The sequence below is a fragment of the Martes martes genome, assembly GCF_963455335.1.
Source record: "Martes martes genome assembly, chromosome: 1".
Classification (NCBI taxonomy): Eukaryota; Metazoa; Chordata; class Mammalia; order Carnivora; family Mustelidae; genus Martes; species Martes martes.
The window spans coordinates 215251984-215319262 of record NC_137888.1 but is presented as its reverse complement, the minus strand read 5'-3'; the positions used below and the strand labels follow the sequence as shown (position 1 = coordinate 215319262).

General features: G+C 61.0%; 3 protein-coding genes across 8 annotated transcripts; 1 reads left to right on the top strand and 2 right to left on the bottom strand.

Annotated features, from left to right (window-relative positions):
• The first annotated feature begins 12440 nt into the window (after positions 1-12440).
• Positions 12441-23015, top strand: TLE6 (TLE family member 6, subcortical maternal complex member). 3 transcript variants are annotated; one of them, XM_080803253.1, is made up of 17 exons: positions 12441-12592; positions 13159-13251; positions 13994-14052; positions 14406-14451; positions 15472-15513; positions 18818-18880; positions 18966-19221; positions 19337-19359; positions 19832-19892; positions 19976-20091; positions 20188-20225; positions 20777-21029; positions 21125-21375; positions 21630-21771; positions 22159-22309; positions 22537-22613; positions 22774-23015. In XM_080803253.1, the coding sequence occupies exons 2-17, from the start codon at positions 13183-13185 to the stop codon at positions 22876-22878; spliced, it is 1752 nt and encodes a 583-aa protein (XP_080659379.1). In that variant the 5' UTR covers positions 12441-12592; positions 13159-13182; the 3' UTR covers positions 22879-23015. The 3 variants fall into 3 exon arrangements, with proteins under 3 accessions (XP_080659379.1, XP_080659380.1, XP_080659381.1); XM_080803254.1 differs by lacking the exons at positions 13994-14052; positions 14406-14451 and having other exon boundaries at positions 12473-12592; XM_080803255.1 differs by lacking the exons at positions 12441-12592; positions 13994-14052; positions 14406-14451 and having other exon boundaries at positions 13220-13251.
• A 1591-nt stretch (positions 23016-24606) lies between these two features.
• On the bottom strand, positions 24607-45198 carry TLE2 (TLE family member 2, transcriptional corepressor). Of its 4 annotated transcripts, none has more exons than XM_080804475.1 (20): positions 44929-45198; positions 44757-44854; positions 44255-44318; positions 43800-43844; positions 41644-41706; positions 39442-39516; positions 39036-39219; positions 38634-38653; positions 35994-36101; positions 34789-34833; positions 34070-34219; positions 32504-32642; positions 31273-31433; positions 30680-30756; positions 29712-29961; positions 29185-29432; positions 28924-29071; positions 26818-26968; positions 26215-26291; positions 24607-24922 (listed from the first exon to the last, which is right to left on the bottom strand). In XM_080804475.1, the coding sequence occupies exons 1-20, from the start codon at positions 44950-44952 to the stop codon at positions 24815-24817; spliced, it is 2235 nt and encodes a 744-aa protein (XP_080660601.1). In that variant the 5' UTR covers positions 44953-45198; the 3' UTR covers positions 24607-24814. The 4 variants fall into 4 exon arrangements, with proteins under 4 accessions (XP_080660601.1, XP_080660600.1, XP_080660599.1 ...); XM_080804474.1 differs by having other exon boundaries at positions 28984-29071; positions 44929-45107; XM_080804473.1 differs by having other exon boundaries at positions 31309-31433; positions 44929-45107.
• Positions 45199-58049: 12851 nt separating this feature from the next.
• On the bottom strand, positions 58050-66548 carry TLE5 (TLE family member 5, transcriptional modulator). Its single transcript, XM_080804502.1, has 7 exons — positions 66319-66548; positions 65139-65236; positions 62540-62603; positions 61213-61257; positions 60675-60737; positions 59304-59378; positions 58050-59205 (listed from the first exon to the last, which is right to left on the bottom strand). The coding sequence occupies exons 1-7, from the start codon at positions 66343-66345 to the stop codon at positions 58984-58986; spliced, it is 594 nt and encodes a 197-aa protein (XP_080660628.1). The 5' UTR covers positions 66346-66548; the 3' UTR covers positions 58050-58983.
• Positions 66549-67279: the final 731 nt, after the last annotated feature.

Sequence of the window (67279 nt, the reverse complement as noted above, 5' to 3'; positions counted from 1 at the left end):
TTTTACCCAACCTCGGCTTTCGAGCAGGCACGGGGCCGGGCCCCGCCGTGGACCCCCGGGAAAGGCGAACGTCCCGGGCGAAGCGCAGCCGCGTCCCCTGCCCGCGGCCCGGTCGACGCTTCCGCTACCGGTTCAGGGGCTGCCGGGAGCGGAAAAGGAAGCAAGCCTTGGTGTCGGGATTGGTGGAGCCTCAACGATGGGCGGAGCGAGATGCGTCCTCCAATCGGCGAGCAGAGTGATGCTAGTTGCCCCCGCCCTCTGGAACGCGACTGGGTCCAGTCCCCGGATCCGCCCCCTTCGGGCCGGTCTGAAGCCAGAAGGACACGTGGGGCGTGGTTAAGTCTGGGCCCGCCTCCCTCCCCGGGAACGCGGCCCAGGGGTGTGGCTGGGGGCGTGGTCGGGGCGTGGCCACTGAACCCTCCCGCAGCTTCTCGATCCGGGGCTCGTTTCCCCGCACTTTCGGCGCCCGCGCGGCCGTGAGGCTCCGTCCGCGCCGCTGCGCTGCTTCTCCGGGGGCGACTCCGGTTTCCCCAGAGCTGCGTCCTGCTCTGTGCATCTCTGCGCGCCGATTTCTTCCCGGCGGGGGCGGCCTCGTCCCGCTTGCGCCGCGGGTGTCGGGTCGTCGGGGCGGCCTCGGGGACAGCGCGCGGCTGCCCCAGCGGGTGCCGGGAGGCGTCCGTCCCTCCCCAGGCCGGCTCCCACGACGATCCCTGCCCGCGCCCGTCTGAGGTCGCGGGGGGGGGACAGACACGGTGACCCGGTCTGAGGTCGCCGCTGGGGGGACAGACACGGTGACCCCGTCTGAGGTCGCCGCTGGGGGGACAGACACGGTGACCCCGTCTGAGGTCACAGCTGGGGGACAGACACGGTGACCCCGTCTGAGGTCGCCGCTGGGGGGACAGACATGGTGACCCCGTCTGAGGTCACAGCTGGGGGACAGACACGGTGACCCCGTCTGAGGTCGCCGCTGGGGGGACAGACACGGTGACCCCGTCTGAGGTCGCCGCTGGGGGGACAGACACGGTGACCCGGTCTGAGGTCGCCGCTGGGGGGACAGACACGGTGACCCCGTCTGAGGTCGCCGCTGGGGGGACAGACACGGTGACCCCGTCTGAGGTCACAGCTGGGGGACAGACACGGTGACCCCGTCTGAGGTCGCCACTGGGGGGACAGACACGGTGACCCCGTCTGAGGTCGCCGCTGGGGGGACAGACACGGTGACCCCGTCTGAGGTCGCTGCTGGGGGGACAGACACGGTGACCCCGTCTGAGGTCGCCGCTTCGGGGACAGACTCGGTGACTCCGTCTGAGGTCACAGCTGGGGGACAGACACGGTAACCGCGTCAATGAAGGGCGTGGGTAATAAACACGAGAACATGCCCCAGTGCACATGGGAGGGAAGGCAGCGCCCACGCCTTCTGCTGCGCCCGGGCCCTGCGCCGCTGTCCGGCTCCCCCTGGGGTGGGAAACAAAGGCGGAACAATGACCAGATCCCTTGCTCTCTGAGCCCCTTGACAAGCCCTTGAAACAGTGACACTCCTCCAGGGACCCGACTGCCTCAACCTTGACACTCTGCTAAGAGCAGGCGGTAGTCCTAGCCCGACCCCAGGATCCCACAAGTCTGCTTTATCGCATGAAAATTCCTCGGGGGCACCCGAGGGGCTGCCTTCAGCTCAGGTCATGATCCCAGGAGGAAGGGCTCCGTTCTGGGCGGGGAGCCTGCTTCTCCCTCTCTCTCTCCTGCTCCCCCTGCTTGTGCTCTGACTCTCTCTCTCTCTCTGTCAAATAAATAAATGTTTTTAAAATTTTTCCTTTGGAAATTTCCTTTATCTTTAAATCCCCCGTACGTGTTGGCAATCACCCCCCAAGCGTATGGCCCACCGATATGCACCTGAGGGGTCTCATGACTAAGGTCTCAGTAGACAATAAATGACCCTTTCCCAACAACAGCCCCCTCAGGGTCCTGGAAACATCGCTTCCAAAATTCCTTAGAGACTGACACTCTCCCTAACCCCCTCCCATGGGCCCCTCCTCATGACCCCAGTGCCGTGCTTTCTGCCCTCGGGTCGTGCCCTGTGCTTTAATAAAACCAGCTTTTTACACCCAAAAGTCTCAAGAATTCTTTCGAGGCCCTTGGCTTCGAACCCTAACGTTGTTCCTACATCACCATCCCTCCCAGGGAAGCCCCCACCCTCCCCACAGCCTCCCCACACTCCCCACACTCCCAACTCCCCCTTTTGGGGACCAGCCCCAGCCTTTTCCAGATTCCAGGCTGGATGCTTCTGCTGGGGGTTGGGGGCTGGCCCAGGGTGCCTGAGGAGGGGCTGGGGCAGGCCTGGGGACTCTGTGGGCAGCTCCTGGCTTTGAGCCGCCATCTCAGGGACCCGGAGATGCTCCGATGGGCTACACCTGGCAGCTGAGATGTGCGGGGACAGCTGGTTACAACTGCGTTAAGTTAACAGGCTCCATTTAAGTCGACTTGAAAATTCTTCCAGGGCTTCCTTTTAAGAGCCGGCCTGTCTACTCCCAACCGGTGAGTTCGTGGTAATACAGCGTGCACGATCGCTTCTGAGCCAAGCGTAGACCTGAGTGCAGGAGCGGAAACTCAGAAACTCAAACATCTCCAAGAAAACCCAGGAGGAAAATCCTTGTGACCTGCGGCCGGGCCGATACCTCTTAGATAGTCCCCGAAATGTGACAAACACACACAGAGAAAAGATCAAGGGGGTCATTAGAATTTTAAGTATTTGCGCTTTGAATGCCGCTCCGAAGCAAACGAGGAGGCAAGCAGCAACAAGGAGAAAATACTGGCAAAACACAGACTGACAAAGTGATTGTTTCTAGAATCCAGAAGGAAGTCTTTCTGCGGAGAAAACGTGTGACCACAAGAGGGCGCCCCTCACCCTCCAAACCGACCGCAGAAGCATCTCAGGATAAAGGGGCACAGGTTGCAATGTACACCCAGTTAAGAGGGGGACTGCCCGTAATTTGCGTGTGTGTATACACACGCACGTGCACACACACACATGCACACACGCACAAGCATGTAGCTAGCCAGCGAACGGTCAGAGAGAAAGGGAGGAGCGATTCTAATTGTCTGCAACCCTTTTCTTCCATTCTTTTGCTTGTCCTTGACTTTGCTGCTGGTTTTCAAGAAGAGAGCTGGTCAGATCGTTCCTTCCAGGAATTTTAGAATGGCTTTTCTGCCGCTGAAAACCGCAGGTCCCGAAGAAAGCCATTTCCCCGAGTCACCTGGACCCACTCCTTTTTGGTTTTTTGTCCCGAATGCTAGCCTCGCCTTTATTTCTGTAAGGCTGGTAGGACGAGAACAGGGAAAGTCATTCATTTCGCTGCACGAGGTCACTGCCCGGAAGCTGCAGCCCCCGGGTCCAACCTCTCCGGCGTATTGGCACGCCCACGGCGGCACCATGGATCCCGGTAGTGTATGTCTTTTTTTAACTGAAGGTTTTACGGGGAGAATGGTGATTCACCTGCAGTTGTGCAAAAGAGTGTTCACTTTCTCTCTAGTGGTCACATTTTGCAAAAGTAGAGTTCAGCGTCCCAACCAGGGTATTGAAATTGATGCGACCCATCCAGTGTGTGCGTGTACGTGAGTGTGCGTGTGTGTGTGTGTGTGCGTGCGTGTGTGTGTGTTAGCTCCATACACTTACTGAACCAGGTAGCTTCAGACAGCCACAGCCAAGATCCAGAACATTCGGGACACCACAAGGGTCTCCAGGAACACCATTTTATATTCACTCCCCCTCTCTCCGGGCTCTCAGGCCACCCTCTCCCAGCAGGAAGCTTTCTAAAAAGACCTTCCCTCTCCGAAGAATCCCTAATTCCCCCTGCTCCCCCACCTGCTGGGCTGGGGCTCAGAAATCTGCGTGTTTACAGAGAGGATCCCGGGGCTGGGGTGGTAGAGGAACAGGAGCGTGGACCCTCCAGTCCTGCCTGCCAGCCAGGGCGTGCTCGGAAGAATGCTGGGGCGTCAGAAACGTAGAGAAACCCGCTTGAAATCCGGGCAACCCTTAGACAATGGGACCATCCACAAAATGAAGAAGAATGATGAATTAGAAGCCATTAAAAAAATAGGGGGCGCCTGAGTGGCTCAGTGGGTGAAGCCTCTGCCTTCAGCTCAGGTCATGATCTCAGGGTCCTGGGATCGAGTCCGGCATCGGGCTCTCTGCTCAGCAGGGAGCCTGCTTCCCTCTCTCTCTGCCTGCCTCTCTGCCTGCTTGTGATCTCTCTCTGTGTGTGTCAAATAAAGGAATAAAATCTTTTTTTTAAAAAGGGGGACGCTATGTGTCCACACCAATAATAACTAGACTCACAGGGGGAAAGGGAAGGCTCTCGCTCACAGCTGGAGACAGGGCCCACTGGCGGATGTTGGGCAGCGCTCGGGGTACAAAGCCTGCTTCAGGCAAGGAGCGTCCACTGTAACAGCTTCTGGAATGGTTTCCAATGACTCTTGCCTCCGAGTGTCCAAATTAATACACTGTTGCCCAACGGTGAAATTGGTGTGCAGACAAGATGAGGGGACCGGAAGGAGACTCCTCGGGCAGAGCTAGGGTGCAGGTCTGTAGGTGGGGGTCAGGGAAGGCCACTCTGAGGAGGTGACCGAGCTCAAACAGGAAGTACTTGAGGGAACGAGTCACAGTGCAGTCAAGGAGAAGAGGGTTCCCGTTGGGCAGACAGCCCGTGCAAAGGTCCTGTGGCAGCCCGTGCGGAAGAGCAGGAAGGTGTGTGTGGCTGGAGGGAGCGGACTGTAACGGGGTTAATCAGAAGGTAAAGACCCTGCAGGGCTTTCAAGAGCCTCTGAGGACTTGGGCTCTGAGTCCGAGGGAGAGACTTGGGAGGAGCATGGGGCAGGGGACGGACAGGGCTCCACTCAATGTTCAAAGGACTATCTGGCTGTTTCTTAAGAATATATTGTAAGGACGGGTGCCTGGGGGGCTCAGATGGCTAAGCCTCTGCCTTCGGCTCAGGTCATGACCCGGGGGTCCTGGGATCGAGCCCCGCATCGGGCTCTCTGCTTGGTGGGGATCTGCTTCTCCCTCTCCCACTCCCCCTGCCTGTGTTCTCTCTCTCGCTGTCTCTCTCTGTCAAATCAATAAATAAAATCTTTTTTAAAAAGAATATATTGTAGGGGCGCCTGGGTGGCTCAGTGGGTTAAGACGCTGCCTTCAGCTCAGGTCATGATCTCAGGGTCCTGGGATCGAGTCCCGCATCGGGCTCTCTGCTCAGCAGGGAGCCTGCTTCCCTCTCTCTCTCTCTGCCTGCCCCTCTGTCTACTGTGATCTCTCTCTGTCAAATAAATAAATAAAATCTTTAAAAAAAAAGAGAGAGATGAGTGCTGTGAAATGTGTAAACCTGGCGATTCACAGACCTGTACCCCTGGGGATAAAAATACATTATATGTTTATTAAAATAAAAAATTTTAAAAAAGAGAATGTATTGTAAGGAGAAGGGAAAAGGAAGAAAAAGGCAACTGAACCCTGAAGGCCCCACGTGTCTGTGAAGTGGTGAACCGATGAATGAACAAGAGCGTCCCCCGCGTGGCCCCGGGACGGACCGAGCCCACGATGTGCAGGGAGGGACCCAGACACAGGAGGCCACACGGGCTGGGAGTCCACGTGTGTGACACGCCCAGGCCAGGCTCCTCCACGGACGGGAAGGGGCTCGTGGGGGCCGGGGGCTTGGTGGGGGGGAGTGGTGACTACTGATGGAGACAGGTTTCTTTTGGGGTGAGGGAATGTTCTAGAGTCGATTGTGGTGTGGTGTGTTGCACAACCCTGCGAATGTACTAAAAAAAATACTGAATTCTACGCTAACTAGGTCAATTGCACGGTATGGGAATTACAGCTCAACGAGTTTCTTATGAACAAATCATGAGCAAAACAGAGGAAGAGGAGGCTGAAAATTTGCCCCCTGGAGCACAGGCGTCCCAGGAAAGTGCGCTGTGAGCTACACGTGCGACGTAAAATCCCCTGGGGCGCCTGGCTGGCTCTGGGTTCAGCATGTGGCTCTTGGTTTCGGCTCAGGTCATGGTCTCAGGGTCCTGGGATCGAGCCCTGCATTCAGGCTCTCTGGTCAGCAGGGAGCCTGCTTCCCCTTCTCTCTCTGCCTGCCTCTCTGCCTACTTGTGATCTCTGTCTGTCAAATAAATAAATAAATAAAAATCTTCAAAATAAAAAAAAAAAGAAAAAAGTAAAATTAACTTTAACACTATATTTCACCCAATTGGTCTGAAATAGTTTCCTTTCAAACATAATCAGTAGGAAAAATATTCATGAGCATTTTACCCTTTTTTTGGTACAAAGTCTTCGCAATCCCAAGTGCATCACACACTCGATTCAGATACTTAATTGTCATTGCAAATCCTTGATCTGCGTTCAGATGTCACGAAACCTACGGGCAGACAATTAGATTTGCATACCCGAACTGTTCCAAATGGAAACATTTTCCTGTATGTTTGGGGTGACCGCCTGGTCCTGGTTGGCCCCGTACACCCTGCCGGGCACGCCGAGACCCTGAGCCACCCTAATTCAGGGTCGTTTTTAAAATTTAAACTTTTATTTATTTATTTATCTTAGATTTTGTTTGTTTATTTGACAGACAGAGACAGCGAGAGAGGGAACACAAGCAGGGGGAGTGGGAGAGGGAGAAGCAGGCTCCCTGCTGAGCAGAGAGCCCGATGCGGGGCTCGATCCCAGGACCCTGAGATCATGATCTGAGCTGAAGGCAGATGCTTAAGGACTGAGCCACCCAGGCGCCCCTAAACTTTAATTAATTTAACTCAAAGAAAATGAGACGCCCATGTCCTCGGTTCCGCCAGCACATCACCACAGCCCCTGGACCACAGAGCCCAAAACAGGGCGGTGTTTATGGTCACGGGAACATCAATGCCCACGGCCCACGGCCCATGGTCCTCGTAACTAAACTCGATGGTTAGGGAGGGAGGCAGTCAGGGAGACAGGGTTCAGTGTGACAGAGTGAAACCGTCACCATGTGGAGCCCCTCGGCCCCTCGTGGCCAAGCCGCGGGGAACAGGGCTCTCCACGGGTCTCTGCACCTGCCGCTCTGCGTATCCAAGGAGCTTCCTAACCATGTGGATTCCCGGGCCCCACGGCAGACCCCCTGCATCAGGAACTCTGGGGGCTGGAGCACCGTGGTCTGTGTTTCAACAACCCCCCAGGCCATCGTGGTGCCCGCCAGCTGGAGAACCACGACTGCGAGATGAGTGGCGGAGGCCAGGGAGCCCCACCGGGGACCCAGCAGCTGGGACAGTAATTTTCCATTTGAAATCTTCAGGTCTGTTTTGCGCTTAGAAGCAATGCATCCGTGCAGTTCTTTGGGGGGACGTTTTAAAAAGTATCAGTAGACAGTGATACTGGAAAGACGGATAAACAGAGGGAGCCATGGAAGGGAGAGGTCCTCACCCACCGCAAGGACGCAGGGCGGGGACATCCCAAACCCACCTGGCGTCCAGCCTCAGGGGACGGGCGGAAGCAAATCTCCAACTGAGCTCGAACTCCGGCTTGCAGCAGGGAGCCCGGGGCCCGGTGAGGACCAGCGGGCCGCCGGGAGACCCTTCTGAGAAGGACGAGGGTCCTGCCACGGGGAATCCCCTCATTTAGAAGCTTCCCCACTGAGAGCGCGAGGAGCAATCACGCCTCATACACCGCTGGGGGGGAGGCAACACGGTGCCGCCGCTTTGGGAAAAAGTCTGGAAGCTCCAGAAGGCGGTGGACAGACCCGATGCCACACCGCACCTCGAGGCTCCACGGGGAGACATCGACCCCGAAACGAGAGCACCTGCCAACACACAGACCTGCGTGGACGTCCGCCACAGCTGTGTTCGCCGCCACCCAAACCGCACACGGGCAAACCTCCACCCAAGGGAAGCCGGACACAAAAGACTCACGCTTAGAGGCCCATGTGTGCGACGTTTCTAGAAAAGGAGATTCTCCAGGGAGAGGAAGCTGGGGGGTGATTCATAACGGACCGGAGGGACACGTCCGAGGTGATGGGACGTTCCAAGATTCGGCTGTGGTGACGGTTGTGCCACTGGACAAATTTACTAAAGATCCTGAGACAGCGCAGGGCGTGTTGTGAAACCGGTGACCTCGTGGTCGGGAAAGGACGCGGCGACGGCGCTGTAATACAAGACGTCGCCAGCAGAGGGCGCCGGAGACCACAGGTTCGACTCCTAAGCGGCCTGGGCGCAGGTCGAGTGGAGAATCCGCCTTCCCCGCCGGCCACCTGCAGAGGCGATGCGCCGGACCCTCAGCATAGGCCTCTGCAGCTTCTCCCTGCCTTGGGGGCTCCCTGGGTCAAGGCCACTGCCTGCCTTGGGATGACATCGCTGGGATGAACACCGCTGGGAAGCCAGCCGCGGCCCAGCCTCCCGGCGCCCCGGCGAGCCAGCCGTGGTCACTCCCGGTCCTGACCGGACGCGAGCGGGCTGGACGGGCGAGTGTTGGAAGCCGCGACGCTGGCGCCTCATCCAGGGCACGTGTCTCTGCCCCGGGTCCCAGGGGGAGGCTCCCTTCGAGGCAAAGTGTAAATTGGGACGAACGCGTAATTTGGGACGGATGGGGCAAAGGGCTACACACTCGCCGGTCAGATGACGCCCCCCCGCCCAGCCCCGACCGGGAAGCGTGTCAGAAGTGTGCGGGTTCCGGGCAGCGGGGAGGTGAAGCCACTCTGGACCCCACAACTGAGACACAGACATTGGGGGGAAATAAGCAGGAGAAAGGCCTCTGAACGGGCGCGTGCGTCACCCACCCAGCCACCCTCTCAGCGACATGCACACGCGCGTGCACACACACGCACACACACGAGAAGGAAGACTCAAGTACAACAACAAAGCACCGGCTGGTGAGAAAAACAAAAACCCACTGCACGGTGAGTAGGACCAGGGAGGGTCCCGGGAGACAGAGCGATGCTGGACGGGGTCTCACGGAGATCTTCAAATCCGCTTCCGGCTGGCAGAACGCATTTGCCGGGAAGGGGACAGAGCAGCTGAAGTGCAGACAGCGGCTGGTCAGCCCCCCAGAAGTGACCCAGCAAAGCCACCCCCGGATTCCTGACCACCAGAACCCCTGGGAGACGATCAGGGCTTTTCCTTCAAGCCACTAACTTTGGGGACAATTTGTGATGCAGCGGCAGCTACCTAATACATCTGGGCGTCTCCAGAAGTGACAGCCGGGTCCGGGGATCCAAAAGGCCGCTTGCGGGACGGATGCACCTTCCTCCGAGCTCGGATCCCCGGGGGTGGGGGTCCCCCTCCTCGAACTGCGACGTGGGCAGTTCAATGGCAGGAACCGAACTTAGATCTGGGCATTATGGCCTCAGGGTTACGAGGGTACATCCCACAGCCAGATGACCCAGGTTCAAATCCTAGCTTAGCCTCCTAGTCGCTCTGTGACCCGGGGAGGTGAGTTAAGCGTCCAGATTCATGGCGGATTGGGGGGGGCATCTATTCCATTTTTCTTCTGAGCCTGTCGACAGTAGAATGGTGCCCTTCAAAAAGGTCTGCTTGGGTCCTAATTTCCCAGTACGTGGGAATGTGACCTTACTTGGAAATAGGATGATTCCAGGTGAAATTGCTAGGGTTGAGGTCGTACTGGAGCAGGGCACCCCGAAGTCCAGGGACTGGTGTCCTACAAGCAGAGGGGGCTTCGGACACGAGACACACACCGGGGGAAGACCCAAGACCGGAGGGATGTGTCTAGAGGCCGAGGGACGCCAAGGATTGGTGCCCCCCCCCACCGCCCCGGACCCCGAGGGATGCTCCCGGGAGCCTGCGGAGGGAGCAGAGCCCTGCGACGCCTGGGGCTTGGGCTTCTGGCCTCCGGAACACGACAGAATAGATTTCCGCTGTTTGAAGCCACTGGCATGCGGTCATTTGTCAAAGCAGCCCTGGAAATGAACGCGAGCCTCTCTCCACCAGATGGCAGAAGGCAAACTTCGATCAATTCTGGGTAATTCAATAAATTCACTTTTCCTGGGGCCAAGTCTAAGTTCAAGGGCATTCCAGCGGCCTCTGAGGGCGGGGCAGCCGAGGGCCATCCTACCATCCAGTATCCATCACCCGGCGCGGCCTTGGTCTCTGGAGGGTCCCTGTCCTTCTGCCTCTTGGTCATTCATCCACTGACTGGACACCAGGGTCCTTCCGCCTACAGGCTTTCTGCACCTGCTGCTTCCTCTCCGTCACTTGCCTACGGGGGCCGGGGGCCACTGGCACGTCCTGGGGATGGGGGAGAGAACAGGGGTGTCAGGGGACGGAAAGGGGTCACCCCTTCCCTGCTGCCACCACCCTGTGGTCCCTGCATGGCCCCTTCTGTACCCTGGGCTTTCCCTTGAGCCTTCCGCCTGGCCTGCACCCAACCCAAGTAACCCTGGGCCTCCGGGGGCCTGGTCTGAGGTCGCCAGGGCCTGCCAGGGAATTCCACAGCTTTGGAAAGGCAAACCCTTCTCTTCCAGACCTGGGGCTTCCGAGGCCACAACTCAAAAGCCAAGAAGGAAATCTTTGCTGCCTCCCCTCCTTTCTGCTGTGCCCTCAGCCCTTCCAGAGGGCTCAGGGAAGGCTGTGACCCTACCTTACGGGCCAGACTGGGGGACTTGGGGGACAGTGAAAGAAAGGACAGGGCCCGCCGTCCCAGCTCCTACCCCACCCACCTGTGGGCTTCAGCAGGAAAACGTAGGACGGCTCCTGTGAAATGCTTTTGACTTGTGCGCGGACCTAGACCTCAGACCTGTCCCGTCCGCTGGAACTTTCTGCCAGGGCGGGAATGTTCTAGATCTGCACTCTCCCGTGGGGATGGTCATCCCCAGCCACGTGTGGCTGCTGAGCAAATGACATGCGGACACTGAGCCCGAGGACCTGAGTTTTTAATTCTTTTTCCTTTTCCTTTGTTTTAATTTAAATAGCCACAGGTACCCAGTGGATACCGGGTGAGGCCGCCTTGGGTAAGCCGGTGTGCCCAGCAACCACGGGACGAAGAGAGCCAAGCGCACAGGGGGAGGCAATTAGCAGACCGCCTCATAAATAAAATACGCTTCAGTTAAGGGCCAGTGGAGGGATCGTGGGTGAAAACCTTTTTTTTTTTTTTTTTTTTTGTGGCTCACACATGGCAGCCCTCACTTTGCCCTCCGTAGACCAACCGTAAAACCCCAGTTGTGTGTTTACATGATAACCTCCGGGGACTGCATCCCAAGACCTGAACCGGCCGTGTGCCCCTCCCCAGGCAGAGCACAGAAGAGGGACAAGGAGAGCATCCATCGTCTCCCTCCTGTGGATCTCGCCCCAGCCTCCCTCCCTGGGTGAATTCTGAACACAGCAGGACTTACAGCTTCACTTACAGCTTCGAAGATTACAACAAGATTAGGGCCAACTCAAACCATGTTTGGAGAAAAATTAAGGGAGAAGCGGGGTGGTGGAAGTTCATTTTTAAAAGGGATGTGAGGGGAGGGCTTCAGAAGTGGCAGCCTCTGAGCAGGAGGGAGCAAGCCAGTGGCTGTCAGGGGGAGACTATTCCTGGTAGAGGAGGGAATGGTTAGTGCAAAGGCCCTGGGGTGGGCAGGTAGGCATTGCAAACAGGGGCAGAGCACAAGTCTAGAATCCCAGGACACCCTCCTACAACCCCAGCCCCTTATCTTTCTATCCTCCCCAGGCCTGGAATACCCACCACCCCTTCCTACCCTGGCCTTGAGCCTGGACGAACTGTGCCAGTTTCAAGGCTTCTGCAGTCCCTGCATTTGGTTCTCAGATCCTGGGCTTGGGGGACAGCTGGGAGAATTCATGGACAGAAATACAGAGCCCCAGGCTTGTTGCCGGATGAAAGGGAGACGCTAAGTTTTCCCCATTAAAGGGGCTTGAAGCTTCCTTTGAGCTGCGTTACTAATATTGAGGAACACGTTGTCAGCCCCCGTGGAAGGACTGGGATGAGGGCTAAGGTTTCTGCCCGGACGCCCAGCCCCACCACCCCTAGCCCTAAGCCGCTCTGGCACCGCTAAAAACCGTCCGGCTTTTCACTAAACAATGCGACTACACGCCGCCCAGCCCCTTCCCAGGTTGCACCCTCTGACCCCAAGCCCCAAGCCCTTCTAAATATCCTCGCCCCAGTCTGGACCCCAAAGTGCCTTTGGCTCTGCACGCTGCCCTTCCCCACGGCGATACCGCAAGGGTTAAGCGCAGGCGCCGGGCGCCCTGATTGACAGCCCGGCCGGCGGCCGGGGCGAGCCGGCCAATCAGCGAAAGCGCCCGCGGCCCACGTGGGTAAGCGGCCTCGCGATTGGCCAGTGCCTGCAGCGGCCGCCCGCGGTGTCCGAGCCCACGTGCAGCTGCTGCTCTTTCATTGATCGTCCTCGTGGTGCAGGTGGCGGCGGGGCGGGGCGGGGCCGGGGCGGGCGGGGGCGGGGCCGGAGCGGGCGGGGGCGGGGCCGGGGCTGGCCGGGGCGGGGCCCGACGGGTCAAAGGGTCCCCGGGAGGAGGGGAGGTGCGGAGGGGCGCTCGTTCTGGGCCTGAACTCGGTTGACCCTCCGCGGTTTCCTCCTCGCTATCCTGGGCCTCCGTCCTAAGGGAGGTGAGTGGGCAGGCGGGTCTTCCGGAGGACCCCAGCGTCCCCCTGGGCAGGGGAGGAGGCTGGAAGGCCGTGGAGGGGTAGGAGCGAAGCAAAGTAGGGGCTGGGTGCAGCAGTGACCGGGTGGAGAGGGGTCTCCTTCCTCCAGTCTGGAAATTCCTCCTGAGTCAACTGGCCAACTCTTACTCATCCTTCAAAACCCCTTCCCAATGATCTTCACCCGTGCTTTAGGAAATTGTCTCAAAACCAAGGTTGAGTTTTAGCGTCCTTCCCTGGGGTCCCCCAGCGGTGACAGTTCCTGGCAGGGAGTGTGAGTCTTGTCACCGTTTCCTCTCCACATCATAGAATGACGTCCCTGGAGCCCACTACTAGCTGGGGCAGCCAGAGACACCAGAGTTTGACAAACGAACAGAGGGTATATAGGGCACGCAGTGGGGTGCTAGAAGTCAGGGAGGGGTGGGGATCCGGGACTGGGTCCTGGCGGGGGGTGGGGTGGGTGGGGGGATTGATTCTGTCCCTGGCTGCCCAGACTTCTGCTCTCAGGACCTGTGTCTCTCCTTGTATTTTAGAGTCCTTGGGCCCCCTGCCTGAAGATGACCTCTTGGGGCCATCCTAGCCCCCAGAAGCACCCTCCAGGGATGGTGGGGCCCCCAGGAACTCTGGTGAGGAGGTCATTAACCCCTGTGGTGGAGGGTATGAGCCTGGAAACTGGGCTCAAACCTCGCTCTCCTGCTGGTGGAGGGACGCAGGCAGGCGGCCAGGCCTTTTGGCTGCAGGGCTCTAACCCATCGCACCTACTGACAGGTGCCAGGGCACTTTCTTTTTATTTTTTTTTTTTATTTTTTTTTATTTATTTATTTTTTTTTTTTTAAAGATTTATTTATTTATTTGACAGAGAGAGATCACAGTAGACAGAGGCAGGCAGAGAGAGAGAGAGAGGGAAGCAGGCTCCCTGCCGAGCAGAGAGCCCAATGCGGGACTCGATCCCAGGACCCTGAGATCATGACCTGAGCCGAAGGCAGCGGCTTAACCCACTGAGCCACCCAGGCGCCCCGGCACTTTCTTTTTAAATTAAACCTGCTTCTCATCACCCAGGTGTTAAAACACATGACCACATTGTCCCTGCTAGTGTTTTGCGAGCAGAAGCCCCCCTCCTGCACAGATGACCCTTTTCAATAGTTGGGGCCGGGCCTGGCCAGCTTCTTTCTCTCAAGGGCTCTCCAGAGAGTCTGGATTTGAGACTTTAGGCCAAGAGGCAAAACGGAGGCTACTCCTTGGGGACTTAAGTCCCTTCAGGTTTCAAGAGGTCCCAGCCCACCCCCTTGGGGTGCTGATTGGAGGTGTGGCCGGAGGGTGGGAGGAGGGAGGCCCGGGTGTCCGGAGAGCCTCTTGTCACTTTCCCAGGCTTCTTCTGAACTGAGCTGTCGGGCTGTCCTGGATCAGCTCCGGCAAGAGTTCCCCAGGTGAGGGCGACTCTCTGGGACTGGAGGTCCCCCTGTGGCCCACGGAGGGAGGGAGAGCGTCCCCTCTGGTCCCTCGGGGTGAGGTGGGGGGTGGCCAGAAGCCCCTGGCCCGAAAGACAGAACTAGGAATGGGGGAGCCCGAAGCGGAAGGAAAGCCGCCAGTACCCATCCTGGCCTTCATTTAAATTTCCGAGTTGTCCTTGTTTAGCGTGAATTTACTTGCGCTGATTATATGTTTAAAAACACTGCACTTGCCTAATTGTGAAGGGGGGGCTGGCCGGGCCGGGCCGGGCGGTGCGGGGCTGGCTCCCAGGAGGCCTCCTGAGGGCTCTGCTGGGTTCTCTTCCCCTCAGGTTCCCCCCTCACCTGGCGGCGCAGGTGGAGAGCGTGAACTTGGCGGTGAGCAGCCCCCAGACAGCCTGGAGGGGCTGCTTCCTCTGGCCTTGGGAGCGGGGTTTGGGGACACCCTTTCCTCGACTCGGTTCTGGGCTCATGAGGTCACCCACGCAATCCAGCTTCTTCAAGAGCCTTTTTCCTCATGAGTGCTAATCTTGCTGCAAAAGTTAGAAATTCTGTATTTACAGGAAGCGTTTCTGTGCCTGACGGCTCATCACGGGACAATAGGTAGCGGGAGTCCCTGCTCGGGAGGAGTGTAGGTGCCCGTGTGGGGCTGTCTTCTAGAACTTTCTGCCATGACCAGAATGTTCTAGGTCAACCGTGCCCAATATGGCGCCCGCCGGCCCCATGTGGCTACGGAGAACTTGCAGGGGACTGAATTTTTAACTCGATTAAATTAAATAGCCACACTTGACTAGGGGCCAGCTCCGTAGACAGGGCACCGCTAGGGGGAAGAGAGAGACAAGTAAGTAGAGAAAGAGGATTCACAAAATGTAACCACTGTGAAGAAGGCAGAAGATGGGGAGGTGGGCATGAGTCCAGGAAGGGCTTCCTGGAAGAGGTGATGTTGACAGGGAGATAGGGAAGGTGAGGAGGTTCTACCATCCCTGAGAGAGCAAGGAAGGGAGGGTATTCCAGGCCGAGGGCACAGCCTGTGCAAAGGCCCTGGGGCAGGACTGGGCTTGGGTGTGTTGGAGGAATGAGCGAGGAGGCCCCTGTGGCGGAGCAGAGGAAGGAGGGGAGGGCAGGGAGAGGACAGGGCAGGGGTGCGGGGCCCTGGTGGTTATGGGGAGTCCTTGAACTTCACATTGAGAATGAAACCAAGGGTCTCTCTAATTAGCTTTCACTCTGTGTGGTAGGGGATATTCCATCTGATGAGTGTAGTGACCAGAGAGGGCGAGCGGCTTGCCCAGGGTCACACAGCTGGGGAGAAGCACGCGCGGCATGTGACTCCTTACCCTTGTCCCCCTCCATCGCCCCCCCACCCCAGCTCCCGGTGCCAACCCTGCCGTTCCCTTGCAGCTCCAGAAGATCCGGCAGGGTCTCCAGGAGCATCACAAGCAGGTAAGTGGGTCACCAGGACCCAAGGAGGGGTACGGCTGCCCTTCCTTGAAAGGCAAGGAAAAATAGGGCGGGAGGTCATGACCAGGCCTGGTTGTGGGGACCCTTGTGGGGGCACTGGGGAGGCCTTTTACCCCCAAGGAAGTAGGAGCCCTGGAGGGCTGCGGACAGAGGGGGGGCAGGACCTGACCTGGGATGCCCCAGGGATCCCTGGATCGCCCCTCCCTGTGCCCCCCCCCCCGGAGTGTCTTCCTTCCTGGTCCACTCCCAGCTCCCCGCGTGGCTCAGATGAAGCCAGGGCCCTTTCCAGAACTTTCGCGTCCGTTGCTTCCGCCGTGAGGGCCTGTCATGTGCCAGGCGTACCCGGATTATGGCCTTCCGGGCAACTGAGTGTTCTCGAGGGCGTCTCACACGTGAGCGGGGTTGGGGGGGAGGCATGTCTGCACGGGCCCGGGGAGGGGGGGTCGTCTCCCGGCACGGGGCACCTTGCCCAAGCTGAAGCACGTCTTGCAGTCCTGCCTGTCCTCCCGCCACCTGGCCCCTTTCTCCTGGGTGCTGGCAGGACTCTCTGTCTGTGCCAGATGTGACTGGCGGAAGGCCAGGGCCGTGTCTGCAGCTCAGCAGGGCCCGGGTGGGCAGCGCGGGGAACCGGGAGAGACGGATCCAGAGTGGGGGGGGCCAGGAAGCAACCAGAACACGGTTATCCATTCAGCAGTCCTCTAGCCGCTACCTCCTTGCCAAGTGCCGTTGTAGGCGCCAGGGAAACCGCGGAGAAGGACACAGGCAAACCTCTGCCCTTGGGGTGACAGGAGCTTGGTAAACGGAAGTGTCAGATGGTGAGGGCTGGGCAAGGTGTGGGGATGGATTCTGCGCAGCTCCAGGGGACACGAGGAAGGGGTGGGAGTGGCAGGCCTGCTGAGAAGGTGACATTCGAGCAAACTCTTGAAGGATCGCAGAGGGCGTGCAGCTCCCTGGGATGGGAGGCGCAGAATGGCTGTGCCCGAGCAAAAGTCCTGGGGCACGACAGCACCTGCTGTGTTGGAGGGACAGAGAAGAGGCCCCTGTGGTTGGAGCAGTGAGGAGGGGACAGGGCAGGTGCCCTGGCATCTTGGGGCCCCTGGAGCGGACTTGGGCTTTTCCACCGGGGAGCTAGGAGTCCCGAGGGCTAGGGGTGGGGGTGGGGGACAGGGACCTGACTTGTGCTCAGGGGCGCCCTCTGGAGGAGAGAGTCTGGGCAGGGCAGGAGAACAGGACCATCTGGGTGAGGAGCTGGTGGTGAGAACAGAGGAGACTGTGGGCTCAGGGGTGTGCGGAGGGGTGGGTCTTGCCCCAGATCGCCGCTGTTCAACCCAGGGGCCTTGCTGGCCCTGGCGTCCCGCCGAGACTCCCCTCTGTCCTCTCCCCTCTGTCTCAGCTCCTTGTTTTCCCAGCCTCCCTGCCGTGCATTTAAAATCCCGGCAGCCTTCCGTGGCCCTGCCTGCTCTGCGCTCGCTCCCCGCTCCCCGGGGAGGGCCAGCCAGCCAGCAGGCTTGAGGGAGCAGCGCTTTTCATGCCGAGTGCGTTCAAGTGCCAGTAAATTGCGCATTAACGAGCCGGGGCGGATTGGGGAAGGCTCCCCTGGGTCTGTGCTGCTGGGAGGCCCAGCTGGGGAACCCATCACCGGCTGCCCCAGGAGGCAGCCGCCCCAGCTGTGGGCTCAGAGGGGGGGGGGGTCCCGCTGCCCGGCCCCTCTTCCCTTGCCATTCTGCCTGCCTGCCCAGGCTGCAGGAAACGCGGCCCCTGGTCCTCCTGACTTGGGGAAATTGGCTTTGCTTCCGTGGGCCTCTCTTTTCTCCTCTGCAAAATGGGAATGCCAGGAGTTCCTGGGAGCTGGGACCGACCGCAGTTGGCCCTCAGGCTGCATTGCTTTCTTCCTTCTTTCTTTGTGAATCGGGATGTTCTCCCCGGGCCTGGGGCGTTTGCCTTGGGCCGGACCCCTCTGGGGAACTTCCTGGGGTCCACCACCAAGGGGCATGCTTCCTTGAGGCCCAAGGGCGATGCTTGGGGCACGTAGATCTCAGGTGGCCATGGGACACGTGCGTTATTTAAACTGAAGTTGACCTTCAAACCAGCGGTGTTTGGCGTGCTCACCAGCCACGCGAAACGCTACCGCGTTAGGCCTAGAACGTTCCCGCGCTCACTAAATAGGGCTGCACACGCGCATCCCCATAGGGCTGCTTATCAGACCCAGAAGCTCGGTCTCCCCGTTCTGGATTTCTGGGGACACTGGCCAGGAGGCTCCCACATCGCCAACACTGCCCTCCGCCCGGCCGCCGGGCACGCGCTGGGCACCTGTGCTCTTGGCGCCTGTGCCATCCACGTTGGTGGCCACTGGGCCGACATGGCCGTTGAGCACTTGAGGGGGGCTGGAGAAGTTGCATTTTTAACCGGACTTCACTGTATATCGAATAACCATCTGTGGCTGGTCGCCGCGTGTCGAGAAAGGAGCATGTCTTGTAAAGGCACAGGCCGATGCCTGCGGGTCACGTGGGGGGGGGACTTAGAGCCCTCAAGCCCTTCCAGGCCCATGCAAGTGCTTCACTTAGATTTGGAATTGCTGCTAGTCACGTGGCCTGATTTTTAAGTATAAAATAAAGGGCTGTGACCCTCCCACGGGGTCCCCTATTGTCCTGCTACCGGCCCTCCTCCCCGAGAGGTGAGCACTGGTTTCCGAGTGTCCTCCCGACCCTTAAGCAAGTTCAGATGTCCGCACACAGAGGAACACAGGTACCGACGACTTTGCTTCTCGAAGCCATTTTAAGCAGAGGGGTGTGGAAGCTTTTGCTTTCTTTTTCTTTTTAAAGATTTTGTTTATTTGAGAGACAGAACATGAGTGGGGGGAGGGGCAGAGGGAGCAGCAGGCTCCCCGCTGAGCAGGGAGCCCCACGCGGGGCTCATCCCAGGACCCCGGGATCATGACCTGAGCCGAAGGCAGAGGCGCCACCCACGGAGCCACCAGGCGCTCCAAAGCTTGAGTCTTCAAACCCCCTAAGAAAAGCAACCGGAGGGGAACCCAGATGGGATCCTGCCTTCTAGGCCTTGGGGGTGACGGCCGGCCTTCGGGTTCGGCTGCGGCGTTCTGAGTCTGAAGAACTAACTGGCTTTGGGTTCTGCACCATCACGAATCCGCCCCAGAACCTTCAAGGCAGGCTGCGCGTCCCCGTGTCACACGCTAGGAGGCTGGCTTGCTGGTCGAGGTGTGCGCTCCGGCCTCCTGACAAAGGCTCGCTCAGCTGGGATGTGTCCTCCCCCCTCCTTCCCCGTCCAGACGGAGGACTTCCTGCGGGCAGTGGAGACCTGGAGCCAAGCCCTGGGCTTCCAGCCTGTGGAGGTGAGTGCCTGGGCCCGGGAGGAGGGAGGGGACCGGCTCCGAGGCACAGCCTCCCGCCCCGGCAACGCCGCGCTTTGTGGAACAGGCCAGCCCCGAGGCTTGCCTGCACCCAGAGGCCGAGACCCCACGGCCCTCGGGGCTCCAGGGGCCGCCCTTCGAAGACGTCCTGGCCGCGAGGTCCTCAGACTGGCTGAGGCCGCCGTCCAGAGCAGACGCCGGGTCCCCCACGCCCGACACGCAGTCCCGCTGGGACCCCGAGCCCCGGCTTTGGCAGGACGTTCTGACCGAGCAGCTCTGGCAGATCTTTGCGGGGACCCACAAGAGGGACCAGCACCGCAGCAGTGAGTCTCCCTGGGGGTGGGGGATGGGGGCGGCCTGGGGCTGTGTCGGGGACAGCCCCACTGAATCAAGTTGTCCTACTCCCTCCCCACCTCCCGCCCCGTCCCACCCTCCCAGCGACAGAGCGGTTGCCAGGCCTGGTGAGTAACTGTGGTGCCCCGAGGGGGGGTCCTCAGGTCGGGGTGTCTGGGTTCCTGCGAGCTCAGTCCATGGCTTCCATTCTCTGTCCCGGGTGCCCTGAGAGGACTCAGGCCAGTGCCCAAGATGGGACTTGGAGCTGTTGACAAGTCTTTAAGAGTCTTATCTACACTGCCTGGGCCTCCCGGAGGTTTTCCGGGTCTAAGACTGAACTGAACTGGGGCACCTGGGTGGCTCCGTGGGTTAAGCCTCTGCCTTCGGCTCAGGTCATGATCTCAGGGTCCTGGGATCGAGCCCCGGGTCGGGGGTCTCTCCCCGGTGGGGAGCCTGCTTCCCCCCCTCTCCCTCTGCCTGCCTCTCTGTCTACTTGTGATCTCTCTCTCTCTGTCAAATAAGTAAATAAAATCTTAAAAAAAAAAAAAAAAGACTTAACTGAACTTGGTATGAACTGATCACCCCAATTCCTGTGGGCAGGAGAGCCAGGACGCAGGACCACAGGACTGGGGACTGGAACCAGGGAGCAGAGATGCTTTGGGTAATCCGGGTGCCCTGAGGGGGTGGGGGGGGCCTGCCCCGAGAAGCCCACACCTGCCACTCATCTGCCTTGTCTCCACCCAGTGCCCAGCCCACCCGTGCCCTCCCCCAGCTCCCCCGAGGGCTCCAGAGAAGAGAGCACAGTGCCAGGCCTGCCAGGCCTGGACACGGAGGGGATGCTCTCCCTCCGCGTGGCCCAGGTGAGGCCCCTTCCGAAGCGGCAGCCCCCGTGGAGGCTGAGAGGGCTGGGGCGGAGGGAGCTGACCCGGCTCCGCGTGATCCTGGTCCCTCCGCAGGAGCCTGCTGGGAGAGCCTACCGGTTCCTGAAGCCCATGTGAGTCTCTGTGTTGTCCCTCCTGTCTGTACCTCTGTTCCTGGCAGAGGGGACAGGAAGAGTGTGTCTCCTCTCTACCCTACCACCCTGCTACTGTGCTCCATACCCAGAGCTGAGGGGGCTGGGTAGTTACAGTCAGGCCAGCGTCACCGTCTCTCCCCACATGACTAGTTCTGGGTCCCAGGGATTTGAGGAGAGAACTCCCACGGAAAGAGGGTGTTAGAGGGAGATCCGGACCGTCCCAAGCATGTGGTTGGAGGCTGGCGGAGCCCAGGGGGGGATGAGAAGGCTTTCCTGGAGGGAAGGGGCATCATGGTTAAGGTCTTGACAGGTGAGTAGGAGTTTGCTAGGACAGGGCAAAGCATTCTAGGTTCTAGGAGAGGGAGAATCCTTCAAGGGGCTTCCCCTGGGGGAAGTCCGTGTAGTTGGGAAACCGAGCCTGAGTGAAAACCCCACATCTAAGGAACAAAGCTCCTTGGGCTTGGTGGGGGCCCCCTGCGGGCAGAGAGGCTCACAGGCAGGCCGGTGACCCCGAGGCCTCCACTTCCAAGACGCTGGGACCCTGAGGACTTCGAGGACACGTGGAAGAGACCAGATGCCTTGCCCTGGCCGTCCAAGAAGGCGGCCATCCCACGCGGAGCGGAGAAGATGCGGACGCTGAAACACGGGCAGCCGGTGCTCGCCACGGCCGTCAGCAGCCTCACGCGCCACGCGTTCACCTGCGGCCAGGGCGGCGTCAAAGTGTGGAGCCTGGTGGGTGGGGGGCTGGAGGACCGGCACCCCGAGAGCCACCTGCGTGTACAGGTAGGGGAGGGGCTGGCTCTGGGGGCAGAGCTCGTGGGAGCCGGAAGAGCCCCGGCCACCGCAGAGGACGGTCCCCTGCACCTGTCCCACCCCAGACCCCCCAGGCCTACCTGCGCACCTGCCTGCTGTCCCCGACCAGCACGACCCTGCTGACGGGCGGCCACAACCTGGCCGGCGTGAGCGTGTGGGACCTCACCGCGCCCTCCCTGCGTGTGAGTGGCGAGCTGCCCTGCACGGGCCTCACCTGCCAGGCCCTGGCCTCCGGCCCCGAGGCCACCCTGGCCTTCGCGGGCTTCACCGACGGCACAGTCAGGATCTGGGACTTGCGGGACCACAGTGTTGTCAGGTGAGGCCCAGGGGTGCGTGGGCTCATCCCGAAAAGCCCCTTCCCACCTCCGGCCCCGAGCAGGGATGCGGCAATCCGAGGCGAAAAGCCCCTGACTGCTTCGGTTTGCGCTGGAGAGAGCGGGAAGCCCGAGTTCGGATTGCGGCCGGCCTGTTTCCCCATCGGTCACCTGGGTGTGACCGGCTGGGTGGTGCTCCTGGGGCCCAGGCTCAGAGTCTCGGCCCTGCTCCCTTGCCGATACCCCTGCTGGCCAGGGACCTGCTGGGGCCCCCAAACGGAACCAAGAGCATTGCCGTCAAAGACCACAACATCTGGACGGGGAGGCTGGACGCCTGCCTGCGGTGCTGGGACCTGAGGACCCCCGGGGAGCCCCTGGAATACCAATTCGAGTCTCAGGTGTGTGGGCTGGGCTGGGCCTTGGGCTCGAGAAGGAGGTGGATGTTGGGAGGAGGGAGGTGGTGGGACCCCACGTCTGATTGGTGCTGGCAGGAATGGGGCAGGAGGAATGTCCTCCCCCCGGGCCCCGATAACATTAGACGTGTCTATGCTCTGTACTGGGTGCCCGTAGCCCCATTTAGTCTCTGCGATACCCCTTAAGGCAGAGAGGACCAACCCACTTTACAGATGAGCAGACTGAGGCCCAGAGGTGTGCAGTTGCTCGTCAGGGCCAGGAAGCCAGGAAGCTGGCCGGAGGTCAGCCCCCAGGGCGGGTCCCTGTGCCCCTACCATCTCCCAGGCCCGGCCGGGACCTGACCGGCCTCTTCCCTGCTGCCTGCCCCCCAGATAATGAGCCTGTGCCCCAGTCCCCAGGAAGACTGGGTGCTGGTGGGCACAGCCAGTGGCCAACAGTGGCTACAGCCCACCCGAGGGGGCCAGAAGCACATGGTGGGGTGTAAGGACGGCACCATCCTGGGTCTCAAGTTCTCCCCATTCGGTGAGTGGCCGGGAGGGGTGGGGGAGTCCCCTGCGGCCCCCAGCCTCCCCTAGGGTCCTGCCCCACCCTTCCTGAGCTCCCTTGCCCTTCATCGGCAGAAACCACTCAGTGATGCTCTCCACGGGGGCGTGAGGGAGGTGGGGTCTCCCTCTGTGCCCCAGGTCCCCAGAGGCCCTGCCCACAGCTGCCAGGTTTCCCACAACCCTGTCCCCTCCTCCCCCTCCCAGGCCAGTGGTGGGTGAGCGTTGGGACGGATGACCTGGTCAGCATCTACGGCATGCCCACGGGGACCGTGGTGTTCCAGGTACCACCGCGGGCCAGACGCGGGGCGGGGGGGTTAGTGCTCAGCTCCGGGTGCTGGGTGCAGGGCTCCTGAGAGGGACCAGGCTTGCACTGCGGGGCAGAGGGTAGGGGCAGGGGTGGGTGAGCTCCCCTCAGCTCATCCTGGCCCTCCGCCTTCCCAGGTACCCGAGACCTCCTCCATCCTGTGCTGTGATGTGTCCCCCAACAACCGCCTGATCGTCACGGGGTCTGAGGACCACGCCTCGGTGTACCAGATCACCTACTGAGGAGCCTGGCCCTGTCGTCCTGACTCGGGACCCTTTTTTTTTTTTTTTTTGTCCTTTTCCCCCAACAAGGTGAAGGGGTGGGGGGGGGGCGGGTCTCTTTCCCACTGCACGGGTAGTAAAGCAATTGGAAGAAGCAGAGTGGGTCTGGGTGCGTCCTTCCCTGCCCCCTGCCCGTCCTGTAGCGGTTTGGAAGGACTTCGGCTGGCCGGGTCTCCCAGCTCGGAGCCCTCAAGCCACGGACCCCTGTTGGGACTGGGGGTGCACATGCACCGATGTCCCTGTCCCACTGAGCTCATCCCCCTCACCTCCCAGAGAGGGGGTTTCCGATCCAGGGATGGGGTCCCCCCTTCCCAAGATACCCCGGTGCATCTCACCTGGGGGTGAACCCATCCCTTGGGGGGGGACATGGCAACGTCTGTGGACACTGGTGGTCGTCATGACTTTAGTGGGGTGCTGCTTGGCCCCCCAGTGCCCGGGACGCCCCCCCAAGAGTGTGATGGGTCCCAGTGTCGGCAGTGCCCTGCGGGAGAGGGTCGCTGGCAGCGTCTCATCTAGCCTCTCTGTGCTGGGGGCTCTCACGCCTTTGCTTACCTGTCCCTCCAGGATAAGCGTCGCAGAAGGTGCCCACCGCTCTGCTTTCCTTACCCAGAGAATTACCCTCTCCCCAAAGAGTGTTTCCAAAACCCCACCTGGGTGTGACTTGTTTCCCCCGGGGTCTCCACCATCTCCCATCTCCGCCCGGGAGGTTCCCAGCAGCATCCGGGCTTCACACCCAGCCCCTCCACCTCGGCCCAGGCCCACGGGAGCTTCCAGAATACAGACCCGAGTATATGGCTCCGCCCCGCTCCCCCCCATTCCCGCCCCCACACCCCCCCCGCCCCACCCCCACTGGCAACTCTCCCACCCCTCCCTGTTCCTGCTGCCTCCTGGCCTCTCGCTGACAGTGCCCCCAGGCTGGCCACCTCCTGTAGGCTGCTTCAGCCTGAGCTGGAGGCCTCGTTCGAGGAGTACCCTGCCCGCCTGGTTTCCACCCGGCCACACTCCTCATCTCCAAGCCTTTGCACATGCTGTTCCCTCTGCTCCTACACAGACCTGCATGACCCCCACAAATGTCTCTTTCTCCTGGTCAGCTCTCATTTACTATCCCTTCCTCTGGGACTGTGGGCTTCGCTCAGCCCCTCAGGGTGGGCTAGGAATCATCCGGGGGGCTCCAAGGCAAGCACCCCAAAGAGCCATGTGCTCCCCTATGTTCTGCAGCCCCTTGTACGTGTGCAGCGTCTTGGGAGGACTCTGTCCAGAGCGCGGGCGGTAAGAGACCCAGGCAGCTCTCTCTGGGGCCAGAGCCCCGAGCGCCCGTGTGACTTCCTCTCCCTGTGACGCTGGACCCCCAAGCTGTATGTCGTGATGGCAGAAAGTCCGCCATCCTGGAGCCCCGGGTGTCTACCGGGAGCCGAGCCCCACCAGCCCGGGGACAAGAGTGAGCAATCAGGGTCCGCTGTGTTCAGCCACGGAGGTCCGCGGGTGTCCCTTAAGCCGTGCTGCCCTGTACCACGCCAGCTGCTCACGGCGCACCCCGCGCTGTCTGAGGCAGGACCGGCTCCTTCATCATCCAGGGAAGGAACAGGAGGCCGAGAGGAGGAAACCCACTCACCCGCAGCCACTCACCCCTCCCCAGTAACGGTGCGCGAGAAAAGCCACAGTCGCTGGCTCTCCAGCCCAGGACAGAAAGGCAGTTGTGATAAATACATTTATTTCCCCAAAGTCCACCTGCCCGTCCAGCCCCACGTCCAGCAAGGGAAGGTGGGAGGGAGTCAGCCAGTGGGCAGACGAGACTTAGCACTCACAGGTATGAATGGAGAGGGGGTGTCGGGGTCTCTGTCCGGGATGCCCCTTCCCCAGGAGCCGGGCCAGGGGCGCCGGGAGACGGCAGGGGGTCTCAGTAGACCACCTCGTACACGGTGGCCTTCTTGTCCCCTGAGCCTGTCACAATGTACTTGTTATTTCCGGAGATGTCACAGCTCAGCACGGAGGATGATTCCTTGGACTGTGGGCAGGGACGGGGAGAGGGCGAGAAGGGGGAGGTGAGAAGGGGGAGGTGAGACGGGGCCCTGCACAATGTTCAGAGGGAAGAGGCAGGGCGACTGGGTGAGCACCTGCCCCCAAGGATGAGCCGGGGCCAAGACGGGACACGGGACACGGGAGCCCACGGTGGGGGGCCAGGACTCTCCCAGTTGGGGGAAAGGAGGGTGACACATGCTTCCAGAAGGTGGTCCCCTGGAGCTGAGCCTCTGGACAGGTGACTGTGCTCCTGGGAAGGGCAGGATCTCTGTGTTCTTGACCCCGAGAGGGATGGAAGTGCAGCCCTGCCCCTTTGTAGGAAGCTCAGAGAGCGTGTGCAGCGGGCCTGAGGCCACACCGCACTGCAGAGGGCCTGCTAAGGCTCACGGCACAATGACTAGCAGCGCCAAACTTTCCCTGTAAAGGGCCCACCACGAAGTTCTCAGGCTTTGCCAAAGGTCCAGATACATCTCTAGCCAGCAAGTCCAGAGGCCAAATCTGTGTCACATGATTCCCCTTTTGTTTTCCTGCCCTTAAAAAATGTAGGAATCCCCCCCATACCCACTAGGATGGCTGGGACCAAAAAAGACACTAACAAGTGTCAGTGAGGATGTGGGCAGTTTTGAGCCTGCAAGTGCTACGTTTCCATCGACAAGTAGACAGATAAACACCGCTAGGTCCATCCCCACACGGGAACACCGTCCAGCCTCAGGAAAGGAAGGACCCTCACCCCTGCCATCACGCGGAGGGACCCCGAGGACACTGAGCTCAGGGAGAGCAGCCAGACCCAGAAGGACCCATCCCGCAGGACCCCACTCCCAGGAGGGCCCCAGAGGAGTCGCGTCCACACAGACAGAGAGGAGAGGGTGGGAGCCGGGGCTGGGGCAGGGGTGGGGAGTCCGTGCTTCGTCGGGACAGAGTCTTCGTGTGGGGGATGGAAAATTCTGGAAACGGGCGGTGGGGCTGGCTGCAGGACGGTGCTTATGCACTTAGTGCCACTCAACAGTACACTTGAAATGGCTAGGATGGCAAATTTTATGTCTTAAAAAATTAAGTACACAAATAATTAAAAACGAAAAAAAGAACCCAGGCTGCAGGCAGATGCGGGCAGTGTGGGGACCCCGCTCTAGTGCCCGCTGGCCGGGGTTGGCGGGGGCGGGGGGATGGGAGGACCCGGGGAAGTTCTCCGGTCTGCCCCCCAGTGAGGCCACCCTGGGGCCCCGGGGCGCGGGGTGGCCCGCCCGGTGCTGCCTGCCCGCCCGCCCGGCGCTGCGCTACCTGGAAGATGCTGGCCCCGTACGGCGTCCTCCAGGCGTTGAGCAGGTTGTCCTTCCCGGTGCTCACAAACCAGCGCCCTGGGGGAGGGAGGCGGGGCGCGTTGAAGACACCCGGAGGCTGGCGGCTCCCTTTCTGGCACCTCCGCGCTCACAACGGGGAACACTGGGCCCCCCCGGGGCTCCACCTGGCCTTGAGCAGGGGGAGCCCCGGGAGAGGGCGGCCGGATAAAATCTGGGATGTCCGGTTACGTTTAAATCTCCGAAAAAACCCATAAATCGCTTTCAGTACAGATGCGCCGTATCTTATGATTTATTATTTATTTTTAGTGTATGCGTGTGTCCTGGGCAATCCTCGGGACATACTTACACTAAAAATCGTTTGGCTTTTTTTTTCAAGTGTAAGTATATCTCACGCACCGTTTAGGATCCATTTGTGCGAACAGACAAGTGCAATGCTTGGGAAAAACGTACACTAACAAATGATCTGCTAAGACTCAAATCCCACCGGCATCCTGCCTTTGGCCGTGTGGGCCGTCTGTGGTGTGCTGTGTGTTGGCAAGCCCGCCCCAGCGCCCTGGAGCCCTGCCCAAGCCCGACGACCCACCGCAGGAGGCAAATTTGAGGGCGAGCACGCAGCTCTCGTGGAGGTGCAGCTGGTACTTCTCGGGCTTGCGGACGTGCAAAACCTCCACGTTGCTGCTCTCCATGCCCACGGCCAGCCAGTCCTGGTTGGGGCAGTGGCCCAGGGAGAAGATCTGGGGGGGTGCAGAGGGAAGAGGGGAGATCAGAACCCCCTTCAGATGGTGGAGGACGCCCAGGAGGGGAGGGGAGAGGTCCAGCGCTCTCCCGCCGCAGCCCCGCACGGAGAGGCAGCTGGCCCAGGGCCTGGAGCGCAGCAGGCAACTGCATGTCGAATCATTAATATTAATCAGAATTACACGGAACCCTGGGGCCTCACATCCATTATCCGCTCCGAACGCACAACAGCTCTGGGAGGGAGGGAAGCGGGGAGAGCACGAAGCCGGGCGAGGACAGTTGTCGTGTCCCCCCTGCCCCCCGCGCCCCCTCGAGCAGATGGTGGAAGCAAGCTGAGACCCCAGCAAGCTCGAGGTCACGGATCCGTGAAGGATCGGGGCCTTCGGAGGCCCAGCTTGGAGCTCTCCCCGCCCGCCAACGCGTCCTCCGACTTTGATCTGAAAGGGCTCAGTGGCCTCACCCTGCCGCGCCCAAAGCCGAGTGAGGCACAGGGAGGTATAAGGCCCTGTTCCCCCCAGAAACTTCTCAAAGTCTTACTGAGAGGACACTTGTGGGAAGAACCATAAACTGAGAGCAGAGAGAAGACTGGGAGGGCTTACAAATTCTTTCCTGGCCGTGTGGAAGTGCTCCTGTATAACGACAGGGGGCAGCGCACCTGGGTGGCTCAGGGGGTTAAGCCTCTGCCTTCAGCTCAGGTCATCTCAGGGTCTTGTGATCGAGCCCCACATCAGGCTCTCTGCTCAGCAGGGAGCCTTCTTCCCCCCCACACCCTACACCTCTCTGCCTACTAGTGATCTCTCTCTCTGTCAAATAAATAAAAATATATTTAAAAAAAAAAAAGGACAGGGGACCCCATGAGATGGGAGACACTCACCATGGGATCCCCAGAGAACCACCCATCTAAGTCTCAGGGATATGGGATGGACAACTATGTCCACCTGCACCCCGACTTCCTTATCAAAGCAACTTTCAAGCTAAAGAGAAGAGAAGGTAGAACCAAAGGAGTTTGGGAGTTAGCCACCCCCGGTCTTCAAGGAAGGGGGCAAAATGGAGATGGGTTTTTTTTCTTTTTTTTTTTTTTTAAAGATTTTATTTATTTATTTGACAGAGAGAAAGATCACAAGCAGGCAGAGAGGCAGGCAAAGAGAGGGGGAAGCAGGCTCCCCGCTGAGCAGAGAGCCCAATGAGGGGCTCGATCCCAGGACCCTGAGATCATGACCTGAGCCGAAGGCAGCAGCTTAATCCACTGAACCTCCCAGGCGCCCCTGGAGATGGGTTTTGAAGGACGAGTAGGAGCTCACCCATTGGCAAAAGGAACAGGAACGCATGTCAGCTAGAGGGAACCAGCTGTCCGCGGAGAGGTTGAGGTGTGGCAGGGCATGCTGTGCCTGAGACTAGAGCGTGGAGGCCTTAAATGTCAGGCCAATGAGCTCACGCCCTGCCCCCAAGGCAGGGGGAGAGAGGATCTGGGTGACTCTGCTCAGCCCTGAGGAGCCCCCTGGTTCTGTTCGGCCCCCTCACCACATCGTTCAGCCTGGACTCCCACGATGCCCTCAACGGAGACCTCTCTGCCCAACTCCCATGTCAACCTCTACCTGTCCCCCAGATCAGTGGCTTCCCTATGGTGAGCCCCAGGGGCGGTCAGGAACTCTTGGCAGGGCCAAGAGATTGAAGGCCAGGAGGAGAAAGGAAGCAATGGGGGAGTGGCTTGGCACAAGCATCTGGGAAAGCGATCTGAGGGTCTTAGTAGGCCCACAGTTTAAAAACAATCAGTTCCTTTGTGCTTCCCTCTGTCCCTGGAGAATTTAGGGGGAAGGCCTGTGGATCTGTCCGAAGGACAGACAACAGGCCTTTGGTCCCACTCAGCCTGTGGAAGTGAGTGCCTTGGGTGGGGAGGAGGGGTCTCCGGATTCCTGAAACTTCTATGGCCCTCCCAGCCAACCCACTGCAGCACCTGGGAGCTGAAGTCGTGCTGCTGCAGCTGGCGGCCCTCCCGCAGGTCCCAGCAGCGCACCGTGTTGTCCAGACCCCCGGTCCAGAGCCGAGTGCCGTAGTCGGAGATGTCGATGCAGCTGGCGCCGTCGGTGTGGCCCTGGAACTGCCTGCAGGGAGAAGGGCCAGGGTCCTTCGTGGAGTGGGGCCCCCCCAGGCCACTCCTCTGCCCCCCACCGCGTACGAGCCAAGGCGGGGTGTGCGGGGGGGTCACGACGCCCACCTGACCATGGTCTGGTTCTGCAGGTCCCACACCACGATGTTGCCGTCGCTGCAGCAGGAAAAGCAGACCTTGGCGTCAGGGCTGACCGCCAGGGCGTAGCAGGCGGGCGCCGAGGAAGTCAGCTCGGCCTTGATGCGCGGGGTGGGCGCCGCCAGGTCCCAGATGGACAAGGTGCTGGCCTCGCCGCCCACGATCAGACTCCGGCCGTCGGGCAGCAGCTTGCAGGAACGAATGTAGTTGTCCCGGTTCTGGGACGGAAGACAGGCGAGGGTGTAGGTCGGGCCTCCGGCCCCGCCTCCCGGCGGCCCGCGCCAGGTCGGCTCTCGGAGGCTGCGGGTCCCGCCCCGTCTGGCCCGCGAGCCCCGCCTCCGCCGGACGAGCCACGCCCCCGTCTGGCCCGCGAGCCCCGCCTCCGCCGGACGAGCCACGCCCCCGTCAGGCAAAGTCACGCCCCCGTCCCGGCAGACTCCCGGGCTCCGCCCCCATCGGACAAAGCCCCGCCCCCCGGCGGCGGGCCCCGCCCTCACCAGGCAGTCGAGCTGCGCCACCGGGGTCTTGGCGCCCGGCTGCCCCACGTCCCACACTTTGACGCAGCCCTTGCCGCCCGTGTACACGTGCTGCGTGGAGCCGCTGATGGTGACGGCGCAGACCACCTCGCCGTGCGCCAGCGTGTGCAGCTGCCGCGCGTGCCGCGGGATGCCCGCGCCCACCAGCGCGTCCGAGGGGAAGGGCACCGGCTGCATCTGCCCGTCGGCGGACACGTGGAAGGAGTAGGCCCTGCGCCCCAGGAGCAGGAGGACGGCCGTGACTCGCGGGAGCTGCCCGCCCGTCGCGCCCTCGCCCCCGCCTCCCTCCCCCTGCCCGGTGCCCCCGTGCGTTTGGGGAAGGAGCCCGGGATCACCCGTGACCCGACAGCGCCGTACAAGAGAGGAGGGGTCCTAGCCCTCGCCTGGCGCCCCGCCCGGTGCAGAGTAAGCGCTGCGTAGAGCGGACCCAGGGAGATGCCGGGAGAGCTCCAGAGAATGGGACCCAGGGGTAGCCACCAGCCACAGGGGCCGGTCAAATGGAAATACATTTACAACTTCAGTTCCTCGAGGGCAAAAGCCACAGGTGGCCGGCAGCGATGGCAATCACTGGACAGCTGTATGCCCAGAGCATTCCCACCACGGCAGAAAGTTCTGGGTACCCAGGGCTGGGTCCATCTCGGGGTCCACGCACTGCAGGGTGGGCAGCAGTACCCTGGGCCCCCACCCACTAGGGGTCAGACGTGGGTGTGGCAACCACAGATATCACCAGAAGTGCCAAATGTCCTGGGCTGGGGCGGGCTGGGGGGGGGGGGGCAAAATCCCTCCCCTCCGGTTGAGAAAGGGTGGTCTCCATTTTGCTTGTTACACACCCCTCTCTCTCCAGAGAGATGCTCAAAGAGACCTTCCGGAAAGGCAGCTGGGGAACCCCAGCCCCCACCCCACAAGGGGGGCCCTGAGCCAATACTCACGGCTTTCCGCCAGGGATAGTGGGCAGGGAGGAGGAGATGGACGACCCTCGGAGATGCGGATGACACTCAAATGCCATCTGCCAAAATGCCAGAGGGGGTGTCAGGGGTCCCCAGCCCACCTGTGCCTTCCCCCAGGCTCACCTGCCATACTTCTCCGTTTATCAGAGGATCTCCAATCTGCTCATGGGCCCCTCCCCAAGAGGCCAGAGATGCCCTGTCCTCCACCCACACTGCAGCTAGAAGAGCAGAGGCTTTCACTTGCGGGAACCCCAAAGTCTCTGCCCAGGGAATCCTAGAACCGCAGAGTCATAAGGACCCTGAATGGGACCCTCAGCCCTGTGGCTGGGGCTCTCTGCTCCTTACAAGGCAGCGTACTCACTGTTGCCTCTGCCGGCTATAGGTCTTCTCCGTATTAAGCTTGTGGGCTACTGAGACCCTCAGATCACCTCCCCACATGCACACTGACTTGCTAAGCCAGATTCCCATCCCTTTCCCTGTTCCCTTGTCTCTCCTTACGTAAGTGGTTTCTCATCCTGGCCCCCAGCCCCTGCACCCTGCTGGTACCTCCTAGTGCCCCCGCGCCAAGGACTCACCATGGGGGACCGTCCATACACTACAGAGCCGCTGACCTGGGGGGACAGGTGGAGGCTGACGTAGGAGCTGGGCACAGAGAGGTCCCCATTCAGGGCGCTGTGGGAGCTCAGGCTGAAGGACGTGGTGAAGGGACTAGACAGCGTGAGGGGGCTCCGCAGGGCTGAGCGAGAAGAGACAAAGGTCTTCAGACACCTCGGGCCCAGATCCCGCCTTCCACAGCCTTGGCTGGTCATTCGGGGCTGCTGTGCTCTGGTCCGGCATCCACCACAGCCTCTCATGTTTCCAGATGTTTGAGAGTATATTGTTCCCTCTGGCTGACACGCTCTCCTCTTTCCTTCCTCAGCGGCTAAACTCCTACTCACCCTTCAAAACCTAGACCCAGGGGTGCCTGGGTGGCTCAGTTGTTAGGTGTCTGCCTTTGGCTTAGGTCACGATCTCAGGGTCCTGGGATCGAGCCCCGAGTCGGGCTCCCTGCTCAGCAGGAAGCCTGCTTCTCCCTCTCCCACTCCCCCTGCTTGTGTTCCCTCTCTCACTGTCTCTCTCTCTGTCAAATAAATAAATAGAATCTTTTAAAAAATTAAAAAAAAAAAAACCCAACAACCTAGACCCAATGTCCAAGAACATCACTGAGCCTCCTCACCCCACCCCTCACCTCTAACCTTGCCCGTTCTGGTTCCCTCCCTCTACCCTAGCCACGATCACACAGGACGGCCAGTTTTGGGGTCTGGGTCTCCTTCCCCACCATCTGGGAGCATCTCGAGGGCAGGCTCCAGGGCTGACTTCTTTTTGGGACCCCAGGACCAGCACAGGGCCTGGCCATAAGACAGAAAAGAGGAACACTGTCATCCCGACATTAACGATGGGGAACCTGCAGCTCAGAAAGGCTGAGTCACTTGCCCACGGTCACACAGCTGCTGAGTAGCCAAGGCTGGCCTCAGCCCCAAGCCTGCCTGACTCCAAAGTCTGTCTTACCAGGGCTCACTAGGCTAAAGCTCTTGAGAAAATCACTTCCCCTCTAAGCCTCAGTTTCCCCACCTGTCAACCCAAGACCGTAAGGAGAGAGAGGTCCAGAAGGAGTCAGTGTTGGGCTCAGAGGCATGGAAAGGGCCAAGGCCATGCCCGAGCTGGATTCAAACCTCCTGCTTCCCCCACTCCCTACCATCTTCTAGAACAACCGCCCCCACCCCCGCCAGAAGAGACCTGTTTTGACAGGCCCCAGCAGACGCTCACCAACACTGTCCGTGCAAGGCGCTGGCTTGGCAGCGAGCTGGCGGAGGTGCCCGGCTGAGCTGGGCCCGGGGGTGGAGGCATCCTGGGGCGGGGAGGAGTCGCAGGACTTGGGGGCAGGAGTGCTGGCGGGAAGGTCGTTCTGGGGAGAAAGGTCAGGACTGATCACCCCCTGGCACCTGGCACCTTGCAGCCCATGAGGGGGTGAGAAACTAGGTGAGAGGAGAGAGTGGGTATATCCGCGCCAGGCCAGGGCACCAAGCAGTGCCCCTCTGCGGTTTCAGGGGAGCGGGCCCCTCGGCTGGTTCCCTGAACACGGGGACACGCGAGGGTCTGCACACGGGAGCACCAGGTGCACGTCTGAGCGGAAGGGGCGGGCATGTGCCCACAGGGCTGTGCTCAGGCCGGGGAGGGGAGCCGGCACCTGCCGCGGGCTGTGCTCCTGTATAATAAGATACCCGGTTAGGAGTGCGGGTGTAGACTGGCCTTGAGCAGGGGCACGCCTGCAGGGAGAGGGGGACAGGAAGTCAGGAGGTTGTCCCGTCCTCTGGGGACAAGGAATGGGAAACTCCCGGGGCGGGTGAGCTGCTAGATGAAGGACCGGCACCCCGTACAGGTGCCCGGCCCCCCCACCTGCTCCCGAGGGGCGGGGTGTGCCTCCTCCCACCCCCCCACCCCACCCCCCGCAGCTGTCTCTGGGGGGGCAGCCGGCCTTCATGGACCAGCTCCCCCCTCCCCCCTCTCTCTGCTGCACCTCCTTGGCCTTTCAAGAACTTCCCATCCTTGTCCCCTCTTTCCACTAGACAATCCCACATTTTGTGCCCCCCACAGGCGCACGCCCACGATGGGGCGTGGGTGGCGACCACGTGGGACAGGGAGGCCTTGGGGGGGGGCCGCTTCTCCGGGAGAACAGAGCTGCCCCTCCCCCTCTGGTCTCCTGGAGTGGAGGAGGTCACCGAAGATGCCTCGGGAGCCCCAGCCTCTGCGGTTGCCATAGCAACCTGCTGGGAGGGGAGGCCTAGAAACCGACACACTCTCTGGGTAAGTGCAGGGCAGGGGTCTGGGGAAGATTTGGGGGATGGAGGGGGTGGGACAAACGGACCCCGACTGTGAACGTGGAGGGGAGGGGGGAGCTCTTTGGGGGGGTCCTACAGCTGGCACTGACGAGATTGTTCCCATAGTAATCCTCTTGCCTCTGGGGACAGGGACGACAGCTCAGGTGGGGCTGGTGTGTCTCCAGCGCCTGGCAAAGACTTTAACACTTGGGGGGGCTGGAGTGGCCCTCGAGAGAGCCTCCCTCCTCCAGCTCCCTGTGTCCATCTCCAGGGGGCTTCCTAGTTCTTGCAAGAGATGCCTGGCTTCTCTACAAGACGGTGAGTGGTCTCTTCCTACCCACAGAGCCAGTCCGCTGGGGAAAGACGCTCAGATAGGGGAGAGGCGGTGTTTCAGAAGGTGGCAAAGGATCTGAGCCGGACCGGTTTCTGTCCGCTCTGTATCCAACGTGGTGGCATCTGTTTCCAGGTCCCCAGGATGAACAAAGTGAGTTTCAAGGCCTCCCCTGCTCCTTACCAGGACAAGCTCCTTGGCTCTGGGGAGCGGGGAGCCGAGGCTGGAGGCCAAGGACGCCGGACTGTCCACGAGGTCCCGACGGGCAGGGACACAGATGGGTGCCTTTCCACATGGGGTGGTAGCTGGGCTGGGGGGCTCCGAGGGTTGGTCCTGGGTTCGAGGAGGGGACGTTAAGTGGAGATGAAGTGGGTGAAGGAGGAGAGCCCCTCTCTATTCCCCTCCCAAACCCCATCCCACACTCCAGACTGGGCACCTACGGTCCACCTGGAGAGGATTATGAGCCCCCTGGCCCCATGCCTTACTTTACTCATCTGTAAAATGGGACTGATAGTTCCCAGCCCATAAGCACGCAGAGCCGCGGCTACGTCAGGACTTGCTTTTGTCACCCGCCTCCAACAGATGGGGAAAAGTGAGACCATAGGAGGGCGCACACTCCCCCAGTCACACAGTGAGCCAGGGCTTGAAGCCACTTCCGCTGCCCATCCCCAGGGTCCTCTGGGCCTCAGTTTCCCCACCTGCACTACGGAGAGGAGGTCGGCCTGAGGTGTCCCCCTATCCCCTACTCCCCTTCTCCCATGTCACCCTCATCCCAGCCATCCACGGGGGTCGGGGGGCAGGACCCCTCCCTCCCCCTGGGCCCCCCAGCACTCAGGAAAACCTACCGCTCTCTGTGCCCCGACCTCCGAGTCCCGGAAGTCAGAGGTTGGACCCCGACTCACCTCGTCCACCACCAGGTTGTAATCGCTCTTGTCTTCGTCGCTCTCCTGGGGGGGATACAGGGCGGGGGGTGCTTACCCTGGCCATGCCCCTGCCTCCACGGCCTCTGACTCATTCTCAGGGGGCGGGGGTGTACACAGGGCCGGCCCCCGTCTGATCAGGAGTCCGGGGCTCCAGAGGCCCATTGGCTTGGTTCAGAAAGAAGGTTGCCATTTGCTCAGGTGCAGCGGGGAGGTGGGAGGGAGGGGACGGGGGACGGGGGAGGGGGGGGTCCCTCGTGGAGAAAAACGAGGGGGCTGGAGCTGCGTACCCGAGACTTGCTGCAGGGCCCTGAGCCAGAGACCAGGACTCATCCAGACCCGTCAGGATGGTCTGTCTCGTCTACCCATCCGCCAGAGACCTCACCCCTCCTTTCTCCTGGCCTTCCGCCCTGCCGTCTCCAGGTAGTCCTCCAAGCTTGCCCCAGAGGGATTTTCTTAACACCTGTCCCCACATCTACTCTACCTTCTTCGGCGGCTCCCCACTGCCCTTGGGAGAAACAGTGCTGTCTGGGGCCGCCCTCTGGTCTCGGGAGAAGAAGGGGAAGACCAAAGCCCGCAGCCCCCGAAGGCCGCATCTTCCCAGGAGGGGGTGTTTCTTTAACCGCCCCCCAGCCATCCCCAGTTCTCTTCTTCAAGACAGAAAGAGTGGCTGACACATAGAACAAGCTGTTATGCTGGTTGAAGACCAAAGGCAGCTCTGGCCGAGACTGGGCCTGACAGGCGGCGGGGACGAGGGTAAGACTGTCCCCACAGATGGGATAAGTGTCTCCCCGCCAGCCGCAGTCCCAGCCCCCACATTTCAGCCAGGCCCCTGGGTGCTAGAGGCAGAAACTACAGGTGCAGTGCTCCTGCAGGGAGGGAGGGGGTCCGGGCCCGGGACAGCCCCCTGCAGCAGAGAGCGCTCTGGGCCTCACAGAGAGGCAGGGGGAGGGGGCGTTGTAAACAGGCTGAGCCAAAGCCAGGAGGTGGGAAGAAGGATGCCCAGTCCTGGTCCGAGGCTACAGAGACACAGCAAGCAGAGCTGGCCCCGCCCCGAAGGGCTTCCCCGGGCAATGGGGAGCTATGGAAGGCTGCAGAGTGAGAGTCGTGGCCAGAGCTGGGCTCTGGGAGGCTCTGAGGAGCCAGACCGGGGGCCCACCCCAGTCTTCTGCTTGCCCCCCACTTACATAAGGTCCCGATAGATCCTTGTCCTCGGGTCGCTGCTTCCCACTGCCCCCTGGGCCACCCGGTCGCTCCTCTTCCACCACACTCTCAGGGGGTGAGGGGGACGCGCTCTGCAGAGAGACGAGGGCTGGGTGGTGAAGAGTCAGGCTCCTGGGGCCCCAGACTCCATCCTGGCTGAGCCAAGACTGGGGGTCCCCAACGCTGTTAAGAGGATCTGTGCCTCAAGCTTCCCCATCTGGGAAATGGGACCTTCCAAGGTTGGACTCAACGCTAAGCCCTTGACTTAGAGAAAGGCCGAGGCCGCGGCCACGCGCCGTGCTTGCTTTATTTCAGTGACACATGTCGCCAGCTTTCCACGTTGTCACGTCTCAACTTTCTTTCTTTCTTTTTTTAAAAGATTTTATTTATTTATTTGACAGAGAGAGAGAGTGAGAGAGGGAACACAAGCAGGGGGAGTGGGAGAGGGAGAAGCAGGCTTCCCCACAGCAAGCTTGTGGGCAAGTGATGGTTAATCCCACAGTACAGACAGGGAAACTGAGCCTAAGGGAAGACAGGGCTGTACAGTGAATTAGAGGCCGAGACAGGACTCAAAGCCGGCCCACAACGCCAACAATACGACCTCTGATAATAAAGAAATAAATCTCAAATAAATAAATAAAATGTTAAAAAAAAAAAAAGAAAGAAAGAAAGAAAGAGAGGCGCCTGGGTGGCTCAGGCATTGAGGGTCCGCCTGGGGCTCAGGTCATGATCCCAGGGTCCTGGGATTGAGTCCCGCATCGGGCTCCTGCTCGGAGGAAGCCCGCTTCTCCCTCTCCCACTCCCCCTGCTTGTGTTCCCTCTCTCTCTCTCTCTCTCTCTGTCAAATAAATAAATAAAATCTTTAAAAAAAAGAAAGAAAGAAAGTTGAGACGTGACAACATGGAAAGCTGGCCACATGTATCACTGAAATAAAGCAAGCACCGCGCGGGGCCGCGGCCTCGGCCTTTCTCTGAGACCCCTCGCGAGCACCTGTCTGCACCTGCGTCGTCAGCTGTGAAATGGGGATGGGACCAGCGCCCACTTCAGGGCTGCTGGGAAGAGCCAGCGAGCCGCGGACCTAAGCCAGCACCCTGCCCGCCGAGAGTGCCCCTGGGCTCTCTGGAGGACCAGCCCGTGTGTGTGCAGACACAGAAACCCACATCACACACCAGGGTCTCTCGCCTCGGCCTTGTGGGGCCGCCACCGGCACGCTGGGGGGCTGAGTAGCATCTCGCCCCCCCACCCCCTCGATGCCAGGTGCTCCCCGAGTCGCAAGAGCCACAGATGTCCCCACACAGGGCCTGGTGTCCCCGGGGGCACAATGTCTCATTTGACATCCCCTCTTTCCTGTGGGGCACACCTGACACCGGGGAGAAGCAGCCCTTCAAATTGAGGACAGGAGTCGTTCTAGGAAAGGGGACTTGGATGGGGGGTGGGGGGGAGCCATGGTCCCTTTCCTGGGTTGGACAGCATCCTCCACAGTTACGTGTCCAGCCAGAAGCCCGGGATGGGACCTTATCTGAAAACAGGGTCTTTGCAGAAGTGATTGGTTCCTGTGATGTCCACCGTGCGCTAGCGCCGTGAGAGAGGGAGGCCTGGTCTCCGGCACGTTCTGTCAAACGAGCAGCACCCCCGGGGCACAGACCACTACCTCCCGTCCACTTGGACTTGAACATATGCGAACATGCATTTTACACGTAACAGAGAGAGGCACAGACGCCCATCTCCGGGCGCAGGCAAGACGGAGCGTCCCCACCGCGGTTCTCCAGATCTGGGCCTCCAGCTCCGCATCTGCGAAATGGGACCGTCGGAGGGCGGACTCAAGGCGGTCGCGGCACCACGGATAGAGGGGCCTGCCGGACGCGGGCGCAAGCTGGGACGAGCTCTGCGCGCAAAATGCGCTTGGATCTTGGCGCTTCAGCACCACAAAAAGAGCGTGACCTGTGCCGGCAGTAACTGGTGCACGCGGACGGCTGAGACAGCCCGGACGCGTGGTGTTGAGCGGAACGGACTCGGAGTTCACAGCCTCTGCCTAACCTTTTTAAACGGGGCTCCCGGAAAACCCGCAAACGCAAACTCGGTTGTCGCGCAACCGCGTAGGACAGCGCCGGCCGGCAGGACGCGGGAAGCGAGTGGGTTGCCGGGCCTGCGCCGTGTGTGCGGTTTCCCACACCGGATGCTGCGTCTTATACGAGACTGCACCGTGGGGGGGGCGCCGGGCCAAGGGACTTTTCTTTGCAACCTCCTGTGCGTTTATAATTGTTCCAAAATTAAACAATTTAAAAAAAAAATGACACACAGGGCTCACAGGCTCTCCCGGGCAGCAGCCTGGCAGATACTCCTGGAGGGAGGGAGGACATGCTACCGGACAGAACGCTCCGGGGAATGCCGCCACCGGCCGCATCCGATTATTCATTGCAAAAAAAGACTCCAGCTGGAAAACTTTCGATCCGTCACACTCCCCCCCTGAGGGGCACCTCCCACAACCACGAGGCTCCCGGAGGCCCAGCTGAAAGACCAGACGTGGGTCCGCTTCTGAGCGCCCCATCAGCCCAGAACCACCAGCTTCAGCCACGCCAGTACAAGGCAAAGACCACCCGAGTTCCCGGCCGCCCTCAACTTACCCTGCTCGGGGCTCTCTCCACTGGTAGGTTGCGGGGGGAGGGGACAAAGAGAGAGAAGAGAAGACGAGGGTTTCATAGCCCGCGGTGCCAGAGGGCACACCCCTCCAGAGCTTCTAGAGCCTTCTCCCCAGCTCAGAACCTTCCTTCTCTTTCCAACACCCTGGCAAAGGACTGGGTTGTTCCTCCCCCGCCCACCATCCAGATAGATGCCCAGAGACGGGCGGTAACTCGCCCAAGAACACACAGCCCGCTGGGGAGTCAAGATGACCCCCAGGGCCCGGCAGGCCCTATCATTCACTCCCTCACGCTTCGGTGAGTCTGGTGCTCTGGACAGGGTGGCCTGCCAGTCCCCCCCCCCAACCCCTGTCCCCCAGCGCCTGCCACTCTGTGCCGCCCGCTTACCTCTGGGTCCTTCGGCCTCCCCACCTGCCCGGTCTTCCTTGGCGGCCGCAGCCAGCTGAGCCTGGGCGGCCAGTGCTCCGGACAGGGCCAGCAGCCCCGTGGCGCTGCTGCCCACCAGACCAGCAGGGCGAGGGGTGAGGGGCACAGGGGGAGCATGGTGGGACAGCGGCTGGAGCTGCTGCTGCTGGAGAGAGGAGGGGTGGGCCAGGGCCAGGCCGCAGCCCAGCAGTGCCTCTGGCCCCAGGGGCAGCCCAGAGCCCGTACAGAGTCTGCGCCCCAGAGTCTCCAGGGAGGCCAGAGCCCAGGCCGGCTCCCCACCCGGCACCCCCAGCTTGAGCACCTACTGGGTGCCAGGGCCCCGGGGGTGGGGTGTCCCCAGGGCAGGGGAAGGGCAGGGGGGACTCACCCCGATGAGGCTGTTCAGCTCCCCCACAGTCACCTGCTTGGCCCGCTCCACGGCCTGTAGCACCTGCTGCTGATGCTGGGAGGTGGGGGTACCGGGAAGGGGGTGCTCGGGCTCCCTGTCTGCTGACCGCCCCCGGCCTCCCAGGCAGAGCCCTCTGACCCCCAGATCCCCTGCTTGCCCCCATCCTTGTCCCCAGCACTCGGTGTCTCTCTCCCCTCTCTCCCCTTTTCCGTTTTAAGTCGTGAGTCAAACACAGAGACAAAGAAACAAAGCATGTACGGGGCAGCGAAAACCAGTCAGTATAAGTCGGGGCCGAAGGATCAGGAGGTCCCCGGGCACTGTGGACGCAGGATCGTTCTCTGGGGGGCATCCCGGGCGCTGCGGGGGGCCGAGCAGCATCCCTACCCCCCACCCACTCCATACCCACGTCCCAGACACTGCCCAGCGTGCCCTGGGGCAGCTGCGCCCCCGGCAAAGAACCGCGGTCTAAGTCAGCACCAGCTGAAGGACCCGGGTCGAAGAGGGGAAACGGGCAGCCCCGAGAGCCCCCGGTGCCTCTGCCCGTCCTGTCGTCCTTCCTGCCTCTCCCTACCTGGAGCAACGACAAACGGTGCCCAACCTGCGTTGCTGGGTAAGGGAGCCACCGGCCACACGTGGCCACTGAGCACTGGAAATGTGGCCAGGGCAAGTGAAGAACGAAACGTTTCATTTAATTTAATACAAACGTCCACAGAAACGTAATATATTGAAATCGAAATACAGATGAATGTATAATGAGGGCCCACACGCGGCTGGCGGCTCCCGGGGGAACACACGACATACGGCTGTGTGCGCACACTCCCGAGGGGGGGATCTGGGTTGTCCCCACCGGGGCTGCCAGGAAGCTGCAGTGTGCGGCACACCCATGCGTAAGTGTGTCTAGGCCGAGGGTTGGTAAACTTTCTCTGTAAAGGGTCCCAGACTAGGTATTTTCAGCATTGCAAGCCTGTCGCAGATTTTCTATCTGCCATTTGATCGGGAACGCTGCCCCAGAGATCACATACATCAGTGGGCACGATGGTGTGCCAATAAAACTTTATTTACAAAACAGACAGAGGGCGGGATTTGGCCCTCCGACTACAGTTTGCTGACTCCTGGCCTAGCATGGAGTCGCCGGGGCACATGTGTGTGTCTTTATTCACTTCCTAGACTTTCCGTGTTGCCGTTCTCACACAGCCACCTCGTCCCTACCCTTGGCCTCAGACATCATCTCTACAGTCTCAGTCTAGCCGGGATATCCCTCCATCCCAAGCTTCCAGAAAAATCTCAGATTCAGTGGGGTCCAAAGCGAGATAAGCATCTGTTCCCCATCACAACGAGGGCCCCCCCCCCAGTTATCTCTCCTGCTGTAGAACCTGCCCTCACACCTCTTACGGAGAGAATGCTCCAGACAGAAGCAGGGACAGCTGGTGCAAAGGTCCTGAGGCTGGCAGGTACTTGAATTCTTACAAGGGCTAACATTTTTTTTAAGATTCAGGGAGGTGTTCATACTGCTCTATTACATCATCTGCCATGGCTCTATCTTTTAAAAATTATTATTGTGGTTATGGATATTTAAGAGTCGTCACTGTCACTGTCACCGTCTCTAAGGCCACAGCTCAGCGGCATGAAGCAGACTCACACTGTCCTGCGACCACCCCCACCCTCCATCTCCAGAACTTTCCACCTCCCCAAATGGAGACTCTGTCCCCCCAAAACACTGACTCCCCATCTCCTCCCTCAGTTCCGGCTCCCACCCTCTCCTCTCTGTCTCTATGGACCATGGGTCTCCTCTAGGGACTTCCTGGGGGAGGAAGTGGACAGTATTTGTCCTTTGGTGACGAGCTGCTTTCACTGAGCACACAGAAGGGCTAACTTTTTACCGGGTGCTTACTTAGCTATCACCCTGGTGTGTGTTCATTTGTCTAAACATCTCCACAAAGGCACAGACACGGCACGCAGCCAAGGGCACACAGCCAGAACTGGGACCCAGGAGGCCTGGCGGCAGGGCTGGACCCCCACGCCTCACCCTCAGCCACCAGCCCCCTCCGTCCCTGAAGCCCCCTGCTCCAGCCCAGGGCCCTCCTCCCCCGGGCCACCCAGTGGAACCAGTGCCCGCCACTCTGAGTCGGCCGCCCTCCTCCAAGCCTCCAGCTCCCCTTCGCCCCAGCAGGGCCCACTCACCTCCTGGGTCAGGAAGGGGATAATCTGAGCACAGATACCACTGAGGCGTTTCACGATCTCGGCCTGGCAGGAAACAGTGGGGAGCAAGCTTGGAGGGGGGACCCTCCGTCCAGACCCTCCACCCCAGACATAAGAAGTCTTGGTAAAGCCGGGAGGCAGGGGGCCGTCACCAGCAGGTGCAAACGGGCGATGGTGCAGCGGGAGAGGCAGAGGCTCGGGGCAGACCAAGGGGCTGCCGAGGAAGCAAGCGAAGCAAGGTCTACTGAGCAGATGCCCAGGGCCGCTGAGCCGGAAGGCGGGGACAGAGCCACCAGCCGCCAGACTCAATCAACAGATTCCCAGGAAGCAGCCACACAGCCGCCCCACTCAGAGGGGCCTGGGGGTCATCACCAACAAAGGAGTGGCCCTCCCAGGCCGTCTCTCCTGGGCACAGGCTCTCTCTGGGTCTCCTCTGCAACCTGGGGCCACAACGAGGCAGAGACCCCCAGCGCACCACCCTCCGGGGAAGGGCTTTGTGGCGGTGGGTTCGTGAGAAGAAATCCGTCTTCCGCCTTTGTCCCAGTTCCTGGCAAAGAGCCCCTAAAACTCTTGGGATTTCTGTGATGGGTAAGGGACCTGGTGGGGGGAGGGCGTCATTTGCTGCTCTCAGTAACCCCCTTTCAGCCACACCTGCTTTTATGAGAGGGAAGGAGTTAATCACCAGTGGCCGAGGATTTCAGGCCTATGCAGTGAGACCGTCATAAAAACCTCCTAACAGAGTTGGTGGAGAGCTTTGGGTGGGTCCAAGAACGGAGGTGCTGGGAGGGGGACGCCCCCAGGGAGGCCACGGACGCTGTGCGACCCGTGCCTGGCCTCCACCCTCTTCCGTCTGGCCGTTCCTGAGCTCCGACCTGTCTAATAAGCGGGTAACCTAGTAAGTCAACTGTTTTCCTGAGTTCTGGGGACTGTTCGGGCAAATGACTGAGCCGGAGGTGGGGATTATGGGAACCCTCAATTTACATAGAGTTGGGTGGTCAGAAGTTTGGGCCAGAGACCCAGACTTTTGCTGGGTATCTGAAACAGGGCAGGCCAGTGGGACTGAGCTTTGAAGCTGGGGTCTGTGCTGACCAGGCACGCAGGGTCCCAATCAGGCTGGACATCCGCTGGTGTGGGAGCTGGAGAACCGGTCGGTGTGCAGAAACCCACGTGTTTGGTGTCAGAATAGGGAGTGGAGAGGAGACAACGCGGTTTTACTTGTAGGTTTCACCGGGGACTGGGTCTGGGCCAGGGGTACCAAACAGAGAGAAGTGGGGTGGGCAAGGGGACAGGTATAGGATATCAAGCTGTGTGTGGGGTCAGCCTCTGCTTTGCTTGTGCTTGGGTTGGAGGGGTCCTGGACTGGGTTTGAGTTCCCACTGGGAGGGTGGAGCCTGGGCCCTAGCACCTGACCACCACCCGGGGCCCTGTAAGGAGGTCTATCTCATGGACCCATGGGACCACACCCTACTCCTGCCAGATCACCACTCTCCGGCCCACACCAGGGCCAACAGAGCCCACATATACCCAGAAAGCCACCCCCCAGGCAGCCCACACTCTCAGCCCACCCACCCCCGCTTCCCACCCACCCAGAAGCCACCTTGTTTTAGGCTCTACCCACCATTCTGATATCCTAAGGGACAGAATCTAAGAGTCCATCAACCTCCCAATGTTTCAGGGCCCCTCTTACCTATCAGAGAAACTTGAGGTCAATGTCAGGTTCTTGGGGTTAATCTTTTTTTTTTTTTTTTTTAAGGAGGCTCCGTGCTGGGTGTGGAGCCCAATGTGGGGCTTGAACTCAAGACCCTAAGATCAAGGTCTGAGCTGAGAATCAAAGAGTTGGATGCTTAACCGACTGAACCATCCAGACACCCATCTCAGGGTTGATCTTGAACAGCTGGAGTCCACTTCAGGACCTCCTGGTCTAACTTAGAACCTTGAATCCCACGCAGAAACTGACAAGAATCTCAAAACCTCAAGAGCATTGGGGCCCATGTCACATCCTTCAAAGCACCAACAGAAGCTTGAGGTCCACCTCAGACCATCAGGATCTCTCTCCAAACATCAGACTCCCTGAGCTGAAAGGACCTCCAAGACCCTCGCCCTTCCTACCGGACACTCTGACCCCCTAACACAGTTACCTGCTTGTGCATTTCAATGTTGAGCCCGTAGGACATCTCATAGTACTGCAAAGGAAAAGCCAGTTGGGAATGTCTACTGGGCCAGCCCAACGCTGGCCAGGAGTCCCCAGTCCCCAGGCTGGGGGAATCACAGAAGGGCACAGAGCCTCCCAGCCCCATGGGAGCCCAGAGGGGAAGACCAGGGGAAGAAGCAGGGAGGGGGACAGGAGGAGGTGCCCAGAGACCCTGGCCCCTCAAAGATGCCCACGGAGAGAGAGGACATCCTTGTCTCATTGTTTGTAAGAGTTGGGAAGGCCCGCATGAAGGCAGCCTGGATTCCCAACCAGCCCCATTCACAGACACGGAAAATGAGGCCGGGAGTGGCGGTGTGAGCGGGATTCACACCCCTCCCGCTTTTACTCACAGCTGAGTCCCCCCTCCCCACTGCCCAGTCCTGGCAATGATGAACCCCTCACCATGACATAATGTCGCTGCATTTCTGTCTTCTCACTGGCCAGCTTCTCGCATTCCAGCTTGAGGCTGGGAAGGAGATGGGGCATGGGGTCCCACTCGGCCCTGCCTCTATGGCCACCCTACCCCCACCACACCCCACCCTGTGAAGGACACAGGGAGACCCTCTCTGGGCCACTTTCCAAAGTGATGGGTTTGGCTCTTTCCCCTCTCCCCACTTCCCTATCGTCGCCCCACCTCCTGGTCCCAGTCCCTTCCCGCCCCTTCTCAGGCTCAAAGTGTCCCAGCACTGAGTGTCCCCATGCACCTCACCTGCCTTCCACCTGGAAGCCGTCCCTCCCTCCTAGAAGGGGGGGGTCCCTCCTCCCGGCTCCCTGGAGGCCCCGCCCCCGCCTGGCTGCGCCCCCCGGGGCCCCCAGCGGCCGGCCCCTCTCCCCGGGGCTCCCAGGTGAGCTCCCAGGTGAGCTCCCGGGCCCCCCGGGGCGGGGCGCCCCCGCCCCCCCTCACCTGTGGTACTGAGCCTGAAGAAACTGAAATTCCTCTTTGATGCGGTCGCAGATCTCCAAGATCGAGAACTTGAAGGGCTGGCCGGACTGAAGCGGGGTCTGGGGGGCACGTTGGGGTCTGAGCTCCCGGGCGCCCGCGCCCCCGCCCGGCGCAGCCCGCGCCCCCCACTCACCGGGTGCCTCCCCTGGGGGTACATCCTGCCGATCCGGAGGCCCCCCGCGCCGCCGGGGCCCGACGATCCCGAGGGGGGTGGCGGGGGGTGGCGAGGCGGCGGCGGGGCTGGGGGGGCAGAGCCGGGGGGGCCGCCGGGAGAAAGGAGGGGGCGCGGCGGCGCGGGGCCGGGACCCCGGAGCGCCCGCGCCCCCCCGAGCGCGCGCGGGGGGCGGGGACACGAGGGGCGCGGGCCGGGCGGGGGGCGCACGGGGCCGGCGCGGAAGGTCGCGCGAGCCGCGGCCGGGTGTCGGCAGAGGCGCGGGCGGCGGGCCCCGCGCGGAGCCGCCTCCCTCCGGCGGGGCTCGGCCGGGAGCCGCGGGCAGAGCCGCCTTAAGGTGGCGCCGCCGCCCCCGGCCCGCCCACCCGGCCCGCCCGCTGCGTCCCCGCCGCCTCCGGCTGGCGCCCCCGGGAGCCCATCCCGCCCCCTCCGCCCCGGCCGGCGCCCGGTGGGGAAACTGAGGCTCGCGCCCGGCTCCCCACCCCCCGTCGCCGCCCCCTCCCTCCCGGAAAGGGCCCCAAAGAGCGAATCGAGGAAGCGTAGAAATACCTGGGGGCCCGCTGTGGGGAGCAGCGTGATGGGGTGGGGGCAGCTGGGGTCCGAAATGGCCTTTCTGAGGGAGGGGGCTAAGACCTGACGATCCGATCCGGAGGAGGCCCGGAAGCCTGCCTCCCAGGGGACCGGGAAGAGCCGGTGCGGACACCTGAGGAGGCTCCGGAGCCCTAGCCCCTCGGGGTCTCAGTATTCTCATCTGTAAAATGGCAGAGACGGGGGCTATTTTTAAATGAGATGGTACCTGAGCAGCCCTCAGCCTGGCCCCGCACAGAGCAAACTCCCAGAGAATGGACTTGGTGCTCCCCTTGCCACCACCAGCAGACTGGGCTGTCTCCCCTCTTGGACTGTGAGCTCCTAGAAAGCAGAGTTCCCGTTGACAATGGCCAACTGAACCCCTGCCATCAGACTGAGGTCTCCGAGGCCGGGGCTCCGCTCCCACCATAGACCACTGATGTCCAGGGAGCGTTTCCTACACTCACCTTGCAGGTGGGATGTTCTCCTTCCCGTCTTGCTCATAAAAAACCGCAGGTCCGTTGTTAAGTCAATCAACAAGCATGTATTGAGCACCTCCTAGGGACCAGCTAGAGCTCTAGACACCCCCGGCACAGCAGAGAACACAGCAGAGAGAACCCCTGTCTTGTGTATTAGTGCCCGCCTCTGGGTCCATAGGGTGAGGGAGCAAAAGTGTATGAAACCCTACTGGGCTGAACAGCATCGCCTTCCAGCCACTGGATGTTTATGGAACATCTATTAAGGTGCGTGAAGAACCCATTCCTGCCTTCTCTGCGCTCTGGGGACCGGACAAGATCAGGGCCTGCCCATTAGGCAACTCTTTGTGGGTATGGAAGAAGAGTTTGGGGGGCAGGACAGGAGCTACTTATCTGGGGTGTCTGGGAGCGGCCTCCTGGGAGAGACCTGAAGGATGTGAGGGCAGGGAGAGAAAGAGGGATCCTGAGGACAAGGATATGAGGGTGTGTGTACTGGAGTATTCAGTGGCTCCCTATGGCCATCAAAATAAAATCCAGATTCTTCCCTGGGCAAACCCCCTCCCTGTCCTTCCCTCCCGATCCCAACTGCCTTCATCTTTGCCCGCCTCCCTTCTGCTTCAAATACTCTGGCCTCGTCACCGTTTCCCAGCAGCCCGGGTAGGAGTCTGCCTCAGGATTTTTGCATTGAGTGTTCCCTCTGCCTCTCATCCTTCAAGTCTCAGCTCAAATGTCACCTCCTAAGAAAGCCCCCTCTTGGCCGCCCGTTTCAGGGGAGCTCCCTCATCCCACCTACTGCTTCTCAAAACACTGTATCCTGTTTTCTCTCCTTCTAGGTCCCACCAGAGTTTGTTTCCTTTCCTTTTGGCATGATCACGTTTCTCTGTAGGTTGTCCTATTCGATATTTGTCTCCCTTGCTAGGCTGTGTGCGGGCAGAGCCTGTCTCTTGCAGAGCCTTGCATACAGTAAGTGCTCAATAAACGAACAGGCCATGCATGGGGGGGAGGGGAGAAGAAGGCACGCATCCAGCTAAAGCCAGAAATCACCCGCCACACTCCTGCTGGGAACTTCTAAGAAACGAGAGTTTCACGGGTCTACAATGCCAGGAAGTCCGGGTTCCGGTGGGGTGCGGAGGGATGGGGGGGTCTGTGAAGTCCTAATTCCAAAGCTTTTCCACAAGCGCCATGCCTCCCCAGGATGTCCCCCAGGTCGCTAGATGGAGCACCTTCTCCCAGACCTGTTCCTCACCCCGTCCGTCCTGCTCCCCCAAGACCTCCCTCAGCCTAGCCTGTTCTGGCCTCTTCGCCCGCCCCGCACTCCTGCTCCTATCCGCACACCTCCCCCCTCCGGCCCGTGCCAGCTCTCCCCCCTCTCCCCTCTGAGCTCAAGCTACCCAGCTCCCCCCATCCACACAGCTTTGACTTTTGCCATCTTTTGTGAGTCTGGCCCTCCCCCACCTAAAACCTTCCCATGGCTCCCTATGGCCCTTGGGACGAACCCTCAGCCCCTCGGGCTAGCATCAGTTGCCCTGCACCACCCGGCCTGGCCTCGCCTGGCCTGGCCTGGCCTCACCTCCCTGCACCTGCTCCCATACTGCCCCTGCTCCCGCCGCAGGAGTCACACCACCTGCTCCGCGTTCTCTCCCACTTCTGGGCTTCTGCTTGTGCGTTACCTCCTCCTGGAGTTCCCTCCTGCTCCTCTCTGCCTGGAGAAAAGCCATTTCTTCAAGGCCCAGCCCCGAAGCCTCTCCGGCAGGCATCTCCTGCAGGAGTCTCTCCCTCTCCGCACAAGGAGCGAGGCTGCTCCGGCAGGTAGTTACTCTCCAACCCATCCTCATGCTGGAAGATGCTGGGCTCCCAAACAGGGCCCAGCCCCAGGTTGGGGGCGTGGGGGCAGGGTTGCGGACTCCCCGCCCAGGCCCAGGCCCAGGCCCAGGCCCAGGACCCGTGCAGTCAGCGCCAGGACAGAGGGAGCGCCTGGAGGGGGGCAGGGACTGCCTGGTGAGTCCAGGAAAGGCTTCCTGGAGGAGGGGACCTTTACCCAACAGGCTTTAGATGTTTCCACCAGGCATATTCCCCCCCGGGGGGAGGGCAGTAAATACAGATTTGTGGATTGCCTGAGAAGCCACAAGACCACACACACACACACACACACACACACACACACACACACGAGATCGTTTCTGTGTGTGTGTGAGAGAGAGAGAGATGACGGGAAGGAGGACACGCTTTGCTCTGAGCACCGGCTTTGGGAGCAGCTTTGAGAATTTGGGGAGACTCCGCTGAGGGAGGCCGTGAGAAGAGAGACCCCGCCGAAATGCCCCACGCAGCCAGACGGGAGGCGATGAACAACCCGTCGGGGCGAGTCACAGCCCGGGCAGGCCTCGCCCACCTAACTCCACTGCCCGCCAGGACTTGGCGCCCCACGTCTCTCGGCCTCAGTTTCCCCACCTGCCCCATTCAGGAAGAAGCTGCAACGTGGGGGAAGGGACTTAGCTTCTGATCTCTCTCCTCCCACTGTACAGAAAGGCTCAGCCCAGGTTCCTGGCTGGGTTTTTATGATGTGGGTTTTTTTTTTGGTTTTTGGGTTTTTTTTTTAAAGGAAAAATCTGAGAAGCAGCGCTGGGACCCCGGATTGCTCAGACCACCTTAAATCAGCCTCGCCGCCTCAGCTACTGTGGAAATTCCTTTCTCCGCGGTGGTTGGCTGGGTGCGCCAGCCAATCCGCCCGCGGCGCTCCCACATGGGTCTGTGACATCACGGAGGCCGCTGACCAATGGAGAGCAAGAAACTCGCAACCAATGGCAGGAGGCGCTAGGATGGATTGGGCCAATCAGACGGCGGCCAGCACGGTATGGAGAGTGTGCTCCCCCCCCCCCACCCGCTCCAACCCCGAGACGCTGAGAGCCTCGTGGACGCCGGAGCTCAGTCCTGTTGGCGGGGGGTGGGAGGGTGTCCAGTCCGATGAGTGTCCGAAAACCCCGAGGAGCGAGCCACCCCCGGAACCGGGCGGGTCCTTTCTTAAATGCAAGAGCCCCTTGTCCGACACGCTACTTGGCGAAAGCTCGGCCCGCTGGCGGGGCCGACCGGGCGCCCTTCGCCCCATTTCACAGATAGGTAAACCGAGGCAGACTTAAATCACGCGGGACACATCCCACCCCCCGGGAGGGGCGGAGACTCGCACCCGGGACCGGAGGCCCCCAGCACGCGTCAGTTTTCGTCCCCGGGTCGGAGGGGGGAGGGACGAGCCGACGTGTAGGCGGGAGGGAGGGAGGTGCCGGTTCCTGTGGCTCAGTTTCCCCGAGCGCGGACGGGAGAGGAGGCGGGAGCGGGGTTCTCGGAAAGACTACGAGCCCCAGAAGCTCCCGCGCTGCGCCCGCCGGGGCTGTCAATCAAAGTAACGTGGGTCCCTCTCCGGGCCCGCGCTCCCCCGCCCGCCGCCTCTCGCCTGCCAGCTCCCGCTCCCTCCCCGCCGACTCCGGGCCCGGCGCGGTATAATTACAGCCCATTGATCCGACCCGGGCCGGGAAAGCGGCTCCCTCGGGGAGGCCAAGCCTTTGGCTTCCGACTTCGCCAACCTCTGCCTACCGCTCCCCCCGCCCCGGCCCCCCCGGCCCCAGCCGAGCTGCTGGGCCACCGGCCAGGCCTGTCCCCTCCTGCTGGCCAGGGCTCTCAGGTGACCTCTGAGCCTCTGTTCCTGCCAAGGTTGGCGGTGAGCCCCCGTCAGAAGAGTCACACACGTTTCCTTCCACCTGGGAACATGGGGAGCCCTCCCCGGGCTTCTAGCGCCCCCCACCGTGACCTTAAGACTCTTGGGGGCTTCTCTCTGGGCCTCAGTTTACTCACCCGTGTAGGGAGATGCTTGGACAAGCCTTGTTCCCGAAACCCTTGCTCTCGGCTGTCCCCTGCGTGCCCAGCCAGGCTAGGCCATGCTGGGGATTCAAGGAGGGGTTCCCCAAGTTTGGAAAAGCAGGGGAGACCAGGCAGCACCCTCTCCGCCCCCTGTAGTCAGGGCTGAGGTGGCGGGAGGGGCCGGGACTGTTGGCAGGGGCAGAGACGGAGCAGAAGTGAGGTCCCTGCTTGGGAGGTTGGGAAGGCTTCCTAGATGGCCAGTGGAGGTGTTGAGGCTGGGGTTCTGTAGAGCGCGTAGGAGTTGCCTCCTTTGACTGGTGTATTTACACCTCCCTAACCCAAAGGAGACTCTGAGGATAGCTGGGGCAACCTTAATTCCTCCCCTGGGAGGGAGGAGTCCTGGGCCCTGACTCCTCCTCGCCTTGTAGGGGGGACCTCTGGCCCGGCTGTGAAGTTGATGGAGGTGGACATGTCCATGACCTGAGAGGCCTTTCTCCTACCTTGGCAAGGGTGGCTCTCCGGAGAGAAAAGAAGGGGTTGCAGGAATCCACCGTGGCCCCTACTGGGCAGAACGGGTGGACGACAGAATCTTCCAGGAAGTGAAGGCTGAGCAAGTATTTAAAGACTCCTCGTAAACGCTCCATGGGGGGTAGCCACTGTCCCACTGTCCGGCCATTATGGCCCAAAGGCCCTCTCTCCCACCCTAGCTTCACACCTCACAGGGGGACTCTGCACCGCACTCTCCCTTCCTCCCACAACTCTGACCACTCACTGAAATGGCTCAGTCAGTAGAGCAGAGTGTGTGACTTCTTAATCTCGGGGTCCTGAGTTCAAGCCCCATGTTGGGCATACAGATTTACTTAAAAAAGTAAATACACACACACACACACACATTTATATTTCTTTATTTCAAAATAAATATCCCATCCTTCCTCTGCTCAAGAATCTTCTAGAGCTCCCAGTCATCCTCAGAATAAAACCCGAACTCCCCACTCGGTCTGCATGATCGGGCCACAGTCCACTGCCCGCCCTCATCTCCTCCCTCCCTCCCCTCCAGCCCCTCCGGCCTCTCGGCTGTTCCTCTAACACACCAGGCAGGGTCTTGCCCCAGGACCTTAGTATGGACTGTTTCCTCGGCCTGGACCATGGCCGACTCTTGCCCCCTTCCAGCCCTGGCTCGAACATCGCGCCCTAGTGAGGCCTGGTCTGGCTGGCCTTACAGCAGCCCTCAACCTTCCTACTTGGTCAGCCTCTCTCATTTGATTTCCTTCGGTAAAGCCTCGTCCCCCTCCGAACCCTTACTGCCGATTTCATGGTTGGCCCAGGCCCAGCACAGGGCCTGCCCCGCTCGGTATTTGTGGGGAGGACGAAGAGGCAAGCCTAGGGAGGGGCTCCACGGCTAACCTAGCCTGCAGGGACCCATGGCCACCCGAGGTCACACTTTCCTCGAAGGCCTGGGTTCAAATCCATCCCAAGTCCTGGCCTCGCCCTCTCCACGGCCCCACCTCGCCCGGCGCCTGCGTGCCCGTGAGCCCTGCCTCCTTCCCTACTCTCGGGGGGCTCCTGGCTGGACCCCAGATCCGCCCAGTCCCCAGTAGGCCTTGCGCAGATGTGTGTGTGTGGAGCAGGCTGTGTGGGCATTTTGGATCTTGCGTTTCTGGTCGCTGGTCTGCTGTGAGACCGTTCATGGGCCTCAGTCTTCTCATCTTGCAAAGGGGCTAACTGCACCGCCTCCTGAGGCCATGATCGCTGGGCCGCCCGGGTTATTCCCTTGACCTAGTGTCTGACGCTCACAACAGGCCTGCAAAGTAGGGGATGCAAACCTGCCAGCTGCCTCTGGGCTCTTGCCCTCACCCTCCTCCCTGCCGGAAGCCCCTCCCTCCCTCCCTCTACGTCTTCCCGGGCAGGCTCCTGTCATCTGGGTCTCAGCTCCACGGAGAGAGGCCCCTGTCATTCTCTTGTCTCCTGCCCCTGCTGGATTTTTCTTTGTAGTATTTGACTCTTTGAAATTTTCTTATTTGCAGGTTTGTTATCTGTCTTCCCTAGACGCTGTGGGTTCCATGAGGGTCAAGAGGACCTCTGTCCCGGGTCCCTGGGCAGCCACCACAGGGCCTGGTACACAGTAGGCCTCCAATAAAGGCCGGTGGCCAGTCGGTCTGGCTTGAGAGCCAGTAGAGTAGAGGCAGCCGAGCCCAGAGACGCTTAAGGACCTGCCCAAGGTCACACAGCACCGGTGCTTGGGGTGCGCTCACAGCGGCTGCTGTTCGGGGGCCCGGAGGCCATCCCCTTCCCCGCCGCTCGCATTGGCCAGAACTAGTAGCTGGCGGCCCGCCGCCGAGGCCGGGAAACCCACCGGGAACGTGGCGGGCCGCGTCCTCTCCTTACCCGACAGGCCCAGTCAGGCCCGGCAGGGCAGAGGGAGCGCGGGCCCCGCCCCTCCCCGGGGCCCGGATCGGGAGGCGGGGAGGGAGGAGAGGAGGAGAGAGTGGGGTGCGGGGAAGAGGCAGCGCTGGGGACAAGGGGAGGAGGGGGAGGAGGGGGAGGAGGGGGAGGAGGGGGAGGAGGGGGAGGAAGGGGAGGAGGGGGAGGAGGGGGAGGAGGGGGAGGAGGGGGAGGAGGGGGAGGGAGGGGAAGGGTGAAGGGGGCGGAGAAGGAAGGGGCGGACGGGCGGGCGGGCGGGGGAGAAGGGGTGGGAGGGGGGCGGAGGGTCAAGGGCGGGGGAGGGGCGGGCTTCCAGGTCTGGCTGGCGCCCAGCTCCTTGGCCCAGGGGCAGGGGTGGGTGGGAGAGGCCTGAGCGGAGAGGCGGGGGGTGGGGGGGAATCGAGGGCAGGGGGCGGCTTCCCGGCGGGGATGGCGGGGAGGGGGCACAGAGCCGGGGGCACACGGGGAGAGTAGGAGGGAGAGACAGGAGGAGAGAGAGATCTGGAAAGACCTCGAAGGACGGCGGGGGAGGCGGGGCGGGTGAGAGAGAGAGAGAGACGGGGAGACAGAGACTCTGGGACACCCAGAGCCAAGGGCGGAGACACACCAAAGGGCGAAGATACTGGGAGGGATTCTGGCGGGAGGGGGGGCGGGAGGAGGGTCCCTGGCGGGCAGGCTGGGTGCGTGGGCTCTCCTGGAGCTCCTGCTGTCAGAAAGCAGCTAAATGCACAAGGCCTCCTCCTCAACCCCTGCCTCGGTCTCCCCTCCAGGCCCCTCCGTGTCCCTGGGTGTGCCCCTCTTCCCCTCCAACACCTGCCGTGGCTCCCAGGGGCCGGTTCCTCTGCCATCTTGTCTCTTGCTCCCTAAATCCTCACTGAACACCCACTGCGTGCGGGGGTGGGTGCTAAGCCTGGAGATTTCCCCTAATGACCAAATCAGACCAAATCCCTTTTGTCATGGAACTGGGGGGGGGGGGGGACAAGGGACTATCTGTTGACTTAAGTCGTGTGCAGCCCTTGATGCTGGGGAGGTAGAGCGGCAGCAGGGTGTGCTGGTGGTGGTCATGGCAATGAGTGTCCGGCACTGGGAACAGTGTGTTCCAGGCAGAGGGACAGGCCCTGAGGTCCTATCAGGCTTGGTCACCCCCAGGCACAGGAAAGAGGCCAAGAATGGTTGGGATGAAGCCCTCCACAAAGGGGGGGCAGTTCCTCAAGGAGCGCCCCTGTCTACCTCTTACACTCTCCTCAGCCCTGCCCCGCCTGCTGTACCCTCACCTGCCTGCCACCCCCGGCCTTGACGCCCTCCCCTCAAGCACTGGCTCTAGAAGCTTCCTCTTTCTCTTGAATGGCCAAGATCCTGGACCCTGTCCCGTTCGGGCCTCCCTACATCGGACCCAGGTTCCTGGTGGTGTGCTCTTGGGCAAGTCACTACCTGCCTCGAGCCTCAGTTTATCTGTAAAACGGTCCTCCCTTCACAGCTATTTTCAAGGAGTAATTGAGGGATGGGGCGCCTGGCTGGCTCTGTCAGAAGAGCATGTGACTCTTGATCTCTGGGGTGGTGGGTTCAAGCCCCACATTGGGCGTAGATTTGAATAACAATAAATACATAAATGTCCGAAAAAATAATAAAGGAATTAACAGAGACTACTCCAAACCCTTAGCCAAGGCCGGTGCGGGAACAGAGGTTCAAAGCACAGCTGTTGATGATTTCTGTGACCCTTAGGACGCGCCTGGCCTTCCTGACTATTTCTGGTTGCTTCTCAGTAGGGTCAGGAGCGCCTTCGGCAGCGGCAAGGGAACCTGCCTTGGCTCTGCCCTGTTTTGTGGCCTTGGCAATTTGCCGCAGTTTTGTTGTCTGCAAAATGGGCAGAGTGACGTCATCTCCAGGTCCAGACCGCACCATCGGTGGCCTCCGGGTTCCTTTCTGCTTCTCCCTCAAGACCGTGTCCAAGCTGCCAACCCCGGGAGAACGCAGGAAGGAGGAAGGCAGCAGGGGTCCCTGGCCAGCCTGGACTGTGGCCATTTCGGGCGTCATGCGGGGAGTTCCAGCCCAAACCAGAAGGAGAAGGAGGAGGAGGAAGAGGACTGGCTCCCTGGGGCTGGGGCGCTCTCAGACCTAGGGGTCTAGGGACATGCCGAGGAGTGTATGGGGCCGGGGTTCAGACCACTGGGGACTGTGGGACACTGAGGATGTTAGGACCATTGTATGGACAGGAAATGGGGGGGCTCACACCCCTGAGGCGCACAGTCCCCCTGCTAGAAAGACTCTCCAAAGGGGAGTGGAAGGAGCCGGGCAGAGCTTTTGAGCAGCAGGGACCCCCTGAAGGGATGGTGCCAGAGTGGGGTTGAGGTAGTCAGAAAGCGGGGGCTCATCCCACCCCCACCGCTCCCCTCTCCTCGGGTCCTGTGCCCAAAGAGCTGGGGGCTTCGCCCCTCCTCCCTCTCCTCCCTGGGCCCCTCCTCCAGTGTCTCGGCCCCTCCCCCTCGGTCCCCCCCACCGTCTCTCCCGCGCTCCACCTCCCCTCCTCCCCGTCCTCACCCTCCTCGCGGCCCCCTCTTATCTCCTTCCCCCCTCTTGCTTCTTCCCCGAACCCCCTCCCGTCCCTTCCCTCCATTCTCTCCCCCTCCTCTTCTCCCCTCCCCTCCGCCCAGCCTCCACCACCCCTCCATTCTCTCCTCCCCCCACCCCTTCACCCCCTCCCTTGTCCTCCTCCTCCCTCTCCCCTCCTCCCCGCCTAGCCCCCCACCCCTCCCTCCTCTCCCCACTCCCCCTGCATTCTCTCCCGCCGCCCCCTCCTCCTCCCCGCACTGCTCTCCCAAACCCCCTCCCTGCGCTCTCCCCACCGCCCCCTCCGCCCCCTCCTCCCGCCTCATTAGGCGCGGCCGCGGCGCGGGGCCCATTAGCGGATCAATTAGCCGAGGTCGCCGGCGGCGCGGTCGTTGAGCGCGGGAGGCCGCGGCGGGGAGGGGGCTCCGGAGGCAGCGCCTCCGCCCGCCCCGGCTCCGCGGCCGCGATCGCGCGCCCCCGGGACCTTGTGGTCCCCAGGCCCCACCGGGGGCTCCCGGACCCTCGGGGGAGCCAGCCCGGCGCTGCAGGCGGGATTGGGGGGAGGGGCTCCGAGGCCCAGAGGAAGTCCCCTCAGGTCACACACCCTTCGCGGCTGGGCGGGGCGCCCCCTCACCCTGGTTTAGGGGTGTCGGCTTTGTGACCCCCCCCACCCCCCACCCACGGCGCCCTTCCTCTCCCAGCAACATCAGTAATAACATCAGCTGACAGCTTGTGAGCCCTCGCTCGCTTCCTGCTAATTCCCGGGAACAATTTCCCAGAAACAGATCAGACAAGTGACTTCACTTGCCTCAAATCACTAGTTAGGGTCTGAGACGGGTACAAACTCAGGTCTGCCCTCAATAAATTTGCTAACATTTATTGAGTTGCTTCTATGAGCAAATTCAAAAAAAAAAAAAATGCAGCCAACACTCCCCATCCCTTCTCTGCCTTGCTGTCTATCAACACGAGGGCTGACACATTCTGGATTTTCCTAGTATCTGTCTATTCCAGCCAGAGGGTAGGAATTTCCACCTTCTGCGTCCCTGGGGCTCAGAGGCGGTCCCAATGAATGAATGAATGAATGTGCTAGAAGCATTTCCATGGCTTAAAGAATTTGGTCTTCATAACAATGGTTTGTTCTGAGATCATACCCATTTTACAGATCGGGAATCCAAGATTCGGAGAGGTCAAGAGCCAGAATTTTAATCGAGGCTGGAGGGGCGCCTGAATGGCTCAGTCATTGGGCATCTTCCTTGGGCTCAGGTCACGATCCCAGGATCCTGGGATGGAGCCCTGCATCTGGCCCGCATGGGCCCCGCATCGGCCCGCATGGGCCTGCATCGGGCTCTCTGCTCCTCGGGGAGCCTGCTTCCCACTCTCTCTCTCTGCCTGCCTCTCTGCCTGCTTGTGATCTCTGTCTGTCAAATAAATAAATAAAGTCTTTTAAAAAAAAAATAAAATCGAGTTTGGAGGCCCCGTGCCCGCAACCATCATGTGACGTACGGGACCTGGGTGGAGGGATCACGGACCCCTGCTTTGGGGTAGGGTCTGGGGAGGAGTTGAGGAAAGTGACATCTGGAAGTCTTGGAAGCTTACTACCCTGGGAAGGAGGGAAGAGAGAGAGAGAGAGAGAGAGAGAGAGAGAGAGAGAACACTGTTCCAGACAGAGGGAACAGTATATGCAAAGTCCTCCAAGCAAGGAACAGCAAGATGTTTCAGTCTGGAGTCACTGGAGGGGTGAGAAGCAGGACCCCGCCATGGACACCCCCAAATCCACTTTGTAGGATTTTTAAATTGTGAAATGTAACACACCAAAGAGGGCGCACACTGCAAGTGAACAACCGGATGATTAAAAACTGAACGCACTCACCGGCCCCCGAGTTAGGAAACCCAACATGCGCAGCCCTGTGTGAAGCCCCTTCTGCCCCTCCCCCTCCCTCTCCAAGGGTGACCCCATGACACCTGACCCTATAGGGCTTGATCTTGGGCTTGATTTTGTTCCTTATATAAATGGAATCACTCAGCAGGTACGCTTTCGTCCCCGGCTTCTTCGGGTCAGCGAGCCGTGGGCACGAGGGCGAGCCCCGGGTGTTGAGCAGAGCGGTGCCTCCCTCTTTTTCGTGGCCGCGTAGTGTTTTCCAGGCCTGATTGTGTTACAGCTCAGCCATTCTGCTGTTGATGGGCGGTGGGTGGTTTCCGCTGGGGGGAAGCGGGGAGGAAGGACAGCGGCTCTGAGCACCCTTGTCCCACGCCTTTGTGGAGGAGTGGCATGGCGGCTCTGCGGGCTGGATCCGGGAGGGGAAGCGCTGGGTGCCAGACAGCCTTCCAAGAGGGTGTGATGGTTGGCATTGTGAGTTTTTACTCCCGGAGTGTCCTGGGTGAGTTCTGGCTTTTGGCCCAAGGATAACGGCTAGGCAGAGAGGGACCCCATCACACGGGCCTTTTTAGGGCTACAGTTGCCGTGGAGGTGGGGGGGGGACCCAGTGGGAGGCTGGTGGGACCCACCCAGTCATGCTCCCCCCTCCTCTTCCCCTGTGAGCCATTTCCCCAGAGGGAAGCACTCCTGTGCCCTGGGTCCACCTTGAGAAGCCACTAGATTGGGTGGGGGGGCAGATGAGAATTTCTCGACTTTAACAGAAGTCCCCCCGGTGCCCGGGTCCTTGAGGGTGAGGAATCCCATGCTGATGGGCCCCGCCTCATCCTCAGCCTTGTCCCATATCCTGGTGGGCAGCCTGAGGCATCTTGGCCCTGTGCCGGGCTCACTGGGGGACTCTCCTTTCCTTCTGGCTCCCCCAGGTGGCCCAGCTGGGCTGTGGCAGGGAGACCATCAAGAGGTCCTCAAGGGTCAGGTTCAGCTGGGGGTGGGGTGGGTGTCTGTGTTCTCAGATCTGGATGGATTCTGCAGTGTTAAAATCTTCTAAGGAAAGAGAAGGCCACTTGGGAGCCCTCTGGCCTGGTGATCAGAGACCAGCTCTGCTCAGCTGCGTGCACCTGGGCCTGGCTGTGTGACCTGGAGCCTCCAGGAGACCCTCTCTGGTCTGTGCATCAAGTTGGGGAAACAGACCACGCTGGCAAGCCGGACTCCCGCGGGGGGCGGGGAGGATCTCACCATCCCATCCTGTGAGGAGGAGGGAGCTCAGGCATGAGGGAAGCCCCCTCCTCCCCTGGGAAGGGGGCACCGCGGCGGCAGCCCGCAACACAGAGGCAGGAACAAGGCAAACCAACCTTCTCACATCTTTATTTGAAAGGCACAGCTAAGCCCACCCTCGATACAGCATTCTCCCTTCTCTCTGCAGCGATCAAACGACTGAACACAACAAAAGCTGACAGTCTAAGAGGCTATATACAGACACAGGTGTGGGTGTTGCTTGTTTTTTTTTTTTAAACATTTTTCTGTCTTTTTTTCTTTTTTTTTAATATCCCTTTTCTTAAAAGACAAGCTAGTATACTGGAAAAAGGGAGAAAAAATAAAATAAAAAGCAAGACAACTTGAGTACCCTCATCTTTATTCGGGGAGAGGAGAAAGGGAATTCTGGGACGCCCGCCCGCCCGCCACCCCCACCCCTACCCCTGCTCCTGGCTAGGCTCACTGTCTCCGCCCCCTCCCTGGGAGAGGACTGGTGGGCGTGGGCTCTGGAACTAGCGGAGGAGGTGAGCGAGTGGGGAGGGGCGTGGGCTGCGGGGCGGGGAGGGGCAGCTAGCAGTGGTGTTTGCATGCAGTGCCAGGGTGGGAGGCTGGGGGGCGTGTGCCCTGAGGGGCCCGGCGGCCCTGCGGTCAGGTGCACGTTTGTGGAACAGGGCTGTGCAGGGGTGCTGGGCTTGAGGCTCTGCTGTCTTCTGACCTGGCCTCCCGTTTGTGCCTCCAGGCCTCGGCTTGCTCCTGTGTGGAACGAGCGGGCATTCGCCCACTCAGGCTGCAGGGGAGGAGGATGAGGCAGGACCCAGAGGAGAAAGGAGGGGGGGGGAGGCCGGGAGCTGGGGGTGTGAGCGAAGCTAGGGGTGGCGCACGGGCAGGGCTAGGACCCCAGCAGGCGGCTACCATAAATACTACCAAGTTCGGCCGATCCCGAGCTACACTGTGTCTTGCGCTAAACATTCCTCTCTCTCCACGTCTGTCTCCCCTCTGTCCCCCCACCCTCCCTGTCCCCGCCGCCCGCTAATCCGACTTCTCGCCGTCATCCTCCTGGTGGGTGTCGCCATCGTGCCCATTCTTGTCTTCCTTGGAGAGGTGGGCCTGGGAGCCCAGCGCGGACAGCGAGAGGAGGCCGGTGCCGGCGCTGACCGCGGGCAGCGAGGGCGGCTGCAGCCCCACGGGCAGTGGGGTCAGGGGCAAGGCCAGAGCCTGAAGCTGGGACAGCTGATGGGCTTGGAGCTGCTGCTGCAGGGCAGACGGGAGGGAAGCATGAGCTGCCTGGGCCGCCCACCCAAGACCCAAGACCCAAGACCCAAGACCCAAGACCCAAGACCCAGACATACCCGGATGATGGAGTTCAGCTCAGGAGCGGTGACCTGCTTAGCCCTCTCGATGGCTCCCAAGACCTGCTGCTGGTGCTGGAGGGGGGATGGGGTAAAGAGAGGAGCCAGGAGTATATGCCCTGATCTCTGTGAGGGTTTGAGGCACAGAGCCCAGGGGAAGGCACCCTGCACTGGGGCTTCCCATCCCACCAGAAAACCCCTCCCTCCAGCCACTTCTGTTCACCAAGCCAGATTCTCAGAAGACCCAGAGAGACTGGTGACAGACACTTAAAAAAACGCCATTCTGTGAGTCTGAGGGAAATCCTGGACCATGACCCATTCGATGCCAAGTGCAAAGAAGTAAATGTACAGTGCACAACCTGGCCAACTGTACAGAGAAGTCTTGATCCTAAGAGCTTACAGACTGTGCTGAGATTTGCTAATCCAAGCTCCTCTCCTACTACAGCTAGGGAAGGCCCAGTGGATTCTGGCAGTACAGGGGTAAGAGTCTAGGTTCAGGGCAGTCCCTCCCAGGGCAATCTGCAGGGCTAAGAGTCTAGGTTCAGGACAGTCCCTCCTGGGGCAATCTGCCGCCCACACCCCAGCCCTCCCTATGAGTCCATCTCTCCTGCCCTCAGATGCCAGACTCTGCCAATCTCCCTTTTCGCCTTGAAAGGAAAAGGAAATGAAAGGAAAGCACAAGTCTGGGTCTTCAGGGCCCCAAGAACCCCCTTCTCTAGGGTTTTCATAGTGTCCTTCTGGGCATGCAGGTCACCTGCAAGGACCCCAAGATAAAGTCAGGGATTAAAAAGGAAATGATGAATGATAGACAGGAAACCCGGCGGAGGGCAGGAATGGCAGAGCAGGGAATGTGCAATGGACCTCACACCAAGTCTCAAAATCCCAAAAAACAAAAGCAAAGCTTGGCGCGTTGCTCCCCAGGGCGCACGTGTCCCCGCGGTCTGTGTTGCACCTGCACTTATCTGCAGACACGAGCTGGGCGCCCTCCCCACACACCCGGCCTCTGGTTTCTGGCCTAAGGCGGCTCACAGGGCCTGGCAGGCAAACCCCGGGAGGGTAAAAGGCAGAACCCAGAAGGGGGAAAAAAATCTCAGTACTGTCTTGGGCATATCTGACATTTTTACCCGTGAAATGACTCACTCAGGCTGGGAACTCCGCAGCAGAGTGAGGCCCCCTCCCTCCAGTGCCCTGAACCCCTGGGGTTTCCCCAACCTGGGGATTCTTTTGTGTCTGGAAGGTCCACAGAGTGGAGGTGTGTGCCCTGGGCATCCAGAAGCTGCTGGGGGGGCCGTGGGGGGGGGGAGACAGGCCCTGGGGCAAGTTCATGGTCCAACTACCTCCTCCTCCCGGCAGCCCCAGGGCGCCACTCACCTCTTGGGAAAGGTAGGGTAGGACCTGGGCACAAATCCCATTTAGCCTCTTGACGATTTCAGCCTGTAACACACACACACACGCCTCAGCCCAGGGCCGTAGCCGGGGAAGGTACAGACCCGCCCCAGGAGGCCTGTGAGGTGCTCCCTCCGAGGAGGCCAACTCAGCCCAGGGTCAGACCAACACCCGGAGCCCACGGGCACTGGGTCAGCAGCCAAGGTGGGATCGGAGGCCAGCTCTCAGCCCCACAGCTAAGAGGTAGGCTTGTGGGTGGGGGGCGGGGCAAAGTAAGGCCGGAGGGAGAGGAGCAATCTGGGGGCTGGCATGCCCCACCCCAGCCAGAAAGGGGAGGAAGTGGGTAGGAGGTCTTGGCCCCCCACCTCAGGGAGAAACCTCCCAGGGAGGCCCGAGAAGGAACAGGGGGAGGGGCTGGGAAGGTCACAGGATCAGGTGTGGAGGCCTGATTGGACTTGGGGTACAGCCAAGGGGCCCGGCCCACCTGTCTGGGGTTGCACAAGCGGGGGCGGGGAGGGCGTACCTGCTTGTGCATCTCAATGTTCAAGCCGTAGGACATCTCATAGTACTGTGTGGTGGAGAGACAGAGAAAGAGAAATGGGGGTGGGCGAGGACTGGGGTGTGTGACAGGGACAGAGACACACATGCCCGGGTGGTGGGAGCAGGAGGGCAAGTGGGAGGCCCCCACAGTTGGAGCAGGAGCTCGGGCACCTGGCGGGGCCGCATGTGGGGAGCTTTGGGGGCCCAGCCAGGCCTGGCTCCCCTGGTTTCTGGAATAACTATCCAGCTCCCTCTCCAACACACATACATTCCAGGACTCCTAATCTTTTATCTTTATGTGTCTTGTCTGCGGGTGGCCCCAGACTCTGGGGAAGTTTGCCTTCCTGGATATAAATAACCAGGATAAATGAAGCCTGCGGGGTCTGGCTCTGGGGTCAGCAGCCCCCCTCCTCACGCCCCAGATCTGACCCTGCCTCCTCCCCTCCTCTAAAGCCCCTCGTGGCTCCCCATCATCCCTTGGGGTGGGGCAGGGGAAGCCAAGTTCATTCCCAGGACTCTCTATGGTTTCTCCTCCTCTGCCCAGCAAGCTCCTACTCATTCTTCAAGACCCTAGCCACAATGCCCCATCCTCCATGCAGCCTTCCGGGCAGTGTGCCCCCCTGCCAAACACCCCCATCCTGGGTTGCTCTCTCTGTCCCAGCCCCGGCCCTCCAGAGCTAGGAGGGTCAGCGTCTGGCTCTGCCTCCCCTGTAGCCTGGGAGAGCTGGGCTCTGGGCTGGACTGAGGCAGGGGCTTTTTGCTGTAGGAACTGCGACCTGGTGGGTAGAAATCCCAGCAAGGGATTCTGCTAATGCTCACAGGCAGGGTCTCAGATGTCAAGCAAAGAATGCGGGTGTCCCCCCTTCCCTCCCTCCAACCTCAAAGGATGTCAGCTTTCTGCCCGATGGCCCCCCCCCTGCCCCGCCCGCAGGAGTCCTCCTTCTGAAGCTCGGGCAAGGAGGGGTTAAGGGCTGGGATGCCCGAACTGTGGGGGCAGGGACGGATCCGGCCGCTCCCCCAGTCAGTTCCTGGCTTTGGCTTACACAGCGGCTGCCTCCTCTGCTGCCAAGGACAGCCGGGGGACCTGGCAGGCCTGGGCTGCAACCCGGTGGTTTGGCACCTGGGCCACTGCCTGGGCCGGCGGCCAGGCCAGCGAGGCGGCCTCGGCCAGGCCCCAGGGGCCCAGCTGAATGGAGAGCAGACCCCGAATCCTTGTCCATCCCACAGGAGGTGGCCAGGGTTCAGGCAGCTGCCAGGGTTGGAGGAGGGTCAGGGGTCTCCCCTCCCCTCCCCACGGGAGCCCAGCTTACCATCACATAATGACGCTGCATCTCTGACTTCTCGCTGGCCAGCTTGTCACATTCCAGCTTGAGGCTGAAAAAGAACAAGGGGAGAGGGACCAGGGGCCCGTTGTGCGGGGCGGGGGGTGGGGGGGAGGCACAGAGCTTTGGCGGTGCGGCGGGGCGGGCTGGGCGGCGCGACTCAGGCTTCTTAATAACAGAAATCGGAGCGAACAGGCAGACTCCGGGTCAGCCAGGGACTCAAAGAAAACTCTTCCCTGTCCGGAGACTCGATGAGATCAGTAATATTGGTGTCACCCTCATTTCCCGATGATGCAATGGATGCCCAGAGAGGCTGAGTAACTAGCTCAAGGTCACACAGCCAGAAAGCTGGCTTCCGAGGCCAGTCCCAATCCCTGGGGAAAACTATCCAGCCAGGGAGGAAGGAACGGAAACCACAGAAGTGGGGAGAGGGTGGGGGGTGGCAGGCTGGCTGGCAGGGCTCTGGGTCGGATTCACCAAGGAATCTCCAGGGGGGTCTGGTCTGTCTCGTAAGCCTTGATTGCGCTAGGGGGTAAAAGTTCCCACTGGTGGGAACCGCAGGCCTCTCTCAGGCAGGGATGAGCTTAGGCCATTTCTCAAAGCCTACCCACCCCTGTCCCCAAGGAGAAGGGCAGAGAAAGACCTAGAAAGCTGACAGCACGGACTCAAGCCAGGTGCACTGGATTCAAAGGTCAGCCCGGACCCCTTGATGCTGTGTGGCTCTAAGCAAACCCCTCTACCTCTCTGGGCCTTGGTCTCTGCATCACCAAGTACCAACCTCCCAGGGTGGGGTGGTGAGAAAGAAATGGATTAAGACAAGAAAATCTGGGGATGACTGGGCAGATCAGTTGTTAAGCCTCTGCCTCTGGCTCAGGTCATGATTCCAGGGTACTGGGATCAAGCCCCAAGTTGGGCTCCCTGCTCAGCAGGAAGCCTGCTTCTCCCCCAGGAAGCCCCACTCCCCCCTGCTTGTGTTCTCTCTCTTTCTGTCAAATAAAAAAATCTTAAGGAAAAAAAAAAAATCTTCTAGAACAATGCCTGGTATACAGTAAGCACCCAATAAATGCTTGGTCTTAGAGTCCTCCTAGGGGCTTGGTGCTTCACTCCACCAAGCTGTGACTTGTACGCCCAGAGTCAGAGATGAGCCATAGTTCGCGTTGCTCTGGACCCCCTACCATGAGTTTGTTTTCTCTCATTTTCTTTAAAAAACGCTATTTGTTGACACCATCAGCAAAAAAAAAACCAAACCCAACCAGGCAATTTCAGCCCAAACTCTGAAATCCTGGCTCTTCTTGAGGGTCTGGCAAATCTTGGGTGTGCCCCCAATGTGGCAGGACCCCTCACTGTACAGAGAGAAACCCAGGCCCAGTGGATGGAGACCCCAAAGTTCAGAGAGGGTGTCTGGCTTCCCCAAAGTCACCCAGCACATGACAGCACTCTGACCCGGAGCTATGGGACTGGGCCAGCGCCAGTGCTCACTGAGATGAGCCTGGGCCAGGTTGGGAGGGAAGGATCCCCTGGAGGGGCTCAGAAGAGCCAAGTTTGCCAAACCAAGTCCCTAACCGACCAGGGGACCAGAACAAAGTTCATGGGGCCTGCCTTTCAACTGCCTGTGCCTCAGTTTCCCTGTCTGAAGAACGTGCACACTAAGGACAACGAGGAAGACTGAACAAGAGCATGTCGGTTCAGTATTTAGCGTGTGGGGAGCACAGCCAGTACCCCCCCAAAAGGTGAGATTTTTGAAAATTTATCTATAAATCTGTATCTTGTTATTTCCTTTTCTTCTCGGGAGAAAACCCAGGATCCTTCTTGGGACACTCTGGTGTTGGCAAACAGGTCCCGAGAGGGCCCAAGGCCTGGTGGGGATTTGTGACCGTGACCAAGGACTCCCTTCTGATTCCCAGGCACAACCCCCCGACTCTGTAACAGAACCTTGAGAATCTGCATTCTCCAACCCAGAGATTGGCTGCAAACCTGAGTCTGCCACTTCTCTGCCGTGCGGCCCCAGAAAATCTCTAACCTCTCTGGGCTTAAATTTCTTTAACCGTGAGATGAAAATAATACCAGGTCTTTCCCCTTAGCTCGGGCACTTGGCAAGCCCTTTACAATGCTAGAACCTTAAATTCTGGAGGAAGAACTGCCTTTGAGAATCTGTTAGGACGCCAGGAACTCCTTCTCCAAAACTAAGCAGAACGATTTTAACAGGCTACAGAGTGTTTTCTTTTGGGGGTGGGACGCGTGGAAGGCCCTTCCATTCCCCAACTTCTTGGGAGGTCTTTTAACCAAGAGGGGGTTGGGGTGGGGCTGGGGAGAGGAACTCTGAAACCACACAGATAGCTGAGTCTCTGGGCAAATAATTGTCACTTCTTGTGCCTCAGTGTTCTTACCTGTGAAATGGGCTGTCTTGACGTCTATGTGAGTTTAATAATAGAACGTGCTCACGACAGGGCCTACCACGTAATAGGACGCTCTCTACCTACATTTTTTTCAAATATGAGTATGTAGCTGTGGCCACAACCTTCCCTCCCGGCCTGGGGGGGGGGGGCGTCCACCCTCCCCCCTGCGGGCTCTCTGGGTCCCTGCTCACCTGTGGTACTGGGCCTGCAGCAGCTGAAACTCGTCTTTGATGCGGTCGCAGGAGTCCGAGGTGGTGAATTTGAGTTGCTGGGGTAGGTGAGACGAGCCCTGCGGGGCGGGGGAGCGGCCCCGGTCAGGGCCAGGCGAGGCGGGGCGACCCCCAAGGCAGCGGCCAGTCGGCGCAGCTGCAGCGCGGCCCCCCCTCTCGCCCCACTTCCCGGGCCCGTGTTTACAGCCCCTGGCGCGGCCCCCGCCCTCGCTTCCTGCCCCCGCCTCTCCCGGGGGAAGGCGAGGGGGTGGGTGCGCCCGGAGCCGCCTCGTTCCCCGCCACCCCCAGGCTGTGGGGGTGCGTTTTAAGGTCCGCCCTTGGTGGGGGGCAGCGTGCGCCCTCTACCGCCCCTCCAAAGCGCGGGGGGGTGCACATCCGAGAACCCCAACTGCCTCTGCGAAGGGGGGAAGGCGTCCTAGAGTCCCCCTCCCCAAGTTGGTGGGGGCGCAAGGCCTCCCTGCAAAGTCGCCTTGGGGAAGGATCCTCTCCCAGCGCCCCCAATTACCCGGGGGCGCCCTCCACCCCAGATTCCCAGCACCCTTCTTCCCGGCCGCGCTCTTCCGGGAGGGGTGCGCCTCGGATCTCCCCCCACTCCCAGGCCCCAAAACCAGCTGCGGTGCTCGAGGTGCCCGGTGGGGCTCCCCGGGTGCCCCAGGCCCGAGGCCAAGGCCGCCCGAGGCCCGGCCTGGCTGGGCTGGGGGGGGGGGTAAGCGTGCCCCAGGGGCTGGGGGAGGGGGAATCCGGGCCCGGAGCTGGAGAGGACCGGGCCTGGGAACTAGGGGGCGAATCCGGGTCGCGAGCTGGGAGAGGGACCGGGACCTACGGGGCGAGGGTGGGGGAGAGCCCGGGTGGTGGGGGCGGGGGAGTAGCGCTGGGCCGGGAGCTGGAGGGGACCCGGCCCAGGAGTTGGGGGAGGCGCCGAGTAGGAAGCCGGCGGGTGGGGGGGGGGGGAATGGCCCGGCTGGGAACTGGGGTGCCAGGCGCCGACCTGGGGGAGGTGCGCGGGGCCCGGACCCGGGCGGGGGGCGGGGAGGAATGGCCCGCACGAGAACTGGGGGTGCCAGGCGCGGACCTAAGGGGGATGCCGGGCCCGGATCTGGGGGTGGGGGGTGGGGGCGCCGGGCCGGCGGGCCCCGCTTACCGAATGCCTGCTTTGTGGAAACATCATGTCAGTCGCGGCGGGGGGCGCGGGCTGCGCCCCGGCTGTGCGCCCCGGCTCGGGAGGCTCGGGGCGCCGGGCGGCCGCGCCTTTGTCCCGGCGCCGATCGGCAGCTCCCGGGGCCGCCGCCGCCGCCTCCCGCGCCCGGCCTCGCCCGCTTCCTGCGCCCCCTCCCCGCGCGCCCGGCCCCGGCGCGCCCCGGGCCCCGCTTCCTGCGCGCCCGGCGCCCCTCCCCGCCCCTCCCCGCCGCCCGCCTCCCCGCACGCCCGGCCGCCGCTCCTATTGTCTAATGGCGGCGACGCCGGCAGTGGCCGCGGCCTCGGCTGCGCGGAGGCTCCGGCTCCACCTGCTGCCGCCGCCGCCGCCGCCGCCGCCGCTGCTGCTGCTTCCCGGGCCCCGTGCGCGCCGCCGAGGGGGGCGCGCGCCCGGGGAGGCCTGCGGATCCCCACCCAGCCCGCCTCCCCCGCCGGCCCGCGCGGTGACCTTGGGCACGGCGCGCCCCGCCCCGGGGCCGCGGCCCCTCCCGGCGGGGCGGGCCCGGGCCGCCGCCGGGCCTCGGTTTCCCCATCCGGCAGAGAAAGGGCCCGGCCGCCCCCATCGAAACCGCCGACTCAGTCATGGCGCGACCTGGACGCGTGCCAGGGACATGCTCTGTAACCTTGGCTCGCGGGCTGTTTCTCTCCGAGCCTCGGTTTCCTCTCCCGTAGAAAGGCCGCGGCAACCCCGCCGACCTCGTGGGCGCCGGCCCTTCGACATGCATGGATTGAGCGCCTACTGTGTGCCAGGCCCTGCTCCAAGACCTGGGGGTGGCATGGGGGTGGGGGGTATAAAGCCCCCCTCCTCCCCTGGGTCGAGATGACAGGAGACGCACAAATGCACAGGCCAAAATCCCTGGCAGGTCAGCGGGTGATAACGGCTCTGGGGCAAATGAGGCAGCCTGGAG

Coding starts and splice junctions, on each gene's coding strand:
- TLE6 (XM_080803253.1), top strand. CDS start 13,183: ATGACCTCTTGGGGCCATCCTAGCCCCCAGAAGCACCCTCCAGGGATG. Junction 21,030..21,124: donor AGAGCCACCTGCGTGTACAG/GTAGGGGAGGGG, acceptor GTCCCACCCCAG/ACCCCCCAGGCCTACCTGCG. Junction 22,310..22,536: donor TCTCAAGTTCTCCCCATTCG/GTGAGTGGCCGG, acceptor TCCCCCTCCCAG/GCCAGTGGTGGGTGAGCGTT.
- TLE2 (XM_080804475.1), bottom strand. CDS start 44,952: ATGTACCCCCAGGGGAGGCACCCG. Junction 34,834..35,993: donor AGGATCTATCGGGACCTTAT/GTAAGTGGGGGG, acceptor TATCCCCCCCAG/GAGAGCGACGAAGACAAGAG. Junction 26,969..28,923: donor AGCACGACTTCAGCTCCCAG/GTGCTGCAGTGG, acceptor GCACCCCCCCAG/ATCTTCTCCCTGGGCCACTG.
- TLE5 (XM_080804502.1), bottom strand. CDS start 66,345: ATGATGTTTCCACAAAGCAGGCATTCG. Junction 65,237..66,318: donor TTCCACAAAGCAGGCATTCG/GTAAGCGGGGCC, acceptor CCCGCCCCGCAG/GGCTCGTCTCACCTACCCCA. Junction 62,604..65,138: donor CTGCAGGCCCAGTACCACAG/GTGAGCAGGGAC, acceptor GTTCTTTTTCAG/CCTCAAGCTGGAATGTGACA.